We start from the raw sequence: 72,089 nt of genomic DNA, 5'->3' as shown, positions 1-72,089 counted from the left end.
TAAGAACAGAAACTATAAAGCTCCTAGAGGATAACATAAGCAAAACACTCTCCGATATAAATCACAGCAGGATCCTCTATGACCCACCTCCCAGAATATTGGAAATAAAAGCAAAAATAAATAAATGGGATCTAATGAAACTTAAAAGCTTTTGCACAACAAAGGAAACTATAAACAAGGTGAAAAGACAGCCCTCAGATTGGGAGAAAATAATAGAAAATGAAGCAACCAACAAAAGATTAATCTCAAAAATATACAAGCAACTCCTGAAGCTCAATTACAGAAAAATAAATGACCCAATCAAAAAATGGGCCAAAGAACTAAACAGACATTTCTCCAAAGAAGACATACAGATGGCTAACAAATTCATGAAAAGATGCTCAACATCACTCATCATCAGAGAAATGCAAATCAAAACCACAATGAGGTACCATTACACTCTAGTCAGGATGGCTGCTATCCAAAAGTCTACAAGCAATACATGCTGGAGAGGGTGTGGAGAAAAGGGAACCCTCTTACACTGTTGGTGGGAATGCAAACTAGTACAGCCACTATGGAGAACAGTGTGGAGATTTCTTCAAAAACTGGAAATAGAACTGCCATATGACCCAGCAATACCACTTCTGGGCATACACACCGAGGAAACCAGATCTGAAAGAAACACGTGCACCCCAATATTCATTGCAGCACTGTTTATAACAGCCAGGACATGGAAGCAACCTACATTCCCATCAGCAGACAAATGGATAAGGAAGCTGTGGTACATATAAACCATGGAATATTACTCAGCCATTAAAAAGAATTCATTTGAATCAGTTCTAATGAGATGGATGAAACTGGAGAATTGGAGCCCATTATACAGAGTGAAGTAAGCCAGAAAGATAAAGAACATTACAGCATACTAACACATATATATGGAATTTAGAAAGATGGTATTGATAACCCTATATGCAAAACAGAAAAAGAGACACAGATGTACAGAACAGACTTTTGGACTCTGTGGGAGAATGTGAGGGTGGGATGTTTCAAAGAACAGCATCAAAACATGTATATTATCTATAGTGAAACAGATCGCCAGCCCAGGTTGGATGCATGAGACAAGTGCTCGGGCCTGGTGCACTGGGAAGGCCTGGAGGGATTGGGTGGAGAGGGAGGTGGGAGGGGGGATCGGGATGGGGAATACATGTAACTCCATGGCTGATTCATGTCAATGTATGACCAAAACCCACTACAGTATTGTAAAGTAATTAGCCTCAAACTAATAAAAATAAATGAAGAAATAGGGTCTTTTTTTGCAAGGTAATAGTAGTTTATAAAAATGAAAATTAAAGCAGTAATAGAAGACTTAAGTTTTATTTAATTAAAAGTTTTTTAAAAAATGATAATAGTAAATATATATCTAGGAATTTCTCTGGAGTTGTTGTAGGCAGTGTGGAGTCAGTTTAGTTTCAGATAGTTCCTTGTTCCAGCTTATACTTCTCTACATCTCTAGGCCCCTTCCAATGTAGTCGGTGCTAACTTACAGGGTTTTGATATGTTGCACCTGTCTCTTCCAAAGTGGTTCCCTCTGTTTATTTTGGTTTCTTCTGTTTGCAAGTCTCTTTGATGTCTAATTTCTTCCCTGACACAAAGGGGGAAGGTGGTCACTTATTTAGGCTCACTTGTTCAGTCGTGCTGTGGGGAGGGAAGTGAAGTGAAGTGAAGTCGCTCAGTCGTGTCCGATTCTTTGCGACCCCGTGGATTGTAGCCTACCAGGCTACTCCGTCCATGGGATTCTCCAAGCAAGAATACTGGAGTGGGTTGCCATTTCCTTCCCCAGTGGGGAGGAAGGAACACTGCAAATATCACTGGTGTGTGTGGGGAGTGCTCAGAGTGTCTGGGCCACACTGGGTTTGCCCGCGCTCATGGCACGTGTGTTTTCCTGGTCTACACTGCTCAGGCTCCAGGTTGCTCTGCAGGGGAACTGTCTAAAGTGGACCCTGGGTTGCGTGCACATCCCAGGTCTAAGCCATTCAGGTTCAGGTTCTTGGGTACTCCACCAAGGCACAAACTCAGTTGGGCCTACGTTTTGTGCCCTTCCCAAGTCCTAGCAGCTCAGGTGACCAGGTGCTTGGCGAGAGCACACCCCCCAGGTTCAGTGCATCTTATCACCTCCCCCATCCCAGCTGCTCGGTTTCCTGGGTGTGCAGTGGGAGCACCATCTCAGGTGTGCTGTGTGTCTCTTCTGGGAAGCTGATCTCTGGCTGCAACCCTCCTGGCTGATGTCAACCATCCAGGATCCCAGGAAGACTTGGTTAGCAACTGGGAGCCTGCTCACAGTTTGGTAGGGGATGCCATCTCTGGGGCTGAGTTTGCCCCTTTCTGGCTCTGGCTGCCGCCTGCCAGTCTACCTGCCTCCAGCGGGGGATGGGCCAGTCCACTGCCAGCTAGCTCTCCTCTGGTATTTGCTCAGTCCTTTATTCTGTGAGAGGCCCGGCAGTGCCTTAGGTTAGAGCTTTTCATGGGAAATTTCTCTCTCTCTCTCTCTTTTCTTTCTCTCTCTGGCTATCCCACAGTTTGGATTGCTATCTCATGTTAGCTCCCTCAGATTACCCTCAGGCCATTCAGGCCTGGTCCTTACTCTAAGCAATGCAGCCCGCGCCTCCCTGTTAACTTGCTGGTGGCAGACGCGAACGTCTGTGCTACTTCGCAGCTGGGAGTTGCCATTAGGCACATAATCTGTGGGTTTTATTTATTTATTTATTTATTTATTTTTCCTCCCAGTTATGTTACCCTCTAAAATTCCAAAACTCCCCACAGGCCCGCCAATGAGAGGGTTTCCTGGTGTTTGGAAACTACTCCTCTTTTACGACTCCCTCCCGGGATGGGTCTCCAACCCTAAGTCTTTTGTCTCTCTTTTTATCTTTTATCTTTTGTCCTACCTCCTTTTGAAGACAATGGGCTGCCTTTCTGGGTGCCTGGTGTCCTCTACCAGCGTTCATAAGTAGTTTATGAAATCTGCTTAGCGTTCAAATGTTCTTTTGATGAACTCGTGGGGGAGAAAGTGGTCTCCCCCATCCTATTCCTCTGCCATCTTACCACCCCCCGCCCCCAGCTATTGCTTCTTTAACAAATTAGAACAGTAGAAGGTTAAAAAAAGTACCTATCATAAAGTTCTATGAGACAAAAAGCCTGAAATCTCATTGAGCAAAAATGGAGATGTCTATAAGACTGTGATCCTTCTGGATGCTCTAGAGAAAATACACTCCACATCTTGTTAATATTTTACTTTTAGTGATCACCAGCATTGCTGAACTCATGGTCCTTCCTCTACCTTCAAATCCACATGCCTACAATTTTAAATGTCTGACTCCAGTTCTCTTGCTTTCTCTTTCACATGTAGAAAATCTATTGTGACTATACTAGTCCAATCTGCATATCTCTGCTAATATTCTTACATCAAGATCAACTGTATTTCATCATCTATTGGAATTAAGCCAGCTGTGTAAGGTAGGATATTCCAAAGTTCTTAGCATGTGGACCTCTGTTGGAGGATCTTATTCCTGCCTACTGCAAAGTCTTTTTCTAACACAAATTATTTTATGTCACTTAAGAAAACATATGTAAAAATCAACACAAAATTTATCACTACCTATAAAATTAAATGAAAATCTTCTCTTTCAAAATTACGTGCATGGAAGGAACTTCCCTGGTGCTCCAGTGGTTAAGGATCTGTACTTCCAATGCAGGGAACACTGGGCTCTATTCCTGGTTGGGGAACTAAGGTCTCTCATGCCATGTGGCCAGAAAATAAAAGAAAACAAGCAAAAGATACCCTGAATTGTTTACAAAATTACATACAGAGAAGATTTTTGTTGAATACCTAAATCTAGCTATAACTGAATCTAACACAGAACCACTTATTTGCTACCCAAACTGTGATTCACAGATGAGGACTTGAAGCACCAACCCTAGCATCTTGTTAGAAATGAAGGGTCTGTGTGCCCCTGATCAAACCTGCTGAAAAATAATTTGAACTTAAACTACAATCCTTGGCAATTTTTAGGAATAGTGAATTTAGAGAAATGCTACTCTGGAATAGATTTTCTCACCTTCCCAGTGTTGATCATTACAGAAGTATAATGATCTGTACTAGGTGCTATCCTGTAAATTACATTCCTATAATGGAGAAAGGGGTTCATACAAAGTACTATCTCATAGAATATATTATAGTAAAAACTGAATTGGACAGTCTTTACAATATGCTAAGCTAGTGGTGCACACATGCTAAGTCGCTTCAGTTGTGTCCGACTGTTTGTGATTCTATGGACTGTAGCCCTTCAGGCTCCTCTGTCCATGGGATTCTCCAGGCAAGAATACTGGAGTGGGTTGCCATGCCCTCCTCTACGGGATCCTCCTGACCTGGGGATTCTACCCACATCTCTCTTACTTTTCCTGCAATAGCAGAAGGGTTCTTTAATTTCTGATATAAGAAGGACACCTTTTTGTCTTTGCAAAACTTTCATGAAACCAAAAGTTATACTACCCAAGTTATTATTACATTAAAGAAGCAAAGTTATCCCTTGTTTTCAAGAGGGCAATAGTCAGACATTTTTGGGATTGTATGTCCACCACAAATCAAAGCATTCAAGATCCAAAGGACCTATTCAAGACCAATTGTCAATATTATGCTTTTGAGAAAACTTGAACTCAGGAATGTGATGAGGTGCCAGAAGCCTTAGAACTTTGGAAGCAGAAGAGTTAACAGAGAAGGAATGACAAAACTGAATTCACCTAACTTATAATGGAGTCTCTTAGGAATAGAGAATCAGAAGAAAAAATCCATTTTGTCCAGACCAGTGTCACCAGGGAATATCACATACATAGAGGCTGATGTAACAAGAGGAAAGCATGTCTAATGAGCCAACATGGAAAGATGTAAACAATCCCTCTGCTGCAGGCCCTCAGCCTGTGCCTCTTTGGTTAGACAGGATGCACTTGTTGCTTTTGCAGTCCTACATCTGGCGGAGAGAACAATGCTTGATCTCTTATTGCTGTCTTGTGGGGAGACAGAGCTTTGGTCTGCATTGCCAGCTACTTAGGGGGAGATTTTGACTTTCACAGGGAAACCTCCTGCACAGAATTCCCAAACAGGTGAGTCTGAAAGCTCCACAGACACTGCAGGAGAGAGTCAGAGAGGATGGAAGCCAGAAATGTACCAGAGGTCACTTGAAGACCAATCTAGCATAGCCCAGAGGCAGAGGTCACTGCGGTTGTTTGCTGGGTTTCCAAAAAATGTATTTATTTATGATGCTGGAAAAGGAACACTGCACCTGAAAATGTGAGCAACAGTGTTGACGATTAAATCTTGCTAGTGGAAGCCCACAAAAGAATGAATGGGTGGTATAAACTGCATCCAGTAAAAGTGGAACATGAGTCTAAATTTCTTCTAATTAACAGGGGTAGACAAATAGGGTATTAACTGTAGAGGGTCAATCAGTGAGGTGAGGGCATTTCATTTTATTGTAAGAAGGGACATATCAGACTGTGCATCCACATAGAGGAGAAAGATCTAAACCAATGACCGTTTGCAAACACATACTTTCAATAGCTGGGTAGGAAACACACGCATTACAGTATCTTCTCTCACTCTCATGTTCATATAAGAAAAAAAAAGTTATGTAAGTGAAATGATGTATGCTAGTGAGGCTTACTTTGCAACTATCTTATCTGTGAGGTTAAATAGATCTATGGATTTGTTAACCATGCAGTGTTTCTCTATTTAAAAAAATCTCTATAACTGTTTTATTTTATATAGTGATATCAGAGTATTGTTACTCCTTTTTAGAATTGTGTTCTTTGATAGAAATAATTATTTTTTAACAAAAAACTTAAATTTGTGATTTAGTTCTTTTATATATGCATAGATGTATTTGAGGGGATTGTAAAGAATTGATAAATTTTGTTGGTCTTATCTACCAACATTCTCTTCTTTTCCAAAAGAATTTGGGTATAATTGACACATGGCAATATATGAGTTACAGGTACACGGCTTGATGGTTCAATATTTGTTTATATTGCTAAATGATCACCACAGTAAACCTAGTTAACATCTGTCACCACACATGGTTACAATTTATTTCTTGTGATGAGAGTATTTAGGATATAGTGTCTCTTAGCAACTTTCAATTATGTTAAATAAAAAAGTATTATAAACCATAGTTACCATGCTGCACAGTACTTACCATGCATTCTTTTTATCCTTATTTTTCTTACTGTAATAATTTAATCACTTTAATATTCTTAATGTGTCAACTCCTGCTGTAAGCAAGAAAGGAAAGTGAGAGTTCTTCAGCATCCTTAGTGGTGATAATTTCTTATACATATTTACTTCTATTAAGAGTTTCTCATCTGTTATTCCTTACGATTCCTTTTGGCCTTCTCATTAAATCTTTTCCTAAAAGTTGCATCATCTGACCTTAATTTTTTACCATTTGTCTTATATTCTATAAACATATTTGAATTCTTCTATCTACTTTTAAGATAAAATTATAATTTAGATACTTCTTCTTCCTCACATTGTAAATGTTCTTCTGTTGTGTTGTTTCACTTCCAAATCTTTGGCAGTTTGATCTTGAATTAGTAATCCATGTAATATTGTTAAATTTTTACTCTTTTGTGTCTTTTGATCAGTTAGTTGTAGATTTTCATTCAATTTTATTATGTTCTATTGTTCATAAAGGGGCTTCCCAGATGGTGCTAGTGATAATGATCTTGTCTGCCAATGCAAGAGAATTAAGAGATGCAGGTTCAAACCCTGGGTTGGGAGGATCCCCTGGAGGAGGGCATGGCAACTCACTCCAGTCTTCTTGCCTGGAGAATCCTGTGGACAGATGGAGGCTACTGGCAAACTACAGTCCATAGTGTCACATGGAGTCGGACACAACTGAAGCAAATTAGCACATAGCACCTTGCCCAGGAAAAATATACTTAACATAATTGCACTCTCACCAATATAATTTGTTCTGTAAATTCCTAGTTTTTGCAAAATATCTTTGTAAAATGTGTTCTTAAACATACTTATATACTTTTACACAAATGCATCAATACCGTCCTGAATATATCATAAATGGTCTTCATATTTTAGTGACAAATAGTCATTGTGTTAAATGTTTTTTTTTTACAATTTGTCCCTCACTTGTTTCACTCTCAATAATACCTCAGGGGCTTGCTTCCAATCGACCAGTATCATGTTGGTTCATTATTTTAATATCTATATAATATCACATGGCGTGGTTGTGTGACTCAAACATTTGGTGGTCTATGACATTATTTATCCATAAATGATTATTATATCACTGCTACAAAAATATTTTGAGAGCCTTAATTTAATTCTGTGCTTTTCAACCAAGAATAACTGTGTCCCCCAGGATTTTTTGAGCAATATTTCTAGTCATTATTTGCTGTCACACTGATGAGGAGTAAGTGGTGGGCAAGGATGTTTCTAAACATCCTGCAATTTACAGAACAGACGCCCCACCCCAGAGAAGGAACAGGCAGAAAATGTCTAATAGCACAGATATTGAGGAATTCTGAGTTTAAAACTATCTGTGCTTCTAATAAATGCTGGAGAGGGTGTGGAGAAAAGGGAACCCTCTTACACTGTTGGTGGGAATGCAAACTAGTACAGCCGCTATGGAAAACAGTGTGGAGATTTCTTCAAAAACTGGAAATAGAACTGCCATATGACCCAGCAATCCCACTTCTGGGCATACACACTGAGGAAACCAGATCTGAAAGAGACACGTGCACCCCAATGTTCATCTGTTTATAATAGCCAGGACATGGAAGCAACCTAGATGCCCATCAGCAGATGAATGGATAAGGAAGCTGTGGTACATATACACCATGGAATATTACTCAGCCATTAAAAAGAATTCATTTGAATCAGTTCTAATGAGATGGATGAAACTGGAGCCCCTTATACAGAGTGAAGTAAGCCAGAAAGATAAAGAACATTACAGCATACTAACACATATATATGGAATTTAGAAAGATGGTAACGATAACCCTATATGCAAAACAGAAAAAGAGACACAGAAATACAGAACAGACTTTTGAACTCTGTGGGAGAATGTGAGGGTGGGATATTTCAAAAGAACAGCATGTATACTATCTATGGTGAAACAGATCACCAGCCCAGGTGGGATGCATGAGACAAGTGCTCGGGCCTGGTGCACTGGGAAGACCCAGAGGAATCGGGTGGAGAGGGAGGTGGGAGGGGGGATCGGGATGGGGAATACGTGTAAATCTATGGCTGATTCATATCAATGTATGACAAAACCCACTGAAATGTTGTGAAGTAATTAGCCTCCAACTAATAAAAAAAATAATAATAAAACTATCTGTGCTTCTAGTATCAGTAAAAATGTAGTACCAATGTGGATTTTTATATATATGCCTAAAGTGGATTGCTCACTTTTACACTGGGGTCTTTAGTGCCTTTTTAAAAGATGCATCAGAGAAGGAACTACTTAATTTCCTTCTAGATAGATGGCCATTTATTCCAGTTTTTATTGAGCAATCCAACCTTTTCCAACCAAATTGAATACAACCATCCCGAAGGATAGTGTTCATACCTAAAGTGAAAGTGAAAGTGAAGTCGCTCAGTCGTGTCCAACTCTTTGTGACCCCGTGGACTGTAGCCTACCAGGCTCCTCCATCTATGGGATTCTCCAGGCAAGCATACTTTACTGGGTTGCCAATTCCTAATCATAACACACTATAACAAAGCATCTACTATCTGCCAGAAATTTTTGGGTCATTATATGTTATGTTTCCTTGAGTCAAGGTCTTTTCTAAATTATTAATTCATGTCATAAATGTTTAATTACTCCTATTATAAATCATGTTTCAGTCAACTTTTGCTGTTCCATTCAATTTTCTTTAATACGATTATATGAAATCACCCTTTTTATTGGTTTCATATTTTTGACATATTTTGTCATTTCATAATTCACTCATTTTCTTAAGTGCATTTTTTAAATATATTCACATACATTTGAGAAAATAATAAGTGAACAAGGCAGTTGTCTCTGATGATAAGGCAAATTAAGTCTTTGATGATTAGTATTTTAAATTATAGTGGCAAAGTCACAGTACAGTGAAATAAAATATAGTGTCCTCAGGCTTAAATCACATAAAGAAATTTGTTCAGAATAAGAGAATGAATTTTCCTAACCTGCTCAGCTTTATGGAGTATGGTGTGCAAAGGCTTTTGTGTGTTGTACAAAGCCCAAAACTAGAAGTGTTGGATTTATTAAAAAATCAAACATTAAGACTAAGAGTAATAAATCACTGCAGATGGTAACTGCAGCCATGATATTAAAAGACACTTACTCCTTGGAAGGAAAGTTATGACCAACTTAGATAGCATATTAAAAAGCAGAGACATTACTTTGCCAACAAAGGTCCATCTAGTCAAGGCTATGGTTTTTCCAGTGGTCATGTATGGATGTGAGAGTTGGACTGTAAAGTTGAGTGCCAAAGAATGTATGCTTTTGAACTGTGGTGTTGGAGAAGACACTTGAGAGTCCCTTGGACTACAAGGAGATCCAACCAATCCATCCTAAAGGATATCAGTCCTGGGTGTTCATTGGAAGAACTGATGCTGAAGCTGAAACTCCAATACTTTGGCCACCTCATGCGAAGAGCTGACTCATTGGAAAAGACCCTGATGCTGGGAAGGATTGGGGGCAGGAGGAAAAGTGTACGACAGAGGATGAGATGGCTGAATGGCATTACCGACTCGATGGACATGAGTCTGAGTAAACTTCAGGAACTGGTGATGGACAGGGAGGCCTGGCGTGCTGCAATTCATGGGGTCGCAAAGAGTCGTACACGACCGAGCGACTGAACTGAACTGAACTGAACAAACAAATTATGACCCATAAGAGAACAGAGATAGAACTTGCCTAATTCAGTATCGGACCACACAGAGAGGTCAAATCATTTGGGAAAGCACAGAAAAGACATCTTCTACTGCTTCATATAACACATATGAAACTTTTGTTCTGTTTTGTACATTTTCATTTTTGAAATGTTAGTTTACTCTCGTTGGTTATTTTTCTCTTGGGATATTAAATCTGTATGGTTTTTCACATCATATAGATATAACTGTTTCTTTCCTTGGAAAAGAGATATGTTTCTTTCTGATTTATCCTAGGCATCAAGGAGATGTAACTGAGGTTGGAATGTTGCCAAACCAAGGAGGCTTTTCTTGGTCACGTTGTCTCAGGGATGATTTGAGCTTGTTAGCTTTCCTACCTTCATTTTATCTCTCCCTCATACTTTTTATATTTCTTTACATACAGGGCACGAAGTGGCTGTAGCTAAAAGGAGCCTCAACTTTATTATTCTCTCAGAAGCTTATGAACTGAAATTTCTGCATACCACTTAAACTTTGCTTAGGAGAAAATTACAGGAGATGTAAAGTGAAGCAGGTTTGATCCCTAAGTCAGGAAGATCTCCTGGAGGAGGGCATGGCAAGCCACTCCAGTGTTCTTGCCTGGAAAATTCCTTGGACAGAGGATCCTGGTGGGCTACAGGATAGGAGTCAGACACAACTGAAGTGACTTAACACAAACACACACACATAGGAGAAAATTAATCTGATCTGACCAGCTTGATCTATAACCACTGATGGCCCAAGGAGGGTGGTTCTGGATAAGAAATTCATGACAGCAGCTGCTCAGGAGGTGATACTGTGTCTATGAACCTGTGCCTTGTGAAATAGGAACAGTTCTTTTTAAAGCAGAGGCACCTGAGCTCATATATTAAGTTGGCATACTAAGGTGACAGTGGTCAGAACCCAATCAAAGACGGTACTAAGCAGAGGATCTGATATTATTCACAGGATATCCTTGCAACTAAATCCATAAAGTGCTGGGAACAAAATGAAAGGAAGAATTCTCTGTGGACTGAAGTGTCAGCTGTAGCAGGGAGGCCACCTTGTTCCTCAGCATTCCTGTTGTTGTTCAGTGGCTCAGTCATGTCTGACTCTTTGTGATCCCATGGACTGCAACACACCAGGAGTCCTTGTCCTTCACTATCTCCTGGAGGTTGCTCAAACTCATGTCTCTTGAGTTGATAATGCCATACAACCATCTCATCCTCTGTCATTTGCTTCTCCTGCTTTCAATCTTCCCAGCATCTGGGTCTTTTCCAATGAGTCAGCTCTTCTCATCACATGGCCAAAGTATTGCAGTTTCAGCTTCAACATCAGTCTTTTCAGTGGATATTCAAGGTTGATTTCCTTTGGGATTGAGTGGCTTGATCTCCTTGCCATGCAAGAGATTCTCAAGAGTCTTACCCAACACCACAGTTCAGAAGCATCCATTCTTAGACGCTCAGTCTTCCTTATGGTCCAGCTCTCACATCTATACATGACTACTGGAAAAACAATAGCTTTGACTATATGGAATTTTGTTGGCAAAGTGATGTCTCTACTTTTTAATACACTATGTTTTTCATAGTGTTTTTCCTGAAGAGCAAGCATCTTCTATTTCATAGTCGCAATCACTGTCCACAGTGATTTTTGAAACACAAGAAAATAAAGTCTTTCACTGTTTCCACTGTTTCCCCATCTATTTTCCAGGAAGTGATAGGTCCAGATGCCATGATTTTAGTTTTTTAAATGTTGAGTTTTAAGCCAGCCTTTTCACCCTCCTCCTTCACCTTCATCAAGAGGCTCTTTATTTCCTCCTTACTTTCTGCCATAAGAGTGGTGTCATCTGCATATCTGAGGTTATTGGTATTTTTCCTGGCAATCTTAATTCCAGCTTGTGATTCATCCATCTTTAATCACTTCTCCTTTTACTCATTCCTCTCTCCCACTGGCTTCCTTGTTTGGATCTGAAAATGTGGAACCAGCATCTTCCTCAGGTCCTTTGCAGTGATTGTTCCCTCTGCTTTCACTCTAGTGAGTGCCTTCTCTTAGCATCACACTAGGTCCTTCTCTTCCTTTCTTAATGTTTCTTCAAATAAATCCTTGTTTTCAGCCCTTGCTTGAACACTCAGCATAAAATAATGTCTCCTGCTACTCTCTCCTTTACACATGTTTCTGTTTTCTTCATACATCTGTCACCTTCTAGCATATTATATGTTTATTTGAATATAATTCTTCACTATCCTTGGATTGTGAGAGATTTGTTTTTAAATATGTCTAAAATGTAGATATATTTTATCCCATATATGTGCACATATTTATCTCTTATAGGTACTTAGAATATGTATGTTCTCAATATGTTTCTCAATAAAACTGTAAAATGTGAACTGCTTGGAAATATGCTCAAATGGGACAAAAATTTTGAGTTAGAGGTGAAATGAGGTATACCCTCAAGGAGAATTTATCTACATAGAACATATTAACATCAATTTTTTGTCATCAAAATGGAGATCACAGTATTTTAGCTATTTGAGTAATGTCAGTTTTAGTAAAAATTATCATGTTATATATATATTTTTTCCCCAATAGTCACATCCATCACATGGAACCAGAGAACAAGACTCAAATTTCAGAATTTCACCTTCTGGGATTCTCAGAGGAAACAGAACTGCAGCCCATCATATTTGGGCTTTTCCTCTCCATATACCTGATCACTGTGTTTGGAAACCTGCTCATCATCTTGGCCATCAGCTCAGACTCCCACCTCCACACTCCCATGTACTTCTTCCTCTCCAACCTGTCCTTTGTAGACATCTTCTTCACCTCCACCACCATCCCAAAGATGCTGCAAAGCACTCAGACACAGAGGAAAGTAATCACCTATGAAGGCTGCATCGTCCAGGTATATTTTTACTTACTCTTTGCAGGATTAGATGACTTCCTCCTGACTGTGATGGCCTATGACCGGTATGTGGCCATCTGTCACTCCCTGCAGTATACGGTCATCATGAACCCCTGGGTCTGTGGGCTGCTCCTCCTGGTGTCCTGGATCATGAGTGCCCTGTTTTCCTTGTTACACAGCTTAGTGATGTCGCAACTGTCATTCTGCTCAGACTTGGAAATCCACCACTTTTTCTGTGAAATCACATGGCTGATCCAACTTGCCTGTTCTGACCCCTTTCTCAACAACGTAATGGTGTATTTTGGATCTGTAATTCAAGGGGGTGTTCCCCTTACTCGTATCATTTACTCTTACTCTAAGATATTGTCCTCTATCTGTGGAATCTCATCTGCTCAGGGGAAGTATAAAGCATTCTCCACCTGTGCATCTCACCTCTTGGTTGTCTCCTTATTTTATTGTTCGGCCTTAGGAGTGTACCTTAGCTCTGCTACTATCCACAGCTCACATGCAAGCGCAATTGCCTCAGTGATGTACACTGTGGTCACACCCATGCTGAACCCCTTCATCTACAGTTTGAGAAATAAAGACATAAAGGGGGCTCTAAAATTGGAATGGAAACATTTATAAAAGAGCCCTTTGGCCTTGGGCTGAAGAACTTCCCATGATAGAAGGGCCCAAAGCCTCATAGGCAGATATGTGATTCTTTGATTAGATTGTGATAATAGCAAAAGTTTCTTCAATTTATTACCTGATATTTCCATTTCTTTGATTTCAACTTCTCTATACAATTTTTAAAACATACTTTATTAACTTTTCTGTTCTCTGTTATCTAAGTTTTTTCTTTTGTCACTTTTCTGCTCTCTCAAATTGATTCAAAATCTCATGTGAAACATATATGTAAATTCCCATTTATCTCATAAGACTTCACACATTTCTTAAGAATAAATTCTTCTGAAATGATATACTATATACTGAGTAATTTTTCTTTCTTTTTACTAAAAGAATAATCATGAATTTTGCTCCTTCTATGAAAAAAAAAACTAATTTGGAAACCAAACCAATTACATAATTTCATAGGAGAGTAAAATATGAAACTACAGTCTATCATGTTTTAGTTCTTCATACCTTGGAAAGTCACTACCATAACTGCTCTTTCCAAAAATGTAGATGTTAACAGATACTGTATTTCATAAGTGGTCATCTGATTTTACTCCCTAACAGTGTACTATTCTCTATTTATTAATAGCTCAGTGTCCACATTGCTTTCTGGAGTTACTGGTAAAACTGAGCATCAAATGCATGTCTCTAATTGACATCTATGTGAAACAAAGATTTCAATAAAGAGCTTGACATAATAAGACCTAGAGTCAGAGAAGGTCTTAAGTATGATGTAACAAAAAATACTGGAGAAGGAAATGGCAACCCACTCCAGTGTTCTCGCCTGGAGAATCCCAGGGGCGGGAGAGCCTGGTGGGCTGACGTCTATGGGGTCGCACAGAGTCGGACACGACTGAAGTGACTTAGCAGCAATAGCAGCAGCAAAAATTTGTGTCAGATTATATCTTTGCAAGCGATTTTTTCATGGTGTCCATTTACTTATTGATGTATGTGGTTTAGTGTCTGTTTGTAAAGGGGTTTATCATTGAGGTGAAAGTTTTTTTGGTGTAATTATATCATTCTGTTTGAAAACTTCCATTGTTGCCTACAATTAAATGACTCCTTCCATTTCTCTAGATGAAATATTTCCCCCATTCCATTTCTGTCATAACCAATAAAAGAGTTGTGAATGAATAACTTAAATACCATATTTATATGATGTACATGATATATATGATATTATATATATGATCTATATCTCCAAATTATGGCTCTCTAGATTTAAATTCCCATCTAGTCCTGTGACAAAGGCACAAGTTTATCACAAATAGGCATATACTTTTAACCTTTCTTGCTTACCTACAAGGAAACCTAAATGGAATCCCTTTTTAATAAAATTGTATGACATAAACTTGAATAATAATCATGAATGCTATTCATGTATTACAACAATTGCCTTTCCTTCAGTTCTATTCACTTGGACTATAGCATTAGTTAGCTGTTGCAACATAGCACATCATCCTAAAAGCAATGATTTAGTGTAATGGATCTTTTATCTAATGAGTTTCTGTGGTGGGGAGTTGATCTGAGTTATGATTGTCTCCTCAGGGGTCTACTGTCAGCCGTCAGGCTCTATTTTGTGTTTTAAGGGCTCCTCCACGATGATGTGTGCAGTTGTAGTGGTCTTCTGTCTTGAACAACTTTATGTCAATTTCTTACTTTTATGTAAGTAGGTTATTCTTTAGTTTATCATGGATGGTGATTAGATGAGAGTTGGACCATAAAAAAGGCTGAGCACCAAAGAATTGATGATATCCAACTGTGGTGCTGGAGAAGACTCTTGAGAGTCCCTTGATCTGAAAGGAGATCAAACCAGTCAGTCCTACAGGAAATCAACCCTGATGATGAGGCTGAAGCAACAATACTTTGGCCGCTTGATACAAAGAGTCAACTCATTGGAAAAGACCGTGATGCTGGGAAAGATTGAAGGTAAAATGAGAAGAAGGTGGCAGAGGATGAGATGGTTGGATTCCATCATTGACTCAATGGACATGAATTTGAGCAAGATCTGGGAGATGGCGAAGGACAGGGAAGCCTGGCATGCTTCAGTCCATGGCGTTGCAAAGAGTTGGACATGACTTAGTGACTGAACAATAGACTTTATAAGAAAAACAAACAAAACTGGATTTCTCAACTGTTAATTACTATATTTAAATTTCACTGTTCTTAAATCCATATATGCCACTTTGCTTCTCTCCCAGTTAGAGGAGTTGTCTCTCACCAATTTTTGTGTGATTAACATACTACCCTTAACAATGCACAGCCAGAAAATTTTAATTCTTAACTCCACGCATGGTTTTTCCATGGAATTCACCAGGCAAGAATACAGGAGTGTGTTGCCATTCCCTTCTCCAAGGGATTATCCCAACCTAGGAATTGAACCCGGGTATCCTGCATTGCAGGTAGATTCTTTACCAACTGAGATATAATAGGTTAGCAGGAGCAGCATATGATTGGGCAATTATCTATATTAGATTCCTATTGCTTCTTTAACAAATTACAACACTAGCAAGTTAGAAGGAGTACCTATCATAAAGTTCTATGAGACAAAAAGCCTGAAGTCTCATAGATGTTTTCAAGACTGTGATCTTTCTGGATGCTCCAGAGAGAATGCACCCAATATCTTGTTAATATTTTACTTCTAGTGGTCACCAGCATCGCTTAACTCATGGTCCTTCCTCTGTCTTCAAATCCAGATGCCCACAATTTTAAATGTCTGACTCCAATTCTTCTTCCTTTCTCTTTCACATTTAGAAAATCTATTGTGATTATATGAGTCCAAACTGGATATCTGTGCTAATATTCCTACATCAAGATCAACTGTATTTCATCAGCTATTGTAATTAAGCCAGCTATGTAAGGTATGATATTCCAAAGTTTTTAGCATGTGGACATCCTTTGGAGGATCTTATTCTGCCTACTGCAAAGTCTTTTTCTAATAGAAATTATTTTATGTCACTTAAGAATATTTCTATAAAAATCAACAAAAACTTTATCGCTACCTATAAAAATGAGTGAAAATCTTATCTTTCAAAATTACATACATGGAAGGGACTTCCCTGGTGGTCCAGTGGTTAAGGATCTGTGCTTCCAATGCAGGAGACACTGGGTTCTATCCCTGGTTGGGGAACTAAGGTCTCACATGCCATGTGGCCAGAAAATAAAAGAAAACAAACAAAAGACACGCTGAATTGTTTTCAAAATGACATACAAGGAAGATTTTGTTGAATACCTAAGTCTATTTATAACTGAATCTAACATAGGACCGCTTATTCGCTACCCAAACTGTGATCCACAGTTGAGGACCTGAAGCATCAACACTTAGCATCTTGTTAGAAATGAAGGGTCTGTGTGCCCTTGATCAGACCTGCTGAAAAATAATTTGAACTTAAACTATAATCCTTGGTAATTTTTAGGAAGAGTGAATTTAAAGAAATGCTACACTGGAATAAATTTTCTCACCTTCACAGTGTTGATCTTTCAATTAAGTTCAGTTGCCCAGTCATGTCTGTGACCCCATGGACTGCATCACGCCAGGCTTCCCTGTCCATCACCAACTCTTAAAGGAAAACATAGGCAGAACACTTGATGACATACATCAATCCCACTCCTAGGCATATACCCTGAGGAAACCAACTTGAAAAAAACACATGTGTCCCATTGTTCATTGCAGCACTATTTATAATAGCTAGAATATGGAAGCAACCTAGATGTCTATCAACAGATAAATGGATAAAGTAGTGTGGTACATATCCACAATGGAATATTACTCAGTCATAAAAAGGAACACATTTGAGTCAGTTCTGATGAGGCTGATGAACCTAGAATTCTATGGGCTCAAGCAAATAAAAATCCTAAGTCTAGCCCAGATAAAAAGGTGGAGAAAGAGACACCTCCTCCTAATAAAAAATGCTTCAGTGTCACATTTCAAAAGACATGGGTAAAGAGAAAGCTTCAGTTAGGGCCATCTCAACAAACAGGTATAATTTCAATTCAGTAATGATTTATTTTTTCTTCCAATTTTAGTAGTGTCTGTATTTTTTTTTTCACTTATTTTTAATTATATGCCATTCATTGAGATAATGTCATACAAGTTTCATGTGTACAAACATTTCTTTTTTTTACTTCTGTGTACAGGACAGAGCACTCCCAAGCAAAACTTCAGTTTCCATTCATCATGATAACGTCGATCCCCTTTAAGCGATTCACCGTCCCCTCAGTCCCCTTTCCCCCATGTAGAGAGATCTGTTCTGTGTACCTACATGTTAGATCTTGTTTGCTTTGGAGTGCTCATTTACTAGCTTTGTTTGTTTGTTCTATTTCACATATGAGTGAGATCAAAGGATATTTGTCTTCTTCTATCTGATTTATTTTACTTAGTAAAACACCCTTAAATTTCATCCATGTTGTTGCAAATGAAAGCTTTCATCTTTTTCATTCTGAGTAGTATTCCATTGTGTGTGTATGTATGTACACACACACACACACATACACATATACAGATAAATAACATCTTTTTTATACATTCGTCCATTGATAGAAAGTGAAAGTCACTCAGGTATGTCTGAGTCTTTGCCACCCCATGGCCTATACATTCCGTGCAATTCTCCAGGCCAGAATACTGGAGCGGGTAGCCTTTCCAACCCAGGGTCTCCTGTATTGCAGGCAGATTATTTACCAGCTGAGCCACAAGGGAAGCCCATACATTGATGGGCCTAGATATTTTCCTTATATCTTGACTATTTTAAATCCTACTGTGATCAACTTAAGGGTGCATGCATCTTTAAAAACTAGTGCTTTCATGTTTGGGAATAAATACTCAGGAATGGAATAGCTGAATCATATGATAGTTCCTAATTCTTTGGGTAATCTTTATGTTGTTTTCCATTGTAGCTGTACCAATTTAAATTCACACTCACGAGACACATATATAAGGACAATTAGCTTATAATAAGCAAATAATATATGATGGAGAAAAGATACTGTCTACAATAAAAAGGTTTCCCCTTTCTCCATATTATCACCAACACTTATTTCTTGCCTTTTTGATAATGCCATTGTAACAGGCATGAGATAAATTCTCATTGTGGTTTTCATTTGCATTTCCTTAATAATTACAGTAAGTTCCCTACATATGAAACTTCAAGTTGCTAACTTTTAAAATGTGACCATGTGTTCACATATCCAGCCATGTAAGTTAGTTCACGTGTCTGGCATTATCTGTGAAAGCTGGTACCTAAGCTAACATTGTTGGACTTATGAACAAATAGGACTTACGAACATACTCTTGGAACAGAAGTCATTTGTAAGTAGAGGATTTTTTAGAGTGATGTCAAATATTTCTTCCTGTGTCAGTTTGTCATCTGTGTGTCTTTTTGAGAGTTTCCCTGGTAGCTCAGCTGGTAAAGAATCCTGCAATGCAGGAGACCCTGGTTTGATCCCTGGGTCAGGAAGATCCCATGGAGAAGGGATAGGCTACCTACTCCAGTATATCTGAAAAAAAAAAATCTATTAAGATTCTCTGCTCATTTTAAAATCTAGCTCTTCTGTTGTTGTTGTTATGTGAGTTATTTGTATATTTTAACATCAACTGTTTATCAGATATATCCCTTGTAAATATCTTCTTCCATTTGGTAGTCTTTTCATTTTGTTAATGATTTCCTTTCCTATACAATGTTTTCTTAGTACAATATAGTATCATTATTTATTCTTGGTTTTGTTTCCCTTGCCTAAGGAGATATATATCTAGAAAAGATATTACAAAATCAATATCACAAAGCTTACTGGCTTTGTCTTCTTTTAGGTGTCTTATGGATTCAGTCCCAGGACTTACTGGCTGTGTTTCCCTTTGATGTTTTATAAATTCAACCCCAAGGAAGGTAGAAGCAGCAGGAGACAGGCACCAACTCTGGCATTCCAGCATCGGGTGCCTGCAGGACAGGGATGGGCAGAGGTGGCAGTGGGGCATGGGCCCCTGTCCCCGCCCCCCCCAGCTACCTAGTTGTCCATGACCTTGTGTCCCCACCAGCTACCTAGGTGTCCATGACCCTTTGTCCCCACCAGCTACCTAGGTGTCCATGACCCTGTGTCCACCCCCCAGCTACCTAGGTGTCCATGACCCTGTGTCCACCCCCCAGCTACCTAGGTGTCCATGACCCTGTGTCACCCCCACCAGCTACCTAAGTGTCCATGACCCTGTGTCACCCCCACCAGCTACCTAGGTGTCCATGACCCTGTGTCCCCTCCACCAGCTACCTAGGTGTCCATGACCCTGTGTCCCCTCCCCCAGCTACCTAGGTGTCCATGACCCTGTGTCCCCCCCCCCAGCTACCTAGGTGTCCATGACCCTGTGTTACCCCCACCAGCTACCTAGGTGTCCATGACCCTGTGTCCCCCCGCCCAGCTACCTAGGTGTCCATGACCCTGTGTACCCCCCGCCAACCTCCATACCTTCTGTGTTAGAGCTGGCGAAGCTTACCACACTGGACACACCACAGCACCCCTACCACCCCAGCGCCACCGCCTACCACCACCCTGTCACAGCAGAGCCTGTGACTCAGGAGATCTCAGAGAAGCTACAAGAAAAGCATCCCAAGCAGCACACCAGAAGCACTGACAACAGCAAGGTACCGTACCCCAGAGGCACAAGAAGCAATAGGTAGGGCACAGGGCAACTCTTCTGACAGAGGTCATGAAGGGTCTAAAGTACAAATTCATAACCACAGGCAGCTCAGGTAGAATTGAGGGGAAAAAAAAAAAAAAAAAGCTATATCATTTCGCCACCTACTGGACAAGGTAGAAAAACATGAACGTTCTAATTTGAATCCTTCAGTCTACTGAGCCCCCAGGATGTTAGAACTCAAGGTAACATTAAGTGTACTTGAACATTTTTTTTAATATCACACACGTCAATTATATTGAACGATTCAAACATATTATCATATACATGTCTCCAGGTAGAGTTTCCAAGAGAACATAAGTTTGAATGAATCATTCAATTCAATCTTTGCAAAAGATTTCATTTTCATGCTGTCCATCTATTTCTTGAACTTCCAGATGTTCAAGTTGAATTTAGAAAAGGCAGAGGAACTGAGATCAAATTGCCAACATCCATTGGATCATTGAAAAAGCAAAAGAGTTCCAGAAAATCATCTACTTCTGCTTTATTGACCATGCCAAAGCCTTTGACTGTGTGGATCACAACAAACTGTAGAAAATTCTTCAACAGATGGGAATACCAGACGACCTGACCTGCCTCTTGAGAAATCTGTATGCAGGTCAGGAAGCAACAATTAGAACTGAACATGGAACAACATACCGGTCCAAATAGGGAAAGGAGTGCATCAAGGCTGTATATTGTCACCCTGCTTATTTAACTTATATGCAGAGTACATCATGAGAAACGCTTGGCTGGATGAAGCACAAGCTAGAATCAAGATTGTCTGGAGAAATATCAGTAACCTCAGATATGCAGATGACACCACCCTTATGGCAGGAAGTGAAGAAGAACTAAAGAGCCTCTTGAAGAAAGTGAAAGACGAGAGTGAAAAAGTTGGCTTAAAACTCAACATTCATAAAACTAAGGTCATGACATCTGGGCCCTTCAATTCATGGAAAATATATCAGGAAACAGTGGAAACAGTGACAGACTTTATTTTGGGGGGCTTCAAAATCACTGCAGATGGTGACTGCAGCCATGAAATTAAAAGACGCTTGCTCATTGGAAGGAAAGTTATGACCAACCTAGATAGCATATTAAAAAGCAGAGACATTACTTTGCCAACAAAGGTCTGTCTAGTCAAAACTATGGTTTTTCCAGTAGTCATGTATGAATGTGAGAGTTGGACTATAAAGAAAGCTGAGGGCCAAAGAATTGATGCTTTTGAATTATGATTTGGAGAAGATTCTTGAGAGTCCTTTGGACAGCAAGGAGATCCAACAAGTCCATCCTCAAGGAAATCAGTCCTGAATATTCATTGAAAGGACTGATACTGGAGCTGAAACTCCAATACTTTGGCCATCTGATGTAAAGAACTGACTCATTTAAAAAGACTCTGATGCTAGGAAAGATTGAAAGTGGGAGAAGAAGGGGACGACAAACGATGAGATGGTTGGATGGCATCACCGACTCAAGGGACATGAGTTTGAGTAAACTCTGGGAGTTGGTGATGGACAGGGAAGCCTGGAGTGCTGCAGTCCATGGGGTGGCAAAGAGTCAGACATGACTAAGCAACTGAACTGAACTGAACTTGATGCCTCAGGGGCTGACACTAGTGGTAAAGAACCCCTGCCTGCCAGTGCAGGAGACTTAAGATATGGCCTTTGATCCCTGGGTCAGGAAGATCCCCTGGAGGAGGAAATGGCAACTCAATGCCAGTGTTCTTGCCTGGAGAATCCCATGGACAGAGGAGCCCGGCAGGCTACAGTCAAAAGGTCACAAAGAGACATGACTGAGCAAAGCATGGACACACATGATAGGTACTGTGGAAACAAAACTGAATAAGGAATAGAATCCTAAAGAGGCAAATACAATACAGTGACAACTAGCAAGATACAGTGTATGTCAAAGTCCAAACTATCAGAAAGAGCAGCTAAGGTGGTGATACAAAGGAATGATGTACACAAACATGAAATCAGTGGTCTGGAATTTTCCTTGTTATAAACACACAGATAGCTGTGAATGTCTTCAGCAGTTTTCCCCGCATAGGAGCAGTACAACTCATGACTATTCTTTATTAAAATAACTCTTGTATAAGAGGGAAATCTCTAAGCTTAATTAAATGAGTTACATAAATTGTATGAAAGAGGTGAGATCAAATAAATGGAAATTTCAGGAAATAAAGGAAGGAGCAACATCTGCTTCCACAAGCTGATCTCAAAAATTGCAATTTCTGCCTGTGAGATTTTAAATCTTTCAGCCATGCTCCCTTCTTCAGCTTAGAACAACTGGTGTTTTAATCGTTGTCCTCCTAAAGAGTGCTTTCAGAGCCCTCTTTATGTCCTTGTTCCTCAGACTGTAGATGAAGGGGTTCAGCATGGGTGTGACCACAGTGTACATCACTGAGGCCGTTGCACTTGAGTGTGAGCTTTGGGTAACAGCAGAGCTAAGGTACACTCCTAAGCATGTACAATAAAATAAGGAGACAACTGAGAGGTGAGATGCACAGACGGAGAATGCTTTATACTTCCCCTGAGCTGATGAGATTTCACATATGGAGGAAACTATCCTAGAGTAGGAGTAAAGGATACCAGCTAAGGGAGCACCTCCCAGCAGCACAGTTGCAAAGTACATCACCATGTCATTAAGAAAGGTGTCAGAACAGGCAAGTTGGACCAACTGCTTGAGTTCACAGAAATAGTGAGGGATTATCACCTCTCTGCCGAAGGACAATCTCAACACCATGAAAGTTTGCAAGAAGGAGTGTAGGACATTGATGACCCAGGACACCAGCACCAGCAGTCCACAGAGCCGGGCACTCATGATGACCGTGTAGTGCAGGGGGTGGCAGATGGCCACAAACCGGTCATAGGCCATCACAGTCAGGAGGAAGTCATCCAACCCTACGAACAGTGCGAAAAAGTACATCTGGGTGATGCAGCCTTCATAGCTTATAACTTTGTTCTGGGTCTGGATGTTCCACAGCATCTTTGGGATGGTTGTGGAGGTGAAGCAGATGTCTACAAAGGACAGGTTGGAGAGGAAGAAGTACATGGGGGTGTGGAGGTGGGTGTCTGAGCTGATGGCCAGGATGATGAAGAGGTTTCCAAACACAGTGATCAGGTACATGGAGAGAAAGAGCCCAAAGATGAGGGGCTGCAGTTCAGGTGCCTCCGAAAATCCCAGAAGAAGAAAACCGGAAACATGTGTTAGGTTCCCCGGTACCATGTGGTGGAGGTGACCTAAAGGAAAAGGGAAAATATCATGTCTGATTTTCACAGAAAAGACATTGCTCACATCATTGGAAAACCGTTATTTATATTTTGCCTAATTGTATTTAAATACATTTGCTTAACTAAGTTCTGCTTTGTTTATGGATTTGCTCCCCTTTAGGGAATTTCTGTGTCATCTGGAACTGACAAGGTTGTCCCACCTGCTGCTTTATCCCCGGGATGTCATCTATTCCACATAAGAAATACTTTCATTCAGTTGGGGATTATAAAATGAGTGATGATCACGTTCCAGGTGATGTCTTGGCAACGAGTATAGGGTTCTAAACTACAAAATCTCTAAGAATCCAGCCACAAAGGAAACATAAGCAAGTCATATACGTGTGTGGGTATGTGTGCATGCTCAGCGGCTTCTTTCCCCCTCCATGCACTGTAGCCTGCCAGGCTCTTCTGTCCAGGAGGTTTTCCAGGCAAGAGCACTGCAGTGGGCTGCCATGCCCTCCTCTGGGGATCTTACCCACCCAGAGATAGAACCCCGGTCTCCTGAGTCTCCTGCATTGCAGGCAGGTTCTTTACTGCTGAGCCACCAGAGACGTCCATATATATGTGAATATATATTAAATATACATGTATATATATATATAAAGCTTATAAGTTATGTATAACTTTTGAATGGTGACTGTTGCTATGAAGAAACCTGAAAGGTTCTAAGGAAAGAGTAGAGAAGGCATGCTATTTTTTAGATTCAAGGATGAAAGAGTAGGAGCCATGAACATATCAGGCGAAGTGTATGCTTGGCAGGGAGACTAGCCAGTACAAATGCACCGAGGAAAGGGCTTTTTTAAAGTGTTCAAGTTTAAGAGAAAGAAGGAAACCAATGTGGGGAGGGCGTAGGGCAAGAGGGAGTGAGGTGAGATGGTGTCAGAGGACGCTGAGGAGCAAGCTGACCTCCCTGGTGGTGCTGAAGCTTCACATCATAAGACTTTCATCCACCTCGTGTAACTAGTACTTGATGAAATTGTTGCAGAGACGTCCCATGTGTTTAAATGGATCCCTCTGTTGACTGAGTTCTGACCTCTGTGTATGAATCACCTTGCTGTGTCCAGCTGTTTCAGTCATGTCCAACTCTTTGTGACCCCATGGACTGCAGCCCGCCAGGCTCCTCTGTCCATGAGATTTCCCAGTCAAGAATACTGGAGTGGGTTGCCATGCCCTCCTTCAGGGGATCTTCCCAACCCAGGGATTGGACCCAGGTCTCCCACATTGCAGGCAGATTCTTGGAGTCACCTTGGAATATATGAACTCAGTACCACCACTGTGAGGATTTCTCATACTCCACCAGGCACTGCACACACACACACACACACACACACACACACACATGCACACACACACAGGTGCAAGCACGCAGCAGACACTGGCCACCTAAACTATGTTACTTCTGTGTTTCTCACCCCTCATCCCTAACTGCCTTGATTAAGTTAGAGTTTGACACAACTCTCACTGATAAGATCAGGTTATGTAAAGTGGTATTCAAAAATTCCAGTTTGTAAGTATTCTTGGTACCAACATACTTGGGATTCAATTTTGGTATGGCCATTTTACACTTGTATTAAAGATCATTAAAAAAATAGTTGAATGTGAACCTATGGGTTGCCAGGGAGAAAGATGAGGGGAAGGGACAGTTAGAGAGTTTGGGATGGACATCAACACAATGTTACGTTTAAAGTGGATAACCAACAAGGCCCTGCTGTATAACACAGGGGACTCTGATCAACGTTATGTCTCAGTCTGGATGGAACAGGAGTTTGGGGCAGAATGGATACATGTTTAAGTATGGCTGAGTCCCTCTGCTGTCTACCTGGAACTATCACAACATTGTTAATTGACTATGCTCCAATATAAAATAAAATAAAAAACGTGTTCAATAAGTGTGTATATATATATGTGTGTATATATATGTTTATCTTGTCTCAGACCTTGGATTTTAAGGTATATGTGTACATCAGGATACAGAGAGGGATGCGGGATGGGGCAAAAAGAGAGAAGAGAGAAATGGACACAAGAGGGAATAAAGACCTAACAAACTCAAATGTCTCCTGAGAGACTGTGGTAAAGAGGTTTCTTTGGTTCTGGTGACATTTCATGTGCTGTTTTCTTTTTTTTTTCCCCTGGATGTTCAAGAAAAGTAATTTAAAAAATTAAAAAATATATTTATTCAAATGATAAAAAGTGATGTCTTTATGATTTGAAGCATTTTCCAATTGGATAGCCCAACAGAAAGTGAGCAAGAGGACTGAGCCAACATCTCACAAACGGATGAACAGAAAGCATAATGAAACATGGACTGGATATTGACCTTCTTTAATGCAGGCAGCAATACTTACTTTTCTGGGACTGCTTAATACCTATTTGACTAATTGGTTTCATAGGTCTGACAGCAGACGAGGCAAGACTCTCCCTTTTCATATGTATCACCATCTCTTTGCTATGCTTGGGTTTGGATCGCTCTTCCCATAACTCCTATGTGCACATTCTAGTCCTAGTTCTGCTCCTCATCCAACAACTAATGATCTGTATGATCCATCCACATAAAGCCTACCGACAGTGTAACAATTCTACTCTTATCACTGAGTAACGTCCTTCGTATTAGTCATCTGAGGACATTGAATTACACACACGTTTCTTTCATTGTAGTCTGTCTTCCTAATCATCATGCAAGAATCAAAACAGGAAGGAAATTCACCTGTTTTGCTCACCGTTGTATTTTAATGAAGTGTGTGAATAGATGGGCACTTGTCCCAAAAGTAATTTAGAAAAATGAAAAGCTAGGAAGTAAAAATATGGCAAAGAGAATGAAACCAGGTTAAATAGTATGATTCTGAAGCAAGTGTAGTAAACTAAACTAAATGAAGTATTGAAAATTAATCAAACAGTAGCTATAACAGTAATGATTTATGTCATTGATATGGATTAATGACATTGGCAGTGACCTAGAGATAAAAATAATATATTATGTTCATAGAATGTTTTGGTATGTAATCTCCCTTCCACTCACTCGCCAATCTAACTAAAATATTCTTAAAATTTTTGGTCAAGAATATGCCCCAAAAGTCAATTGAAAAGCAATCATTTGTTTAAAAAAAGTATTTGAAAGTCTATTTATTATAGAAACAGTGACATGTAATATATGGGTATATAATAATAACAGGGAAATCAAAATTGTGACCACATACACAAAGTTTAGCTCTGATTCAGTATATGACTTGAGAAAGCAAAACAGAATCTGTTTCATATCATTCTCCTGTGGAAAATATATTTGTCAGTTTGGGGCTGAGTGCTTCTGAACTAGGAGTCCTCTCTGAGTTGTCTGGCAGAAAATGTAAAGTGTTATAACATTTTAAGGAAAAAAATTGAAGATAGCAATAAATATTCAAAATACTAGTGTTCTTTAATTCAGGGTTCCCCAGAGTTGGCACAATTGACGTTCTGGACCAGATCATTATTTGAGGTGAGGGTCTGTCCTGTGCATTGTGGGACGCTTACAGCATCCCTGATATTCATCGAGGCCTCAATATGTCACAGTCATAAAAGATTCTGGACATTGTTAGATGTACCCTGGGGGATGAAGTCATCCATAGTTAGAACCAGAATTTGAATTTCACTTTCTTATGGTTTTGTAGTATTGATATACTAGAAATGGAGAAAACATAATTGATTGCTAGATTTGACCACACAAAATTTATATAGACTCACAATTCCTCTCAAATACATCTGCACCTAATAAGAGAACTAAATGGCAAATAGCCAGTTGGTGAGAAAAAAATTCCATCATAAAAGTCATAAAAGAATGCCGTCAATTCATTCTACATCACTCCAAAGCTAATACCTGATATCTTTAGGACTTCCCAGGTGGCACTAGTAGTAAAGAACCTCCCTGCCAATGCAGGAGATGTGAGAGATGCAGATTCGACCCCTGGGTCAGGAAGATCCCCTGGAGGAGGAAATGGCAACCCACTCCAGTATTCTTGCCTGGAAAATCCCATGGACTGAGGAGCCTCATGGTCTGCAATCTATAGGACTGCAAAGAGTTGGACAAAACTGAACCAACTTAGAAAGCACACATGCACAATATCTTTCACCCCAATTAGTTAATAAAATATTGGGCATAAGTTCTACCTTTACTGGAAGTACTTTAGAAGTACTTTAGAAGTACTGGAAGTACTTCTCATCCCTCTTCTCTTTGGGCTTCCATTCCTGTCATTTATTTGGCACCACTAAATATTGTTATTGAATTCAATGTCCACTTTTCTTTCTAGCATCATAAAATATACTGATATTTTAATCAACCAAGCAAATAGCCATAGTGGTCTCTGGACTCTGAGTTAGGATGAGTTGTTTCTCATGTAAATTTTTTGGATTTCATTTTATCTGAACATTTTTAGCAGTATCTTTTGAGGTCTCAGACTCACCTACATGGGACTATGAACAGAGGGCTCCTTATGGAAGTCTGAATCCCTTCTGGGTGGATGATGATGGAGACTGAAACTCTGTCCTCAGTTGAGAGAGCAGGAGGGAGGGGTCAAGCATTGATTCTTTACTCAGACTTAGGACTCCAAATGCAGCAGTTAGTCTACTCCACACCCAGGCTGTACAAGCTCAGGGATGCAGCAGAGGAGGTATTTACAACTCTCTACATGTGCTCATTAGGTACATTTCCCTCTTGATAAATGACCTATAGGCACAAGAATTCCCTGTGGGACTTGGTCTGGACAAAAAGTTTTTTTTCTTTTTTTTCCTGTTCATTCTCTGTTCCCAGGAGACCAGGTTATAAGCCAGGCAAATTCAGCTTTTATTAATCCTTCTCCATTATCTCTACGCCTGCCAGAGTCTAAACTCTCAGCATGTTATCCCAACCCCAACTTTGAGTTTTCTCCAACAAGTGAGACTGAGGCAACTGTCTTGGTTAGTTCTCTTTGCTGGTCAGTGCATTGACATTTTGTAAGGACACAGCCCATAATATTCTTATAAAAATTTTATTTCCCTCTTTATAAGAGGGGCTACTTTATTTCTTTAATGCAAAATATTGGGCAGTGAGCTCTTTGGTTTCTCGTGTGTGTGTGTGTGTGTGTGTGTGTGTGCGTGTGCGTGTGTGTGTGTGCTCAGTCGATCACTGTGTCTGCTCTTTGAGAACCCACAAACTGTAGCTCACCAGGCTTCTCTGACCATGGAATTTTCCAGGCAAGAATATTGGAGTGGGTTGCCATTCCCTACTCCAGGTGATCTTCCCAACCCAGGGATCAAATTCGTGTCTCTTGTGTCTGCTGCATTGGCAGGCAGATTCTTCACCATTGCACCACTATAAAATATTTTAACCTACCTTAGCACATTGTATGGATTGTCTGTTTAAATTTAGAGAAGCTCACTCTGTGAAGTATCAATAGTATAGCGTATCCTCCATTCTCCATTTTAGAAAAGAGACTCAGAGACATTTAATATTCTGCTTAAATTTTTTAAAATTTCAAATGGGTTAACTTACATAAAGAAAAATAAAGGTAAATGATTAAATAAATTAGCAAATTATTATCCTTATGATGAGAAGATTAATTATGGTCATTGGTATGAGTAATGGCAATGGTTCTCTATATGTGGAAAAGAGGAAAAAGTGGTGTCAGAGATAGATTTGAAGATGCTATGATGCTGGCTTTGAAAATGGAAGGACTATAAGACAAGGCATGCAAGTCCCCCTAGATAGTGATCTAGGAAGATAATGCCTTCTTCCCTGGAGTGTCCAGACGGGTCTGAGCTCTCCCAGATATCTTCTGTTCAGTCTAATGCAAGGAATATCAACAGCTGATCTGTAGAACTTTAATTTTAAAAGGCATTAGTGTAGAAATGGGTTACTGAGTGACAGCTTGATTCACTTCTTTAGTTTCCCCTGGATAAAAGTATTTTGTAGTGGAACCCCACTTCAACTCCATTGAAGAAGGGAATTAGAAGCAATTTGAAATATTTGTCTTATTTACTGGTTCATTGATGGGCTTCACAGGTTGCACAGCGGTAAAGAATCTACTTGCCAATGCAGAAGACACAGGAGACTAGGGTTCAATCTCTGGGTTGGAAAGATTCCCTGAAAAAGAAATGGCTACCCACCCCAGTACTCTTGCCTGGAGAATTCCATGGACAGAGAAGCCTGGCAGGCTATCGTCCTTGGGGTCACAAAGAGTAGGACACGGCTGAGCCTGTGTGCACACACTGGTTCACTGATCCTTGTTACATAAATGTAAATGCAGTTTTATTTTGAGGGGTTAAGATAGGAAAAGTAATTCATATCAAACATATGGTCTCATATTCTATTTCAAATGTCATTATCTAAATTTCTACATTACTTAAATTCCATAGTAATAAAGACATTCATTATCTTCATTTTATTACTCTCCATTTTCTATAAAGGTTATTCTCAATATAATAAATGGGAATATATATGAGTCTGTGTGCATGTATGTGTTTGTGTGTGTGTGTGCTTTTTAAACTAAAATATATACAGATAATGCACACATACACATACACTCCTTACCCTTCAATGTATTCTTTGGACTATGCAAGTATTTTTACAGTTTTTTTTTTTTTCTCATAGCATCCCTTTTCTGCATGGTCTTCAGAAGTAAAGAAACAGAATGTTTGGGTATTCCTTTTACAATAATTACATAAAAAGGCAGAAAAACTTATAGTATACTTCCTCAGGTTGGGTTTCCCTGTGGTAAAGAATCTGTCTGCCAATGCAGTTTTGATCCCTGGGCTGGAAAGATTCCTTGGAGAAGGAAATAGCAACTGACTCCATTATTATTGCCAGGAGAATCCCATGGACAGAGGAACATGGCAGGCTACACTCCATGGAGCCTCAGAATCAGACATGACTCTGTGATTAACACACAAATGGAAATTTAAAAAAAAAAAAAAACTTGGCACTCATAGATAACAAAACTTAAGAGTGAGTTATCTAAATTATATAAAGAAGTCAAAATCAAAATATAAAATCCAAGAAAAATAGAAGAAGTATGTTCTATCTTTACAGTCCGACAAAACATTGACATTTGGCTAAGAATTTGAGCTCTGCTATTACAGCTACCTCTTAAGCCCTAGAACAACGGAACCCTTTATACTTACCTTTCCAAAGAACATGTTCAGACCCCTCTTTAAGTCTCTATTTCTCAGACTATAGATGAAGATTTTCCACATAATGTGACCACAGTGTACATCACTGGGGCTGTTGCACTTGAGTTTGAGCTGTGTGTAGCAGCAGAGCTAAGATGCATCCTAAGCCTATACAATAAAATAAGTAGGCAACTGAAAGATGAAATGCACAGGTAGAAAGTGCTTTTGACTTCCCCTGAGCTGATGAGATTCTGTGTATGAAGGAAACTTTCTTAGAGTAAGGGTAAAGGATATACATGAAGGAAACACCAGCCAGAAACAGAGCTACAGAGTACATCACCACGCTATTGGAAAAGGTGTCAGAGCTGGCAAGTGGGATCATCTGATTGAGTTCACAGAAAAAGTGTGAGATTTCTGAGATGTTACAGAAGGTCAGTCACAGCACCATTAAGCTTTCTAACAAGGAATTCAGGACACTGATGATCCAGGACACCAGCACCAGCAGTCCACAGAGCCGGGGGTTCATGATGACTGTGTAGTGCAGGGGGTGGCAGATGGCTGCATATGGATCATAAGCCATCACTTTCAGGAGAAAGATATCCCATCTGGCAAAAGTAAGAAAAAATGAAGGTAGGTGCTACAGCCTTCATAGGTGATAACTTTGCTCTGTGTCTGGATGCCCCACAGCATCTTTGGGATGGTGGTGGAGGTGAAACAGATGTTTACAAAGGACAGGTTGGAGAGGAAGAAGCACATGGGGTTGTGGAGGTGGGAGTCTGAGTGGACAGCAATGATAATGAGTAGGTTTCCAAACACAGTGATCAGGTGCATGGAGAGAAAAATAATAAATAAGAGGGTCTGCATTTCTGATTCCTCTGAAAATCCCATAAGAAGAAATTAAGAAACTGCTGTTAGGTTCCTTGGTGCCATGCGGTGGTGGTGACTATGAGAAAAGGAGAAAATAATGTAACAAATTTTCACATAAATTGGCATTACTACATTGTTGAAATGCTACCGTTTATATTTTACCATAAAGAAATTAATTTCAGGATTTTGTTCATGGATTTCATGCACTGTATGGAGCCTCCTACATCATCTCTAATTAGGTGTGAGTACAGGTGGCCATGAGGCATAGGCTCCCATCCCCATAGTCATCTAGGGTTACATGACTCTTCCTCCTAGTTCCACACCTGCAGCGACCGAGGTTGTTGAATATTAACACACTGAACATGTCATGTGTGTGCATGCTAAGTTGCTTAAGTCTGTTTGACTCTTTGTGACCCAATGGACTGTAGCCACCAGGCTCCTCTTTCCATGGAATTATCCAGGCAAGAATACTGAAGTGGGTAACTATTTTCTTCTCCAGAGGATCTTGCCTACCTAGGGATCAAACCTGGGTTTCCTGCACTGCAGATGCATTCCTTACCATCTGAGCAACCAGGAACATGCCATAGCACCCTTATAACCCCAGCTCCACCACCTACCATCACTCTACCCTTATGGAATCATACCCTGTGTCTCAGAAGTTCCCAGGTGCACCAGAAAATCTACCCACCCAGGGTACCTGGCAACATTCCAGCCACACTGGTAGCAGCAAGGTACCAAAAATGCCAGAGACACAAGAAGCAATAGCTAAGTCTCAGGATGACACCTCTGACAGAAGTGATGGAAGGTGGAAAGAGCAGAACAATAAACAGAGGCAGTTCAGGCAGAAGAAATTTGTAACTACTATACTATCACCTACTGGACAATGAGAGCAAAGCCTCAAATTTTTAACTGATTCTGAACCAGGAAAAGGTAAAAGCTGGATTTAGAAAAAGCAGAGGAACCAGAGATCAATTTGCCAACAACTGCTGGATCATAGAAAAAGTAAAGGAATTCTAGAAAAATATTTTCTTCTGCTACATTGACTATGATAAAACCTTTGACTGTGTGGATCACAACAAACTGGAAAATTCTGAAAGATAAGAAAACCAGACCACCATACCTGTCTCCTGAGAAACCCGTATGCAGGTCAAGAAGCAACAGTGAGAGTATTACATGGAACAACTGACTGGTTCAAAATTGGAACAGGAGTACTTTAAGGCCGTATGTTGTCACCTTGCTTATTTATATGCGGAGTACATTACGTGAAATGCTGGGCAGGATGAATCTCAAGCTGGAATCAAGATTGCAGCGAGAAATACCAACAACCTCAGATATGCAGATGATACGACTCTAATGGCAGAAAGTGAAGAGGAACTAAAGAACCTCTTGATTAGGATGAAAGAGGAGAGTGAAAAAGCTGGCTTAAAATTCAAAATTCAAGCAATTAAGATCATGACATCCAGTCCCATCACTTTGAAAGGTTTGGCTGTGAGCTGAGAGCTACACCGGGATTCGTGACCTCCAGAGGAGAGGATTTCGATCCAGGGCCAGAGATAAGGCTTAATCACTCAAAGATTTTGTGTAATAAAGTTTTATTAAAGTATAAAGAGACAGAGGAAGCTTCTGACATAGATATCAGAAGGAGACAGAAAGAGTGCCCCTCTTGCTGTTTTTTAGCCAGAGGTTATATGTCTGTTAGCAAGTTGCTAACCAGATTCAGAACCACCTCGGAACTGAAAGAACTGAACCAGGCCCCTCTCCTATAGCATGCATTTTGAGATAGCATTGGCACAAGGTGAATCATCCCCACCACAAAACAACTGACATGAATCTTAAAGAAAGGCAGATTTCCAATCAAACACATAGCTTCCCTAACATAGCTTAAGAGACCATTTCCATGAGTAAGACATACTGGTTTGTTGGGCCATTTTCTGTTCAAGGTTTGAGTCTTAGGCTGAAACTTTTAGAAGAAAGGCAGATTCCAAGGCAAATACATAGTTCATTAACATAGCTTAAGAAAAACATTTCCATAAGAAAAATGCATTGGTTAGCTCAAGGTTTGAGAAAAGTTAAGTTTAGGGGGAAGCAGGTGTGATCATAACAACACCCAATTTAAAAGAAACCTCCTTTTAATTTTGTATAGAGAAGGAAAAAAGCAAAAGTCTGCCACTTGCAGTTTACTTCCTCCACTTGGGGACATCTAGCCTTCCTACCTGTTACCCTCTCAACTTCATGGCTAATAAATGTGGAAAAAGTAGAAACAGTGACATATTTTATTTTCTTGGACTCCAAAATCATTATGGATATTGAGTGCAGCCATGAAATTAAGACGTTTGCTCCTTGGAAGAAAAGCTATGACAAACCTGGACATTGTATTAGAAAGAAGAGACATCACTTTGCCAACAAAGGTCCATACAGCCAAAGCTATGGTTTTTCCATTAGTTATTTACAGATACGAGAGTTGCACCATAATAAAGAAGACTGAGCACGAAAGAATTGATGCTTTTGAATTGTGGTGCTGGAGAAAATTCTTGAGAGCCCCTTGGACTGCAAGGGGATCCAACCAGTCCATCCTAAAGGAAATCAGTCCTGAATATTCGTTGGAAGGACTGGTGCTGAAGCTGAAGCTCCAATACTTTACTGTGTGATGTGAAGTCAGTCTTTCCTGACTCCTTGGGAAAGACCCTGATGCTGGGAAAGATTGAGGGCGAGAGGCGAAGGGGGTGAGAGAAGATGAGATGATTGAATGGCATCACTGACTCCATAGACATGAGTTGGAGCAAACTCCGGGAGACAGTTAAGGACAGGGAAGCCTGGAATGCTGCAGTTCATAGGGTTGCAAATAGTTGGACATGACTTAGGGACTGAACAACAAGTTCCTTACTTCAAATGCTCCAGTAGAGGAACAACTCATCACACAATAGAAAGAAGTACAGTAACGCTACCACAGAAAGAAAATAATTCCCCAGAAACAAAACTTCAAAGCACAGGATATTGCATTCTGGTGTTAGTTGCTCAGTCATGTCTGACTCTTTGTGACCCCCACGGGCTGTAGCCCACCAGGCTCCACTGTCCACGGAATTCTCTAGTCAAGAATCCTGGAGTGGGTTGCTATTCCCTGCTCCAGGGGATCTTCCCAACTCAGGGATCAAACCAAAGTCTCCCACATTGCAGGCAGATTCTTTACCATCTGAATTCAAAGTATCTGCCATGAAAAAGCTTTACCAATTGAGTTCAAAGTATCTGCCATGAAGAAACTTAATGAGCCATAAGTGAAAGTGAAGTTGCTCAGTCGTGTCCGACTCTTTGCAAACCCATGGACTATAGCCTTCCTGGTTCCTCCGTCCATGGGATTTTCCAGGCAAGAATACTGGAGTGGGTTGCCATCGCCTTCTCCAGGAGATCTTCCCAACCCAGGGATTGAACTCAGGTCTCCTGCATTGTAGGCAGACGCTTTACCATCTGAGCCAACTACGAAAGTCAATTCAATGACATAAGAAATTAATGAACAGAAGGCGTGCTTTACCAAAAAGGTTAAAACTTTAAAATGGAAGCAAACAGAAATCTTAAAGCTGAATAACGAATCTCTCTCAGTCATGTCTGACTCTGTGACACAGTGGACTGTAGCCCCCCAGGTTCCTCTGTCCATGGGATTCTCCAGGCAAGAATACTGGAGTGAGTTGCCATTCCATTCTCCAGGAGATTGTCCCGACCCAGAGATCAAATCCAGGTCTCCCTCACTGTGGGCAGATTCTTTACTATCCAAGCAACCAGGGAAGCCCAAAGCTGAAAATTTAAAAAAAAAAACAAAAAAAAACCAAAACACCACCACCACCAACAGCATACAAACAGATGAAGAAAGCACTAAAAATCATTGGAAATAAAGAGAGAATACACAAGCTTGAAGATAGAAATCTAAAGATTACACAAGTAGAAGAGGAGAGAGAAATGAGATAGTCAAAATATGAGGAAACTTAACAAAATCTGTGAAATTTTTTTTTGAAGGTCAACATAAGAGTAATGGGTATCTCAGAAGGAGAAGACAGGGAAAAGGGAACAAAAGCTTATTTAAGCAAATTATAATCTACACCCTCCAATCCTGGAGAAGGAACACGATATATATACTTACATGAAGCTAAACATCATCTAATTACCTCAATGCACAAAGATCTTCCCCAAGACACATTATATGAAAATTGTTGAAGTCAGGAAGAAAAAATAATTTATAAGCGGACAGGGAAAAGGAAAGGTAATCTACATGACCTTCATTAGCCTACCAGCACATTTCTCAGTAGAAAGCCTATGAGACCAGGAGGGAGTGAATGTCATTCTGAAAACACTGAAAGACAAAAACGGTCACCTAAGAATACTCTACCCAGCAAAGTTACCATTCAGATATGAAAGATAAATAAAGACTTTTAGACCAACAAATGCTCAGGGAGTTCATCAACACTAGGCATGCCTTACATAGATGCTGAAAGGAACTCTTCTACCAGAAACAAAAAATGCAAAATCACACAACATTTTGAGTAAGTTGATAAATAGGGGGAATTTGAAGATTCTAATACAGTATCAGAATAGGTTTTAAGCACTTTTTATAGCATAAAGTGTAAAGGAGAGATAAAGCAGAAACAATAATTATAACTACTTTAGGTAACAAACTATCAACATGAAAAGGGATAACTGAGGTAACTAAAGCACAGAAGGGAAAGAAGAAAGTATGGAACCATATGTGCAAATGAAAATAAGATGCAATCAGTGGGAAAAGTACTATTTAATCTACAAGACATTTTAAATTAACCCATGGTAACCATAAATCTAGAGTAGAGACATGAAACATCAAGAAAGAGGAAACTGAAAGATGCATCATAGAAATCCACCAACTTGAAATGGCAGACAGAAACATAAGGAAAATTTTAGAATCAAAGGAGAAATAGAGTAACCAGAATACAAAAGAGAAAAATAGCAGGACTAAGTCCTTATCTATCAATAATCACTCTAAATGTAAACAGATTCAACACACCAATCAAAAGTCACAGAGTGTCTGGATGGATTTAAAAAACAGACTCAAATACATTCTACCTCAAAGAGAGTCACCTCAGCTCTAAAGACAAAACTTCGCTGACTTGAAATGTATTCTTATGTTTGACTATTTGTGGACATGACTCCAATTCTCCACCTTTATCTGCATTCACGTATTTTACAAAGTGATAATAAAATACCTTCCATCAGGTCATGGAGTTTATGTCTCCACCTTTGTATCCACTCTGGACTGATGCTTTTTTATTTTTTTCCTGCTTTTGTTCATGAAATATAGAGAAAATGATGATGTGACTTAAGTAGACTTCATGCATTTCTGCTAATCTCAGGGAAGTCACCTCAGAAACATAAACAAATCCAGGTGGGCCATCCAGAGGACACATGGAGCAGAGCTTGATTGTCCCAGCCAAGGCCATGATAGATCAGCCTGCTGCTAGGTGAGCTGCAGTGTATTAGAAAACTCAGCAAAGAGCAATGGAGCCTGCCCAGCTGACTTATATGTGAGTAAAGACACACGAGAATCCTAGCAGAAATCTGAAAAATTCCTTACCATTACCTTTTAATAAAACAAAATATCAAACTATTTGCTTTCAGGATGTCTTCTTATACAGCAATCACTTACTAATCAACAACCAAACTGAGTATAAGTGAAGGCATTTATAAACGTTCACTGATTCTTACTTTTGATATTTGCTTTGATATCAACACAACTTTAATACAATTCTGTTATTCAAGTTTACTTCAGAAATGTGTATTAAGATTTGACTTCATTGAGATTCCTTTCCAGGAAACCAGGGAAGTGTGGAGGGAAATGAATATTTAGGGAGAAAAATATGTGATCCTGAAACACTAGACTAGACAGGAACTGAACTTCTCTTGTGTAAACTTTTCTTGTAAGTCATTCTTGATCATAATGAACGATGAGATTCATGATCATAATGGGTGATATTTAAAATAAATATGCATTATGCCTTAAATATTATGGCTATTTAGAATAGAGGGATATATTTCATTTAGAGCAATAGAAGAATTCATTTGTAGGCATAACTCAAGGTTTTCAATGAGAAACAAGAATATAATCCAAAATAGAACATATAAAACAAGCCATCAACACTTGAACTCCAAAGTAAATCCCCCTTTACATGAATATTGATCTTCCATAACTCAAGGAATAGATGTGCATTATGAAAATAAAATACTTTGCAAGCAATATGAACTATATTTTAATATTATTTTCTCATATTTCACATATTTATTATTCCCAATGATTTATTCAAATTTGCATTACTTTAGAAACTTCATATGGAGATTTGTATGTGATATTCTGTTTTTGCCATTGGCCAGGTGGCACTAGTGGTGAAGAACCCACCTGCCACTGCAGAAGACACAAGAGATGTGGGTTCAATCACTGAATTGGGAAGGTCTCCTGGAGTAGGAAATGGTAACTTGCTCTAGTATTCTTGTCTGGAAAATCCCATGGGCAGAGGAGCCTGGTGGGCTACAGTACATGGGGTAACAAAAGAGACAGACACGACTTAACAAGTAAACAACAAAAATGGTGAGAATTGTGGAAATAGAGTCAGAAAATGTAACAGTGACCAGAAGATTAAAATTCAGTGACAAGTTATAAAACACAATGTCTGTTGAATTCCAGAATATCAAGAAGAGCAGATAAGGTGGTAATATACAAAGGAATGATACACACCAGTGTGAAATCAGTGGTCTGAGATTTCCCTTGTTATAAACATATAAGTAACCGTGAATGCCTTTGTTGTTGCTCAGTTTTCAGTTGTGTCTGACTCTTTGCAACTCCATGGATTGCAGCATACCAGGCATCCCTGTCCTTCACCATCTACAAACTCGTGTCCATCAAGTCGATGCCATCCAACCATCTCATCCTCTGTTGTCCCCTCTCCTCCCACCTTCAATCTTTCCCAGCATCAGGATCTTTTCCAGTGAGTCAGTTCTTTGCATCAGCTGGCCAAAATTTCAGCTTCAGCATCAGTCCTTCCAATGAACATGAAGGACTGATTTCCTTGAGGATGGACTAGTTGGATCGCCTTGCAGTCCAAGGGATTCTCAAGAGTCTTCTCCAACACCACAGTTCAAAAGCATCAGTTCTTCAGTGCTCAAACTTCTATAAGGCCCTGCTCTCACATCCATACATGACTACTGGAAAAACCATACCTTTGATTATATGGATTTTGTTGGCCAAGTTATGTCTCTTCTTTTTAATATGCTATCTAGGTTTGCCATAGTTTTTCTTCCAAGGAGCAAGGGTCTTTTAATTTCATGGCTGTAGTCACCATCTGCAGTGCTTTTGGATCTCAAGAAATTAAATTGTTTCACTTGATTTTGTTTGTTTCCATTGATTTTCCATCTGTATGCCATGAAGTGATGGGACTGCTTGCCATGATCTTAGTTTTCTGTATGTTGAGCTTTAAGCCAACTTTTTCACTCTCCTCTTTCACTATCATCAAGAGGCTCTTTAGTTCTTCACTTTCTGCCATAAAGGTAGTGTCATCTGCATATCTGAGGTTATTGATATTTCTCTTGGCAATCTTGATTCCAGCTTGTGTTTCACCCAGCCCAGCATTTCACATGATGTACTCCGCATATAAGTTAAATAAAGAGAGTGACAATTTACAGCCTTGACGCACTCCTTTCCCAAATTGAAACCAGTCTGTTCCATGTTCAGTAGTTTTTTTGTTTGCTTTTTTTCCATAGTAGTAGTACAGCTCATGAGTATTCTTTATTAAAACAAAAGGAAAACATTTGGTACAATAATATTACTTGAGAATAAATTGTTTTTTAAGAAATCTATTGACTAAAATGATAAACAGTAATCCCCAAATTGCTCAGATTTAAGTTTGAAAGCAAATTTTAGCAAGTGGGAAAGCATGAAGGCAACAATTCTTGGATAAGAGAGAAATTACAAAGCTTAATCAAGTGAGCTATATAAATTTATAAAGGAGGTGAAGTCAAAGAAATGAAAATTCCATCAATAGCATGGAAAGAGTAGGTTCTACTTCTAAGATCTGATCAAACGTTTCAATTTCTGCTTATGAGGCTTTAAAACTTTCAATTTTGCTGCCTCCTTCAGCTCAGAACAATTGGCTTCCTTTTATAGCTGCAGTCTTAAAGAGTGCTTTCAGAGCCCTCTTTATGTCTTTGTTCCTCAGACTGTAGATGAAGGGGTTCAGCATGGGTGTGACCACAGTGTACATCACTGAGGCCGTTGCACTTGGGTGTGAGCTATGGGCATTAGCAGGATAAATATACACTCCTAAGCAGGTACAATAAAATAAGGAGACCACTGAGAGGTGAGATGCACAGGTGGAAAATGCTTTATACTGCCCCTGAGACGATGAAATCCCACGTATGCAGGAAACTATCCTAGAGTAGGAGTAAAGGATACCAGCTAAGGGAGCACCTCCCAGCAAGACAGCTGAGAAATATAGCATGGTGTCATTAAGAAGGGCGTCAGAACAGGCAACTTGAACCAACTGTTTGAGTTCACAGAAATAGTGAGGGATTATTACCACTCCACAGAAGGACAGCCTTGACACCATGAAAGTTTGTAAGAAGGAATCCAAGATACCGATGACCCAGGACACCAGAACCAGCAGTGCACAGAGCCAGGCGTTCATGATGACTGTGTAGTGCAGGGGATGACAGATGGCCACAAACCGGTCATAGGCCATCACAGTCAGGAGGAAGTCATCCAAAACTACAAACAGTGTGAAAAAATACATCTGGATGATGCACCCTTCATAGGTTATAGCTTGGCTCTGAGTCTGGATGTTCCACAGCATCTTTGGGATGGTGGTGGAGGTGAAGCAGATGTCTACTAACGACAGGTTGGAGAGGAAGAAGTACATGGGGGTGTGGAGGTGGGGTTCTGAGCTGACCGCCAGGATGATGAACAGGTTTCCAAACACAGTAATCAGGTACATGGAGAGGAAAAGCCCATATATAAGGGGCTGCAGTTCTGATTCCTCTGAAAGTCCCAGAAGAAGAAATTCTGAAACATTTGTCAGGTTTATTGGTCTCATGTGGTGGAATTGACCACTGGAAAGGAGAAAATGACATGTTTATTTTCACAAAAACCGACATTGCTCACATTGTTGAAAAACTATTGTTTATATTTTACTTAAGTACATTTAATTGTTTTTTCCTAAGTTCAGTATGTTTTTAATGGGTTTTCTCCTTCATGGAATTCCCTGTGTCATCTCAAATTCTCAAGGTTGTCTCACTTGTAGATTTTTTTGCAGGCTATCATATATTCCAAATATTTAATGAGAAATTTTTCAATTCATTTGGGTAATATAAGTTGAATAATGACATTGTTTCAGGTGCTGCCCAGGTGCTGAGTATGGAGTTCTACAAAAGCTGTAAGAATCTATACACAAAGAAAATATAAGCCATATATATATATATGAAATTTGGCTACATATGTGTTAATATATATCACTTGTCATATGATGACTCATGCTATGAAAAAATTTGAAAAGAGCTATAAGTAAAGAATAGAGAGGGGATACTATTTCTTATGACTGTTCAGATAAGACATGCAAATAAGATGACATTTGAATAGAGACCTCAAGAAAGAGAGAGCAGGAACACTGAACTTACCAGGAGGAGAAATTGTGTGCCTGGCAAGGTGAACACTGGTGTAACAGCTGTGGTGTAAAAGCCCTGGGAAAGGTGCTTGTTTAACATGTTCAAGTTTTTAAAAAAGAAAGCCAATTTGGGGAGGTTAGTGCACATGATGAAGTGTGAGGAGAGGTGGCGTCAGGATGCTGTAGACCAAGGTGACTTCCCTGTTGCTGCTGAAACTTCAAGTCACAAGGAAACCCTCATCCACACTATGTTCCTCTAGCACATTTTGAAATTGCTGCAAAGGTGTCCAATAGGTTTAAATGAATCTCTTCTGTTGATTGAGTTCTGGCTTCTGTGTATGAGTCACCTTGGAATATGTGAGCTTATTATCCCTTCTGTGAACACTGCTTACATTATACAGGGCAAGAATACACATACACACACTGGCTACTGGAAGGCTGTTGCTAAGCCATGAAAGACGCCGGGATTCTTGGCCTTCGGAGGAGAGGAATTCAATCTGGGGCCAGTGACAAGGCTTGATCTCTCAGAGCTTTTGTGTAATATTTTTGTGTAAGTTTTATTAAAGTATAAAAGAGACAGAGAAAGCTTTTGACATAGACATCAGAAGGGGGCAGAAAGAGTGCCCCCCTGCTAGGTCTTTAGCTGGATGTTTTATGTCTGTTAGACAGCTATTAATCAGATAAGAAAGATGCTTCAAGGTTGACAGAGTTTCACCGGGGCCCTCTCCCACAATATGCATTTTTGAGGTAGGATGGCAAGAAGTGTGTCATCTCCCAGCCATAAAATAAATGGTATGAATACTGGTTTGTTGAGCTACCATCAGCCCAAGATTTGAGAAAAGAAAAAAAGTTTGAGGTGGAACCATTCTGAAGAAAGGCAAATTCCAACACAAATACATAGTTTCACTAACACAGCTTAAGAAAAACATTTCCACACCCATGGCGGATTCAAGTCAATGTATGGGAAAATCAATACAACGTTGTAAAGTAAAATAGATAAATAAATAAATTTTAAAAAATAAAATAAGTAAAACTATAGTCCAGGGGAAAAAAAAGAAAAAGAAAGAAAGAAAGAAAAACATTTCCATAAGAAAAATGCATTGGTTAGCTAAAGGTTTGAGAAAAGTTAAATTCAGGTGGAACCAGGTATCGTCATGGCAACACAGAATTTTAAGAGGAAAAAGCCCCTGAAACTTGTAGTTTGTTTCCTCCTGCTGCATAAGGGAGAGAGAAAAAATGTCTGACACTTGCAGCCTATTTCGTCCGTTTGGAGACCCCTGGCCTTCCTGTCTGTTACCCTCTCACTACCTAAGCTGTGCTACTCCTAGGTCCTTTTCACTCCTCCCCCTTATTTGATACAACTCAAGTTGATCAGATCTGATTATGTAAAATGGTATCCAAAAATTCCAGTTTGTAAATTTCCTGGGAATCAATAAACTTGGGACTCAACTTTGGTATGGCCTTGTACTAAAGACACATTAAAATTTGTTCAACGGATGTATATACATTGTGCCTGCATGCTCAGTCCTGTCTGACCCATTGCCACCTCATGGACTGTAGCCCGCCAGGCTCCTCTGTCCTTGGGATTTTCCAGGCAAGAATACTGGAGTGGATTGCCATTCCCTTCTCCGGGGGATCTTCCCAAACCAGGAATCAAACCCAAGTCTCTTATATCTCCTACCCTGGCATTCTTATTCTTTACCACTATGTCACAGAAAAGGATACATATATGTATGTATATATCTATATTCTTCTTGAAAACTGGGTTTTAAGATATATGTATACATCTAGATACAGAGAGGGATGTGCGGGGGAGAGAAAAGTCAAATGGACACAAGGGGAAATAAAGACATAATTAGCTCAAATGGCCCCTGAGAGACTGTGGTAGAGAAAAGCATCTTTGGTTCTGGTGATAATTCATGTACTGTTCTATTGCCTTGACATCTGGGAAAAAAATTTAAAAAATCAAATATAACTTTATCCAAATGATAAAGTAGTGGTATCTTTATGATATGAGGCATTTGCAGATTGCATTGCCCAAAAGAAAAATGAATAAAAGGATTAAGACAGCACTTCACAAAAGGATGTACGTAAAGGACAATGAATATGGGTTGAATTTAGACCATTTTTAATATCAAGCAGTAAAACTTAATTCCCCTGTGCCTGTTTCATATCTGTTTGAATAACTGTTTACATATGGTTCAATAGTAGACAAAAAAAAAAAAAAAACAGCCTCTTTAGTGCTTTTTCATATGTGGCATCATCTCTTTGTTATTCTTCGGTTTTGATTATTTTTGTGATAGATCCTATGGGCTCATTCTAGTCTTAGTTCTGATCTTTGTCCAAACATCAAGTATCCATGAGGTCCATACTCATAAGACCTACCCGCATTGTGAGAATTCCACACTTACCACTGAGTAATGTCCTTCATATCAGTCATCACTTACCACTGAGTAATGTCCTCGTATCATAATGAGAACACTATATTCTACACACATTTCTTTCACTGTACTCTGTCTTCCTAATCATAGTGCAAGATCCAAACAAGAAGGAATTTCACCTGTTTTTCTCACCTTTGTATTTTAACAAAGTATGTGAATAGATGTTCATTTGTACAAAAATTAATTTATAAGAATGAAAAGTTAGGAAGTAAAAATATGACAAGGAGTATGAAACCAGGCTAAATAGAACAACACTGAAACAAATGTAATAAACAGAATTAAAAGAAGTTTTCAAAGCTATCTGAATAAGATATAATAACAATAATTTATGACATCAACATGGATTAATTACATTGACAATAACCTAGAGATAAAATAATATGATGTATTATGTTCATAAAATGCTCTATCATGTAACACATACTCAGTTATTGCTGTTGAATGAATCAGAAATAGGTCTCATTACATTTGGATGTTTGACATATGGCAAGGTTGTATTTCACTTTATTTGAAAAGATGGAATTATTAATAAAAACTGGCTTAAAGGTCTATCTTACAAAAATATGAAGTATTCCTTCTTCAAACATCTTACAAAAAATCAGAGATTATGACCTCAGTGTAAGAGTAATAAACACATTATGGGTGGACAGCTTGAAATCTATGTATGAAATTATGAGTGAGTTAACCATCTTAAAGAAGGCAAGGGACTCAGAGGTAAGAAAATAGACATATACAGCTGAATTTTTTTTAATTTGTGGCCCTAAAAATGTTCCCAGAGCCAACTGAAATACAAGGATTTATAAAAATTATTTGAAAGTCTGTTTAGAAAAATGGGCATATAATATGGCTATATGATAATAATAGGTAAATCAAAATGGTGATCAAATACATAAAGTTTTGCTCTAATTCAAGAATGATTTAGGAAAGCAACATGGAACCTCTCTCTCCTGTGGAAAAAAAATCTGTTGAATTAGGGCTGAGAACTTTTGAACTAGTAGCCCAGGAGTATGCTCTGATTTTTCTGGCAGATATGTGAAGTGTTAACAACATTTTAGGGGGAAAATTGAAGACAGCAATAAATAGTCAAAATGCAGGTATTGTTTAATTCTGGGTTCTTCAGTGTTGTCACAGCTGACATTCTGGAACACATTATTTGTGGTGGAGTCTGTCCAGTGCATTTCGGGTTGTTCACAGAAACCCTGACCTTTTTTGATCCCTCAGTGTGTTACTGGAGAAGGCAATGGCACCCCACTCCAGTACTCTTGCCTGGAAAATCCCATGGGTGGCAGAGCCTGGTAGGCTGCAGTCCATGGGGTCGCCAAGAGTCAGACGGGACTGAGCGACTTCCCTTTCACTTTTGACTTTCATGCATTGGAGAAGGAAATGGCAACCCACTCCAGTGTTCTTGCCTCGAGAATCCCAGGGATGGGGGAGCCTGGTGGGCTTCCATCTATGGGGTAGCACAGAGTTGGACATGACTGAAGTGACTTAGGAGCAGCAGCAGCAGCAATGTGTCACAGCCATACAAGGCTCTGAACATTACTGTGGGGGACAAAATCATCCACGGTTAGAGACAAAGTTTGAATTTCATTACCATAGTTTTTGTAGCAATGGAGAAAACATAACTAGATTTGACCACACAAAATTTATATCGATTCATAATTCCCCTCACATGCATCTATACCTAAATAAGAAAACTAAATGGTAATTAGTCAGTTGGTGAGAAAAAAAAAAAAAGAAAATCCCATCTTTAAGTTGGAAAGAAATACCTCCATTTCATTTTATAGCTTTCCATAGCTAATACCCAGTTTATTTACCCCAGTTAATTAATAAGATATTTGGACCTGTTCTTCTTTTACTGGAAACACTTTATGCCTTTCATCCCTCTTCTAGTTGGACCTTCATTCCTGTTGTTTTGCTTGCCCATTTCAGTGTCTACACTTCTCTTTTCATTATTTATTTATTTATTTTACTTCTCTTTTTAGCCTCCTGGTTTGCATTGATATTTTAAGCAAGGAAATGACACCAGTGATTGCCAAGTTCTGAGTTCGGCTGTGTTCGTTCTCAGGTGATGTCATGCAAACATTTTTGAATTTTATTTTATCTGACACTTGTCTCAGTGTCTTTTGACTGCTTTGACTCACCTACATGAAAACTGAGAGGAAGGTCCTTGTGTGGAAGTCTGAATCCCTTCCTGGATGGTTGATGGAGATTGAAGCTCTGCCTACAGACAAGACAGCACTTGGGGGGCGAGTCTTGGTTCTTTACTCAGACTTTGAATTCCGAAAACAAAAGCTTGTCTCCTCCACGCCTAGGTTGTACAAGCTCAGGGATGCAGTAGAGGAGCTATTTACAGCTCTCTCTGTCTACACATTAAATACATTTCCCTCTTGTTATTAATACAGTGACCTGTAAACACATGATTTCCCTGTGGTACTTGGTCTGGACAAAAATGATGCTTTTCTATTCCTGCTGATTCTGTTCCCAGGAGACCAAGTTACAAACAGGGTGAATTTAGTTATCATTAATTCTTCTCCCTTAATTTTTCTCCTGCCAGGAGCCTAAACTCTCAGCGGCAGTGTTATCCCAATGCCAGTGTTAAGTTCTCTCCAACAAGTGATACTGAGGCAACTATCTTGAATGGATCCCTTGGATGGTCAATACATTGACTTTTTGTAAGGACACACAGCCCATGATACTCTCAGAAAAAAATTCATTTCTCTCTTTATAAGAGGCACACCTCTGTTTAAAGTGAAGTATTGGGCAGTGCACACACTGGTTTCCTGACTCTTCTGCTAAAACCATCAGGAATTTCATACGTATATCTGAAGTTAATAGCTGTCATTTATCCCCTCATTATAATATGTCTCTAAGTTATAAGACATGTATTTCATATTTTAAGTACCATATCCTACCTTAGCACATTATAGGGATTATCTATTTAAATTTGGAGAAGTTTATTCTGTCAAATATCAATAGTAGTGTATGCCCTTCATTTTCCATTCTACAAATGGGACTCAGAGGTATTTATTTTCTGATGATTTTTCAAATTTTTGAGTATGTTAGTTACATAAAAGAGAATAAAGCTAGCTGATAAAATAAATTAGCTAATAAGTATCCTTAAAATGAGAAGATTAACTTGGATTACCCATGATGCTATAAGCAATAGCAATGGTTCTCTAAATGTGGAGGAGAGAAGAGGAAGAGCTGGAGTCAGAGAGGGATCTGAAGATGCTGTGATGCTAGCCTTGTGATGGAAGAGGGACTATAACCCAAAGAGTGCAGATGCCCCCAGAAAGTCATCTAGAAAGGTAATACCTCCAATACCTCCTTCCCTGGACTGTCCAGATGGGTCTAAGTTTTAGCAGACATTTTATTCAGCCCGATGTAAGGAATATCAGTGGCTGATCTTTAATTTTTTAAAGCAATTAAAGTGTAAAGTGTTATTAAGTTTATCAATTCAGTCATTTAGTTTTCCCTGGATAAAGATTGTGTGTGTGTGTGTGTTAGAACTCCCACCTAATTTGAAGGAAAAAACTAGAGGCAATTTTGAATATTTACTGTATTTGCTGGTTCATTGAATTCCTCATTGCATTAATATAAATGTGGTTATATTTTGAAGACTTATAATAAGAAAAGTAGTTCATATAAAAAGTAATGTCTCACATTCCATTTTAAATATTTTTTCTGAATTTCTACATTCCTTAAATTCCATGTTAATAAAGACTTTCATTATTTTCATGCTTTTACCCTTTAATTTTCTGTAGAGATTATTCTCAACATAATAGATGAGACTATCTCTGTGTCTGTGTGTGTGGATATGTATGTGTGTGTGTGTGTGTGTGTGTGTAAGATAAAATATATACAAATAGTGCACACACATACACATACAACTCTTACCCTTAAATGTATTCTTTAGATTATCCAAATATTCTTGCAGTTTTCTCATAGCATCCCTCAGAAAATAGGTTTACTTTTCTGTATCACCTTCAGAAGTAAAGAAAGAGGAACTTTGGGGATTACATTTATAGCAATTACATGCTGTTGTTGTTTAGTTGTTAAAGTTGTGTCTGACTCTTTTGCAGCCCTATGGACTGTAGATGGCCAGGTTCTTCTCTCCATGGGATTTCCCAGACAAGAATACTGGAGTGGGAAATTTCCTTCTCCAGGGGATCTTTCTGACCCAGGGATCAAACCCTCATCTCTTGCATTGGCAGGTAGATTCTTTCCTGCTGAGCCACCAGGGAAGGCCAACCATTACATAACATAGCAGACAAACTTATTATATACCTTCTTGGATTACACAAATAGAACCAGGCAGTATAAACTCTAAATTTTTGTGGCTTTTAAAATTCTTCAGTTCACATACTTTAATGGGCACAGTTTATTGTTTTCAATTATGCTTTAACAAATTTATTAGCATTCTAAATTCTAGTATGCACACCAGGATAGGCAATGAAGTATAGACAGGTGAGTCACACCTAACAGGGCAGGAGACATCTCTTCCAACTGGGAAGAAGCAAAGTTTTACATGTGGGTATTATAGTAGTCAAATTAAATTAAAGTAATTCACATTTAATAAACTCACTTCACCTGAAAACTGGAAGATTAGCCTACATATATAAAAGGAATAAAATATTATTAGTTGGTTCAAGAAGAGCAGTAAGGCCACACACAGCATTACAGATGAAATTTAGAAACATGCTAGAGAGATTCATGCCTGACTACAGATTCATGAACCTGGAGGGCTAGAAGCCCTGGAGATATCAGAGCAACTCCCCACTGTATCACTTCATTTGACAATGAAGAAATTTTACTAACAATTTTATTTCGGGAAAGTTTGTATGTAACAACACCTGACACAACAATCTAATTAAACAGAACTGAGGGCAATAATCTATAATAATCTGATTCTACTAATTCAAGACTTTTGTTCTGATATTTGAAAGGTACCATTCATAATTACTTTGTTATTCAAGTTCATTTCATATAACTGTATGAAAAAGTGACTCCATTGCATTCAGTCCCTTTGAGGTCACGTGGACAGGTTGGAAGGACTTGAATGTTAGCACAGCACCTGTGGTCCTGAATCACATTTCTGAACAGGAACCCAAGCTTTCCAGCAAGTCATCCTTTGATTATTAGGATGACATCTAATGGATGATACTGCTATTGTACATTTTCTGCCTCTATACTGTTTGTGACAGAATTATGATTATTGGATATATTTCATTTGGAGAAGTGAAAAGATAAAGATTTTCTGAAAGCACTCGAAATTTTCAAACATATACAAGAAAGAAATTTAATAAAAAAAAAAAGCTAAACATAGCACTAGTTCTCAGTTCAATGAATACACCTTACAAATAGACAGCGATGGTGCATATTTGAAAGAATACATTAACTCTCCAAAAAAGAAATGTGCTGTATAGTAATAAATGTGTGATCTAATACTTTCCTTTGTCATACTTAAGATCAGTTCTCAAAAAAAAAAAAAAAAAAAAGATCAGTTCTCGGTGTGTATGACCAGAAGTGGGATTGCTGGGTCATATGGCAGTTCTATTTCCAGTTTTTTAAGAAATCTCCACACTGTTTTCCATAGCGGCTGTACTAGTTTGCATTCCCACCAACAGTGTAAGAGGGTTCCCTTTTCTCCACACCCTCTCCAGCATTTATTGCTTTAGACTTTTGGATAGCAGCCATCCTGACTGGTGTGTAATGGTACCTCGTTGTGGTTTTGATTTGCATTTCTCTGATAATGAGTGATGTTGAGCATCTTTTCATGTGTTTGTTAGCCATCTGTATGTCTTCTTTGGAGAAATGTCTATTTAGTTCTTTGGCCCATGTTTTGATTGGGTCATTTATTCTTCTGGAATTGAGCTGCAGGAGTTGCTTGTATATTTTTGAGATTGATCCTTTGTCTATTGCTTCATTTGCTGTTATTTTCTCCCAATCTGAGGGCTGTCTTTTCACCTTGCTTTTGTTGTGCAAAAGCTTTTAGGTTTAATTAGGTCCCATTTGTTTATTTATCTGAAAGAGACATGTGTACCCCAATGTTCATCACAGCACTGTTTATAATAGCCAGGACATGGAAGCAACCTAGATGCCCATCAGCAGATGGATGGATAAGGAAGCTGTGGTACATATACACCATGGAATATTACTCAGCCATTAAAAAGAATTCATTTGAATCAGTTCTAATGAGATGGATGAAACTGGAGCCCATTATACAGAGTGAAGTAAGCCAGAAAGATAAAGACCAATACAGTATACTAACACATATATATGGAATTTAGAAAGATGGTAACAATAACCCTATATGCAAAACAGAAAAAGAGACACAGATGTACAGAACAGACTTTTGGACTCTGTGGGAGAAGGCGAGGGTGGGATGTTTCGAGAGAACAGCATCAAAACATGTCTATTATCTAGGGTGAAACAGATCACCAGCCCAGGTTGGACACATGAGACAAGTGCTTGGGCCTGGTGCACCGGGAAGACCCAGAGGAATCGGGTAGAGAGGGAGGTGGAAGGGGGGATCGGGATGGGGAATACACATAAATCCATGGCTGATTCATGTCAATGTATGACAAAAACCACTACAATATTGTAAAGTAATTAGCCTCCAACTAATACAAATAAATGGGAAAAAAAAGATCAGTTCTACTCTAAAACTATATTATATCCATCTATTCTCTCATATTTGTGTTCACATGTAGATTATGCTTGGAAAAATGTACTTTATTATCCATGATTTCCAGTATCTATGGTAGACACAGTGGACACAGGCTGTATAGAAGAATAAGATCCTAATGCATATAAAAGTATCTTATATTAGTGAAAACAACCAGTATTGTAAAGTTTGGGTTATCAGGAACAAAAATTACACTGCATGTGTGCCTGCGTGCTCAATCATGTCTAACTCTTTGTGACCGATCCTGTGGACTGTAACCTACCAGATTCCTGTCCGTGGAATTTCCCAGGAAAGAATACTAGCAGGTGGGTCATAGAGGATCCTGCTGTGATTTATGTCGGAGAGTGTTTTGCCTATGATCTCCTCTAGGAGTTTTATAGTTTCTGGTCTTATATTTAGATCTTTAATCCATTTTGAGTTTATTTTTGTGTATGTGTTAGAAAGTGTTCTAGTTTCATTCTTTCACAAGTATATTATCTAGGGTGAAACAGATCACCAGCCCAGGCTGGATGCATGAGACAAGTGCTTGGGCCTGGTGCACCAGGAAGACCCAGAGGAATCGGGTGGAGAGGGAGGTGGAAGGGGGGATCAGGATGGGGAATACATGTAAATCCATGGCTGATTCATATCAATGTATGACAAAAACCACTACAATATTGTAAAGTAATTAGCCTCCAACTAATAAAAATAAATGAAAAGAAAAAAAAAAGAATACCAGAGTAGGTTGCCATTTCCTTTTAAAGGGGATCTTCCCAACCTAGGGATCAAAACTGAGTCTGCTGCATTGGCAGGCATATTCTTTACCACTGTGCCACATGGGAAGCCTGGCAATTACCATAATGATATGCAAAGAATGACACTCAGAAAAGGGATGAAACAGTGGTCTCAGATTTTCTTCTTTAAGAACTTTATATAAATAGCTGTTGTTGTCAAGAGGAGTTTTTCTCCTCCCCACAGGAGTAGCATAAGTCATGACAATTCATTTAGGCAAATAAAATGAAAAATGCTCAGTATGATATACTGAATATGAGAAGAAATTATTCTTAAGTGATCCATGTAGTTCCTTGAGATGAATGGAAATTTCCAAATCCTTCACATCCAATATTTGGATTACAATTGGTAGAAGAGGAAAATCAAAAAGGAAAAAAAACAAAACAAAAAAAAAAAAACTTGACATTTCATAGATATCAAAAAATTTAAGAATGAGTTACATAAATTGTACAGAGAAGTTAGAAACAAAATATAAATTCCAAGAAAAATAGAAGAGACATTTTCTATCTCCATCAGTTCAGTTCAGTTCAGTCGCTCAGTCGTGTCCGACTCTTTGCGACCCCATGGATCGCAGTACGCCAGGCCTCCCTGTCCATCACCAACTCCCAGAGTTTACTCAAACTCATGCCTATCCAGTCAGTGATGCCATCCAGCCATCTCATCTTCTGTCGCCCCCTTCTCCTCCTGCCCCCAATCCCTCCCAGCATCAGGGTCTTTTCCAGTGAGTCAACTCTTCACATGAGGTGGCCAAAGTACTGGAGTTTCAGCTTCAGCATCAGTCCTTCCAATGAACACCCAGGACTGATCTCCTTTAGGATGGACTGGTTGGATCTCATTGTAGTCTAAGGGACTCTCCAGAGTCTTCTCCAATACCACAGTTCAAAAGCATCAATTTTTCGGCGCTCAGCTTTCTTCACAGTCCAACTCTCACATCCATACATGACCACTGGAAAAAACATAGCCTTGACCAGACGGACCTTTGTTGGCAAAGTAATGTCTCTGCTTTTTAATATGCTATCTAGGTTGGTCATAACTTTCCTTCTCCATAAGTCTGAGCAAATGAGGCTGAGAACACTGGGCTCAGGCTTTGAACTCTGCTATCATGGGTACTTTTTAAGTCCTAGGAAAATAGGGCTTTTATACTTACCTTTCCAAAGGACATTTTCAAACCTCTCTGTAAGTCTTTATTTCTCAGACTGTAGATGAAGGGGTTCAGCATGGGTGTGACCACAGTGTACATCACTGAGGCTCTTGCACTTGAGTGTAAACTATGAATAACAGCAGAGCTAAGGTACACTCCTAAGCCTGTGCAATAAAATAAGGAGACAACTGAGAGGTGAGATGCACAGGTGGAAAATGCTTTATACTTCCCCTGAGCTGATGCCATTCCTTGTACGGAGGAAACTATCTTAGAGTAAGAGTAAAGGATACACACGAGGGAACTACCAGCCAGCAGCACAGCTCCAGAATACATCACCACATTATTGAGAAAGGTGTCAGAATTTGCAAGTTGTATCATCTGATTGACTTCACAGAAAAAATGAGGGATTTCTAAGACTGTACAGAAGGACAGTTGCAACACCATTAAGGTTTCTAACAAGGAATGCAGGGCACTTATGATCCAGGACACCAGCACCAACAGTTCACAGAGCCAGGGGTTCATGATGACCATGTAGTGCAGGGGGTGACAGATGGCCACATATCGGTCATAGGCCATCACGGTCAGGAGGAAGATGTCCAGTCCGGAAAAAAGTAAGAAAAAGTACATCTGGATGATGCAGCCTTCATAGGTTATGACTTTATTCTGGGTTTGGATGTTCCACAGCATCTTTGGGATGGTGATGGAGGTGAAGCAGATGTCTACAAAGGACAGGTTGGAAAGGAAGAAGTACATGGGGGTATGGAGGTGGGAGTCTGAGCTGACAGCCAGGATGATAAGCAGGTTTCCAAACACAGTGATCAGGTACATGGAGAGAAAAAGTCCAAATATCAGGGGTTGCAATTCTGACTCCTCTGAAAATCCCATAAGAAGAAATTCATTATTTCCTGTTAGGTTCCTTGGTGCCTTGTGGTGGCTATGAGAAAAGGGGGAAATAAAATGACTAATGTTCACATAAATGGGCATTACCACATTGCTGAAATGCTACCATTTATATTTCACCATAAAGAAATTACTTTCAATATTCTATTCATGGATTTCATGCACTTTAGGGAGCTTCTTGTGCCATCTCTAATTAGCAAACTGGTTCAAGTTTTTCCCAGAAAAACTATCAGAGTTTTTCCCAAGATGTCAGATATTTTACAGATTTAATGGGACATTCTTTCACATATTTGAGGATATAAATTGAATTGAGATAATGTACCAGGTACTTAATATACTGTCTATGCAAGAAGCACACGGTGTTGAACAACGAAAGCTCCTAACTTCTGTCTATGGAGACAGAAGAAAATAAAAGTTATATGGCATGTCATTTGTTACAGCTGTTATGAAGGAAAAGAAAGGAGGTAAAGGGGAGATGGGGAAGAGTGACATCTGTTGTATACACATGTTAATCTAGACCTGTAAACAAGGGGATAACTGGAAAGACCTCAAGGAAGAGAGAACCAGGGCCGTGAGTCCACCTGGAAGGTGTGCTCCTGGCAAGGGGACAGTGAGTGTGAAGGCCTAAGGAAAGTGCTTGTTTAAGATGTTTCAGTCCAAAAAGGAAGCCAGTCCCATGAGGGAAATGAACAGGATGGAGAGTGAGGACAGCTGGTGTCAGAAGATATTGAGGAACAAAGAGGTCTCCATGCTGGGCTGAAACTTCCAAGTCATAAGATCTCCCTTGCCCACGTTATGTGTCTTCAACACTTTGTAATATTCAATGTTAACAACAACAACAAAAAAATAGATGAAGCAAAATTGAAGGGACATCCAAAACCAACTTATGAAAGATGCACATTTTAAAAAATTTTAGTAATATCAGCTTTATCAATTTTGGAAATGTCTTGGAAATAAAATAACATGACAGAAAATATTTTAAAATGTTGGGGGGAAATGGTACCTAAGTTGTTACTTCCTCTTACACAGGGACGTATGAACTCAAATACAAATTTAGAAGATAAAGGCGATCTTAAGCTAAATGCAAAGAAAGTCTTCCATATGTTGATTGAACATGATGCAACTTTTATAAGTAAATCTAATCACAATAAAATAAATTGAACAATGAGGAATAAGAGATGTGGGAAATAGTGAGAACACGTATAAAGCATGACTTATTAGCTCATAAAATGCACGGGAACATTCATTTTCATTTCTGTTTAAAGCAAGGATTTGCAAGTAAAAATATTTAAGTAAGAATTCTTCATTCCAGCTAAATCTTTAAAGTAATGATGGGAAGGAACATAAGGTGACACAGATTTTACCACATAAAATTTATAAATTCTGGACATTCTGAACAAATTCTTCTATACATATATGAAATAATCACAAACATCTGCTTCATGTTAACAATTCTAATTTGAAACAATACAATTATTTTTAAAAAAGAATAAAAATATGTTGTATTTACTGTACAAAAGTAAAGGAATTGAAAGGAAAATCACTAATTTTTCAATGGAGAAAATAACTGGCCAACTACACATGTATTCAAACTTAGTGTAAATAAAATAATTGCAAATTACATTCATTAACACAGTCCTTTCCATAATATTTTTTTTATTTGAATACCGAGAGACATATTATTCTGAAATATATGTCTCATGAACTGTTGTTGCAAGGTAATGTGTGGCAACATTGCCTGGTCTGTATATTTCTCATCAGTAGTCAAATATGCTCTATATTAAAAATAGTCCTTACATCCCTGTACATCCCAGCACAGCTAATACTCTATTCTCTACTCCAGTTAATCTCAAAGCTCCCTGGACTTAGGTTCTATTTTTAAGAAGTACTTTTCATATCTCATTTCTTCTTCTAATTGGGCTTTTATGTCCACCATTTAGTAGTCAACATTGACCCGTGATTGTAGATTCAATATGTCCTTCTCTTTTGAGCATCATAAATTAATATAGTCATAACTAATCAAGCAAACAAACAACTACAGAAATCGTAGCTCTGGGTTAGTCTGCAGTGGCTCTCAAGTGAACTCAGGTAAACATTCTTGCCTGCCATTCCCTTTGACCATATCCTGCATTATTTCCTGGGCTCTTGGACTCACCTGGTTGGAGTCTCTAAGAGGAACATTTGAACATAAATGTTGAAATTTCTGTTGGTTGGTTGATGATGGAGATAGAAGCTCAGTTTCTAGATAAGACAGAAGGATGGAGTGAATCATTGGTCCCCCAACCAGAGTTATAACTCCACAAGCAACAGCCGTGCACCATGCAGCCCAAGGATGGGCAGGTGGAGGGATGCAGCAGAGGAGATATTTACAGCTCCCAGTGTCTGCTCAAATTAGGTACATTTCCCTCTTGTATCACCACCTCTAATAGCTGATTTCCCTGAGGGAAATCTGGGCAGGTAGGAAAGTTTACCTGCTCATTCTCTGTGTCTAGGAGACAATGTTACAAGCCAGATGAATTCAGTGTTTATTACTCCTTCCATGACCTCTTGTGTTTGCCTACTGGAATAAACCTTAAAGTTGCAGTGTGTGTGCTAAGTCACTTGAGTTGTGTCTGACCCTTGTAGCACTTCATCCCAATTCTGAGTTCAAATTTCTCCAGAATCTCAGTCTGAGGATTCTGTCTTTATTAGGTTCCTAATCAAAGCATCAATCCTGATGAGTCACCACTCCTGCTACCTCTAGAAAATGACTATTACCATCTTCAAGCAGTGGGACAATTTTGTTCCTTTAATACAAAACCTTGGACAGTACACTGTTTCAATTCATAATTTTGCCAAAACATGTGAAAATTTAATACTTACAGCACAAGTTAAGACTAGTTGTTCAGTCCCTCATTAAAATATTTGTTAATCATAGGAGACATTTTTGGATCATAACACCATATAGGGATTACATAATAATTTAATTTTAGTAAAGACCATTCCATGAGATGGTACTATTATGAAATCTGTTTTTTGTTGCAGAAACGGGCTTCATGGGAATTAGTGATCTGCCAGTGATAACCTGAGTAAGGCATGAGGCCTTTATTGGAATCTTGTCAGATAGTTTCCAGCTTTCAAACTCTGCACAAGTGGTTCTCAACCAGAAATGTCTTTGGCCTCAATAATATTTGGCCTTGTCTGAAGGGATTTTGCTAAACAACTGCAATGTCCAGGGTGTGTGTGTGTGTGTGTGTGTGTGTGTGTGTGTGTGTGTGTGTGTGTGTGTGTTAAGTCGTTTCAATTGTGTCTGACTCTTTTTGACTCTATGGACTGTAGCCCTCAAGATTCTTCTGTCCATGAGATTCTCCAGGTAAAAACACTGGAGTGGGCTGCCATTTCCTCCTCCAGGGGATTTTCCCAACTCAGGGACTGAACCCATCCATATCTTTTATGTTTCCAGGACTGTACCACACAAAAATAATTGCTCCAAAATGTCAAGAGTGGGAAAATGAGTAAATCTGTTCTAGACTAGCACTTTTCCTACTTCATTGTACATATCAATTAACCTTTGCATGTATTCTAAGTCACTTCATTGTGTCAGAATCTTTGTGGCCCACCAGACTCCTCTGTTCACGGGATTCTCCAGGCAAGAATACTGGAGTGGGTTGCCATGCCCTACCTCCAGGGGATCTCCCTGACCCAGGGAATGAACCTGCATCTCCTGCCGCTCCTGCATTGCAGGCATATTCTTTACCACTGAGCCACTGGGGAAGCCCTCAATCAACCTGATGAGAGTTCAAATGCAGTTCCTGATTCTGCTCATCCCAAGTGAACCATGAGACTTTTTTCTTCTAACAAGGTCCTGAGAGACATTGATGAAGCAGGTACTAGACTGTAGCCACTCTGTGAGTAAGCCAGGCTGTGGTTATGTTTTTGAGTCATGTGTACAGAGTTTTATGTTTTTCCACCAAAAATTATATTTGCATGAAATTCTTAATGAATTTTTTGCTTGAAATATGTAATGAAAACTGTATGGATTCATTCCAGACTCTGTGATACTTTCTATGTACAATTCTTTTAAGGGCCCTTGAACCATACCAAATAATCTACTTGTGAAAAAATATGTGTAGTGTACACAGTAAGGGTCTCCAAAAGATGTGATGATCTTTGAACATTATATTTTATACCAGCAAGGGATGGTTAAGGACATAAGTAGAATAGAGCTTTTAATGAGCTCAGCCAGGATTATGCAGGTGGGACTAACTTAATCACAGTGGCTCTCTAAATGTGGATGAGAAGTGTTGGAGTCACAGAGGGACTTGAAAACTTGAAGCTGCTAACTTTGAAGATGATGCTATTAGCCAAGCAATGCAGGTGGCTTCTAGAACCTAGAATAGGAGAGGAAGTGAATTACTACCTTCAGCCTCCAGGAGAAAGCCAGCCATGCTCATCTCATTATTTTAAATCAAAATAAACAATTTTAGACTTCTGATATCCAGAAACATGAGTGTGAATTTGTTTTAAATCACTACTACAGTAATTTTTTTAATGGCAGCAATAGGAACTTAATACAGATGTATATCCAATAAAATTTTTGTTACTTGTTGTCACCACCTTGTCTCTGAGATCTTCAAAACTTATTTATCTTCTAACTGGAAGTTTGGACCCTTTGGCTAACATTCTCCCAAATCCCTCACACCCCCATTCTTGGAAATCACCATTCTACTCTGGCCGTAAATCTGGCTTTTTTACATTTCACATAGATGTGAGACAATGCAGTATTTACTTTTCAGTGTCTAGGTCGTTCTTGTTAGCATGGTGCCCTAAATGTCCAGCCATCTTGTCACAGATGGCAGGATTTCCCTTTATTATGGTCAAATACATTCCAGTATTTAGTTTTAAGCCAGCTCTTTCACTTAAAACTAGATATTAAAAAAAAAAAAACTAAGATCATAGCTTCAGGCCCCATTATTTCATGGCAAACAGATGGGGAAAGGGTGGAAGTAGTGACAGATTTCCTCTCCTGGGGCTCTATAATCACTGCTGATGGTGACTACAGCTATGAAATCAGAAGACATTTGCTTCTTGGCAGGGAAGCTATGATGAACCTAGACAGTATGTTGAAAAGCAGAGACATTACTCTGCTGACAAAGGTCTGTATAGTCAAGGCAATGGTCTTCCCAGTGGTCATGTACAGTTGTGAGAGCTAGACCATAAGGAAGGTGGAGCACCAAAAAACTGATGCCTTTGAACTATGGTGCTTCTCAGAAGAAGACTTCTGAGAGTCCCTTGGACAGCAAGGAGATCAAATAAGTCAATCTTAAGGGAAATCTACCCTGAATATTCATTGAAGGACTGATACTAAAGCTGAAACTACAGTATTTTGGTCTTCTGATATGAACTGTTGATTCACTGGAAAAGTCCCTGATCCTGGGAACAATTGAGGGCAGAAGGAGAAGAGGTCATTAGAGGATGAGATGGTCATATGGCATCACTGATACAATGGAGATGAGCTTAGGCAAACTTGGGAAATGGTGAGGGACAGAGAGGCCTGGCGTGCTACAGTCTATGGATGCAAAAATTTGGACATGACTAAGTGACTGAACAACAACAATATTCCAATATATGCAACATTTTTAAAAAATCTATTTACAAAATGGGGCTATCCAGGTGACTCAGTGGTAAAGAATCCACCTGCCAGTGAAGGAGATGCAAGAAACTTGGGTTCCATTTCTGGGTCAGGAAGATCTCCTCGTGTAGAAAACAACAACCTGCTCCAGTATTCAGCCTGGAAAATTCCACTGACAGAGAAGCCTGGTGGGCTACAATCCATGGGGTTGCAAAGAATCAGACACAACTGAGTGATTGAACACAACAGTCAGAGGCATTCAGGCAACGATTAATACTTCAGTTGTTTCCATATGTTTCATCAGGATGGATAATGTTGCAATGAAAAAGGGGTGCATATATTTTTATGGAGGGTTCAATTCTTTGGAAATATACCCAAAAATAAAATTGTTGTAACATATTCCCATTCTATTTTTTTCATTTTTTGAGTAACTTAGATGCTGTACTGTTTCTCATCATGACTATACCATAAATTATATCAACACCAGTACTGCACAGGTTTAACTTTTCTGCCCATTCTCACCAATACTAGTATTTGGGTCTTTTTCCATTTTATTGAAGTAATGTTGTCTTATGGGCTTTGCTGGTGGCTCAGATAGTAAAAAATCTGCATGCAATGCAGAAGACTTGGGTTCAATCCCTTGGTTGAGAAGATCCCTGAGAAGGGAATGGCAGCCCACTCCAGTATTCTTGCCTGGAAAATTCCATGGACAGAGAAGCCTGGTGAGCTTTAGCCCATGGGGTCCCAAAGAGTCAGACACAACTGAGAGACTCACACACTAATGTTGGTTCACAGCATTATATATGTTTAATATGTGCAACATTATATTTTGAATTCTCTGTCTACAGCAAGTATTCTCACCACAAAACATTATGTGTCTCTTGTCGTTGAACAGTTGGCCCCCTTGACCCATTTTGTCCTCCTATATACTTTCCCTCTGGTAACAACTACTCTCTTCTCTGTATCTATGTGTTGATGTTTGATTGCTTCTTCATTTATTTTTCCGTTTTTTATAATCCAAGTATAAGTGAAATCATGTGATTTTTTTTCTCATTTATTCCACTTAGCATAATACTTTCAAAGTCTATATCCATATTGCTGAAAAAGGCAAAATTTCACGTTTATACTTAAATAGTATCCCATTGTATATAACGTATCATTTTTATCCACTCTTTTGTCAATGAACACTTAAGTTGAACCCATGTATTGGCTATTGTAAACATGAGATAATTGAATATAGGGACATATTAATTAATATTTTCATTTACTTTGAATAAATACTCAGAAATATAATTTCTGGATCATGTGTTAGTTCTATTTTTAGCTTTTGAGGAACTTCCATACTGTTTTCCACAATGCCTGCACCAATTTACATTCCTGCCAACAGCTTGCAAGAGTGCCCTTTCCATGACATCCTCTTCAACACTGTGATTTGTAGATGTTCTGATGGTAGTCATCCTGACAAGGATGATATGTCATTTCTGTTTTGATTTTCATTTTTCTAGAAATTCATGATATTGAGTAACTTGTCATGTGCTGGTTAGTCATCCATGTGTCTTCTTCAGGGAAAAAATGTCTATTCAGGTCTTCAGTTCATTTTTTTACTGGGTTGCTTTATTTTTAATCGAGTTGTATGAATTGTTTATATATTTTGGATACCAAGTCCCATCAATGAAAATATTTTCTCCAATTCCATGGGTTGTCTTTTTACTTTTTAGTTGGTTTCCTTTACTGAGCAAAATATTTTAAATTTAATTAGGCCTCCCCCCACCCCTTTTCCCTTGCTTTTATTTATTTCTCATTCTGATAGTTGATTATTGATTACTGGTGAATAGACAAGCTACAAATATCTATACAGTAATCTTTTATCTTGCATCTTTTCTGAATTTATTTAAGACAGCTTTCAATATTTAAAATGCAGATAGCTTTTAATTTGAGGGTCTTCAGAGTTGGACGATTGACATTCAGGTCCAGATCATTGTGGTGGAGTCTGTCTTATACATTGTAGAAGGCTTAGAGCATCTGTGACCCCTGTGGAACCACCTGTGTGACAGATAAAAAAAAAAAGTTTTGCTATCGCTCGGTGTACCCTGGGTGACAAAATCATCCATGATTCCAAACACTTCGAATATCACTATCTCATCATATATTAGTAGCATTGACTAAAGAAGCTACATAATGATAAAGAATATGAGAGGCAGAGTGAGAGTAACACAGTCACACCATGAAATGCTGAAGGGCCATAAACAACGAATCATCATTATACTAGTGACTGGAGGCAAGTCCTTGAGGAAATATTAAAATGGAGCAAAAGGTAGGGAACATGACTGCATTCAAACAAAAGAGCACTTATGAAGTATATGGAGTCTGTGTGGATAACATAAAAAGCGAGTTTTAAAAGAATCTGAGAATTTATGGAAAACTGTCAGTGAGAATAAAGTGAGGTTAAGTAGAGGGGTTTAAAAACAACTATATGTTATATGTGGAATCTAGAAAAATAGTACCGGTGAAACTATTTGCAGGGAAGGAATGGAGATACAGGCATCGAAAATGGACTTGTGGATGCAGCGGGGGAAGGAGAGGGTAGGATAAATTGAGCAAGTAATGTTGATATATATATACACTACCATGTGTAAAATAGCTAGCTGTTGGGAAGCTGCTAGATAACACAGGGAACCCAGACCTAGAGGAGTGGGGTTGCAGGGGGCGGGAGGGCGGAGGCTCAAGAGGAGGGGATATAGAAATATATATATATATATATATATTTGTGTTGTTCTATGGCAGAAACCAGAGCAACATTGTAAGGCAATTATCCTCCAAATAAAAAACAACTGTAGGAGACAAAATGAAATGAAAATATATAACTAAGTTATATAAAAATATGAACTAGTCATAATTTAACGACATCAACATTGGTTACTACCATAAAATTAAACTAGTAAAGACCTGAAAACAAATAATGCAACAGAAGAGCTTTTAGAATGTAGGGAGAAAGCAGTGTTTAGGTTAGAATTTCATCTTATAAGAAGATTCCTGGATTTCAACGTGCTAAAAGAGAATAGCGATTATCTTTAGTCAAATGGTAAAGAAGAATATCTTCCACATGACGGCCAAATGTGATGCAACTTTTAGACATAGATCTAATAAAAACAGGCAAAAAGAACAATAAAAAATGACAGAGATGTAAAAATGTGTTGGATGTCAAATGCAAATTGGCACTTGCCATTTGACAATCACGCTGTTGGAGCTGCTGACCTACATCCCCTGAAGGAACTCAGGGTGGAGAGCAGAAATGAGGCACTCTGTGCTGGTAGCAGGAGCAGGGGACGGGGGACCTGGTGGGACAGGTCTCCAGACAGTTACTCTCAGGAACTGATTTATGAGCCCAAGTCTTGGATCTCCTCATATCTAGAAAAGCACTAAAATCCTGCTGTTGCTGCTGCTGCTAAGTCTCTTTAGTCATGCCCAACTCTATGCGACCCCATAGATGGCAGCCCACCAGGCTCCCCAGTCCCTGGGATTCTCCAGGTAAGAACACTGGAGTGGGTTGCCATTTCTTTCTCCAATGCATGAAAGTGAAAAGTGAAAGTGAAGTCGCTCAGTCGTGTCCAACTCCTAGCGACCCCATGGACTGCAGCCTACCAGGCTCCTCCGTCCATGGGATTTTCCAGGCAAGTGTACTGGAGTGGGGTGCCATTGCCTTCTCCTTACTAAAATCCTTCATGGTGACAATTGTTTCTTGAGAATAGCAGAAGCTTCATGAGACCAGCAGAAACTGTCTACAAAAAAATATGTGCTCGACTGCATACCAAAATCACATATATACCATCGTTTCCCCGCTACCTCTTCGGAGTTATCTGAGGTGCTGTCTTCCAGGTTGCAGACCTCCTATTGTTACAAATAAATTAACTTGCAACTCTCACGGTGTGCTTTTTTTTTTTTTCGTTGACACAGAAAATGTGTAAAGGGCAACATATTAGCACTGTGTTAATTTGCTTCAGTCGTGTCTGACTCTTTGCAACCCCACTGACTGCAGCATGCCAGACTCCTCTGTCCATGGGGATTCTCCAGGCGAGAATACTGGAATGGGTTGCCATGTCCTCCTCCAGGGGATCTTCCCAACCTAGTGATCAAACCCACATCTCTTATGTCTCCTGCATTGGCAGGCAGGTTCTTTACCACTAGGGCAACCTGGGAGGCCCCATATTAGCACTAATGAGTCAGAACTTTTAGCATCATTTTTGCTTAAAACAGTGATTTGCAAGTGGAAAACATTAAAGTGACAGCTCATTTCCTTCAGGGAAAAAAAAATAAAAATAAAAAGCAATGGAGAACACACAGTGTGATTGATGGATAGGTTTGACCACACAAAATTTATAAACACCCACAGTTCTCCTCCAATACATTATATACAAATAAAAGAACTAAATGACAAACAGCCACAAACTTTTTGTGAAAAAAAGTCCAATTCTTTTATTGAAAGGTTGCAATCAAAAATAGGAATAAAGTTTCTCTGATTCTTCTCTACCAAAGAAAGGAGTCATACAGATAATTTAAGATAAAGAAAGTAAATGGCTAATAAATCCACAAACATATCTACCCTCATAGGTAATGAAATGATTGCAAAGTAAGATAATTAGCATACCCCTTCTACATCTAAATTTTTTTTTCACAGAAGATACTGTGAAACATGTTTCTCACAACCACAAGGATTTTTGCAAAGATGCATTTGCAAGAATTCCTTGGTTTGGATCTTTCTTATCAATAAGTAAATATGGTCAAATATGCCATCTTAAAAGTTAGAAAGAAATGCCTTCATTGCATTTTATACCCCTCCACAGCTAGTACACTATTTCTCCACTCCAGTTTATTAATAAGATACTCATCCCTGAACATTACCTTACTGAGTTCAATGTTCACTTCTCTTTTTTAGCATCTAAAAAATACTTTGAATTTTCACCGAGCAAGCAAACAACCAAAGTGTTCTCTGGACTCCTGGATAGGCTGACTTGTTTCTCAGGTGCCCTCGGGTAAATATTCTTGGATTTCATTATTTCTGACTTTTTCTTTGGGCAATGTCTTTTGGGCTCTTGGACTCATTTGCTTTGGAGCTCTGAGAGAAATGTCTTTCTATGGAACTCTGAATCCCTTCCTGGGTTGATGATGAAGACTGAAGTTGTCTGCAGATAAGACACTGGACATTTAGCCAGACTTAGGACTCCAGTTGCAGCATTGTCTTGTCCATGCCCAGGTTATACAAGCTCAGGGATGGTTATAACTCTCTATACCTGCTCATTAGACACATTTTTGCCTGTTTTACAATGACTTATACATACATGATTTGCTTGTGGAACTTCTTGATCTAGACAGAAAGTTGTTTTTTGTTTTTTTTTTCCAATTGATTCTGTGTTCTCTGGAGATCAGATTATAAGGCAAGAGAGTTCAGTTTTTATTAATCTTGCTCCATTAATTCTCCTGCCTGCACCTTATCTCATCCCTGAATTTAAGTTTTCTCCAGCATGTGAGACTGAAGCAACTGTCTTCACTATGTCCCTTGTATAACTGAAGCACTGACTTATGGTGGGGACACAGCCCATGATACCCTTAGAAAGTCATCATTCCCCTCCTTATAAGAGGAACAACTTTGTCCATTTAAGGCAAAACATTGGGCAGTGCATTCCTTGGCTTCCTGACACTTTTGCTAAAACATTAGTAACTTCATGCTTATGCATGAAGCTAATAGCTACAAACTGTGTGTAAGTTATGAGATATATTAATATTTAGATGTTTTAAGTGCCATAACCTCCAATAGCACATTATAAGGATTATCTAATCTCATTTTTAGAGAAGTTTCTTCTGGGAAGTATACCATTATGTACTTCATTCCTCATTGTAGGTGGTTATTTAGCATTATGCTGAAAATTACCAACCAGTTTTGGGAGGGAGTCTTGGTTGGAATTCTATTAGAAGGTTTCCAGTTCTCAAACTCAGGGTCATGGTTCTCAACCAGAGGTGGTTTTGCTTCTGGGAATATGTGGCAATGTCAGAAAGGATGTGGCTAAATACTGTCAATACACAGAACAGCATCCGAGAGAAGTAATTATTCTGTCTCAAATATTAACAGCTAGAAGATGAGAAATCTCATTTTACACCGACACTTCTCCACCTTTAGTGTGCACACAAGTCACCAGGGACCAAGCACAAATTTTGATTGGGGAGGTAGGCTTTCAGTGGGCCCAAGGACTCCACATTTCTATTAGCCACTAGAAGCTGCAATGCTACAGGTCCTAGTATGTTGGTCACACTTCGACTAACAAGGCTCTGGTCCTGTGTTAGAGTCAGATACAGTTAAGTTTATGTCTTCTCTACCAAAAATGATTTTTGTATGTAATTTTGAAAGAAAAAAAAAATCACTGACTACAGAGGCTGCGATAAACTGTATTTAACTCTTTATATAAGGGGTCTTGAATGACATCAAATAGTAAACATCAAATAAAGACTTTGAAGTAGGCAGAATAAATGTCTCTAGAAGATGTCCATATCCTAATTCCAAGATCTTTAAACATGTCAGCTTATATAAAGGGGAGAAAAGCTAGCATATAAAATAAATTTGTTAATCATTGACTTTAAAATGAAAAGATTAGCTTGTCCAGTCAATCCTAAAAGAAATCAACCCCAAACATTCAGTGCTTTCAAGCACTGATGCTGAAGTTGAAACTCCAATACTTTGGCCACCTGATGTGAAGAGCTGACTCATTGGAAAAGATCCTGATGGTTGGAAAGCTTGAGGGCAAAAGGAGAAAGGGGCAACAGAGAATGAAGTGGTTGGATGGCATCACTGATTCAATGGCTATGAATATGACAAACTCTGGGAGACAGTGGAGGACAGAGGAGCCTGGTGTGCTACAGTCCACAGGGTCACAAAGAGTTGGACATGTCTTAGCAACTGAACAGCAAAAAAAAGCCAAGCTGATATAAGGTAATTTCAATGGTTCTGTAAATATGGAGGAGAGAAGAAGAACTGGAGTCAGGGTCAGATTTGAAGATGCTATACTGCTGACTTTGAAGATGGAGAAAGGACCATGAGACAAGGAATTCAGGTGCCCTTAGAAAGGGGTCTAAGAAGGCAATGCATTCTTCCCTGAAGTGTCCAGGTGGATCCCAGTTTTAGCAGACATCTTCTATTCAGTCCAATTAGAAGGAATATCAACTTTTGATCTCAAAAAAATCGCTAGGGTAGTAATGTCTTATTGCAACAATAAGAATGTAACACACACATTTATCTAATAAATTCAGTTCTCTGAAATTGAATTTAAACTCTTTAATTCAGTCACTTAGTTTCCTCTGGATAAAGGTATTTGTATTGAAATCCCATATTAGTAGGAGAAAAAAAATAGAGTCAATTTGTAAATAGTTGCCTCATTTGTTGGTGCATTGAATATCATCTTGCATAAATATAAATGTGGTTCTGTCTTGAAGACTTAAGATAGGAAAAGTACTTCATATCAAAATAAGGTCACACAAGCTATTTAAAAAAAACTTTTTTTCTGAATTTCTACATTCTTTTATTGCTGTTGTTTAGCTGCCATGTTGTATACAACTCTTTTGAGACCCTATGGGCTGTAGCCTGCCAGGCTCCTCTGTCCATGGGATTTGCCAGGCAAGAATACTGGAGTAAATTGCCATTGCCTTCTACAGGGGATCTTCCTGACCCATGAATCAAACCTATGTCTCCTACATTGGTGTGCGGATTCTTTATCACTAAGCCACCATGGGCTTCCCTCCTTGAATTTCATGTTAATTCAAACATCTATTATTTTTACTTCTTTACCCTTCAATTTTATGTAAAGTTCTTTTTCAGCATAATAAATGGGATTATAAATGAATATGTGTGTGTATGTACATGTACCTGTGTGGGTTTAAGAAAAATATATATACACAAATAATACAAATATGAATAATATGAATATGAATAATAATACATACTCCTTATGCTTTGAATATGTTCTTTCAACTATACTATTTTTATACATTTCATGTTTTCTCACACCCCCTCTCAAAGTTATTTTTATTATTCTACACTGCCTTCAGAAATAAGGAAGAAATCTGTGGGGATACACTTGTAGCAACTACATGTGTAGTTGCTCAGTCGTTCAGTTGTGTCCGACTCTTTTCAACCCCATGGACTGTAGCCTGCCAGGCTCCTCTGTCCATGGGATTTCCCAGGCAAGAATACTGCAGTGGGTTGCCATTTCCTACTGCAGGGGATCTTCTTGACCAGGGGCTTGAAACTGCATCTCCTCTGTCTCCTGCATTGGCTGGTGGATTCTTTTACCACTGCACCACACAAACCATAAAACCATTGCACACCTCCTTAAGATATATGTAAATGGAACCAGGCAATGTGTACTCTTAATTTGTTTTTTCATTTATTTTTATTAGTTGGAGGCTAATTACTTTACAACATTGTAGTGGTTTTTGCCATACATTGATATGAATCAGCCATGGATTTACATGTGTTCCCCATCCCGATCCCCCCCTCCCACCTCCCTCCTCATCCCATCCCTCTGGGTCATCCCAGTGCACCAGCCCGAGCACTTGTCTCATGCATCCAACCTGGACTGGCCATCTGTTTTGGAATTCTTCAATTTGTACACTTTAATGGACATAGTTTATTATATGCAATAATGCTTTAATTAAGGTATTAAAATTTAATAGTTCTAGTGTGCATGCTGGATTAGGGTCTGAAGCCCAGGAAGCTGAGTCGCACCTAACAGGGGCAAGACATATCTCTTCAAACTGGGGGAAAAAAAGAGTTCTATATGTGAATAATGAAATAGTAGAATTAAAGAAATCCACATTTTAATAAGAGAATTTTCCTTGCAAACTAGAACATTAACTTACATAGGTATAAAAACATAAATTGGTTCGAGTCGAAAGAGCAGTATAGCCACACACATCATCATGGATGAGCCTTAGAAACACAATAAAGAGATTCATGTCTGACTACAGTCTCATGAGAAATCTGAAGAGATCAATACAACTCCACGCTGACCATCCCATATGATAATAAAGATATTTTATTAAACAATTTTATTTTAGAAAAGTTGTATGCAGAATAACTAACTGATAAAATAGTCAAATTGGATAGAACTGAGGGCAATCTTAATAATCTAATTCTTCATGCTTTAGGCATTTGTTTTGATATTTGAAGACAACATTCATGAACATTGTTATTCAAGTTTATTTCATATAACTGTATGAAAAAGTGACTCATTGATGTTGTTTTGAGGTCACAACGGGAGATTGGAAGGACATGGGTGTTTTCACACCACCAGTGACCCTGAATCAAGAATTCGTTTCATACTGAGTCACGCCTTGATTATGAAGATGGTACATAATGGATGACATTGATGTTCATTTATTACCCCATTCATTAGTTATGACAATACATTGAGTAATGGGAGAAATTTCATTTAGAGACATAGAAAGTAATATTTTATGTAAGTATTGGAAATTTTTAAGCAGAGACGAGAAAAATAATTTAATAAAAACTCAAAGCATACTTCCAGTCATTCAGCTCAATGAGCACACCTTACAAATGGACACTGAAAGTCCGTATTTCAGTGAGTGGAAAACTCATTGAAATAGAGTTGAAAAAGAAAAATTCTGAACTGCCTGAAAATATCTGCAGAGTAATAAATGCATGATTTTATATTTTCCTTCATCTTACTGAAGATCAACTCTACTTCCCGGTCATATTATTTCAATCCTTTTTCTATATTTGTCTTTTGCTCTAGATTCTACTTGAAGACATGTATTTTATTATCCACTTGAAGACATGTATTTTATTACCGATTTTTGCCAGCAACTATGGTAGACACAGTTGGCATAAGCCATAAGCCGTGTACCAGAGCCTAATGAGTAGAAAAAGAACATGAACAGTGATAATATCCAGTATGTTAAAGTTTGGATTATCAGGAAGAGAAATTAAGGTAATGATGTGCAAAGAATAATATTCACAAAAGTGATAAAGAATGGTCTCAAATTCTTTTCTGTAATAATGTTATATAAATAGCTATCTTGCCAAGAGGAATTTCTTCCCCATAGGAGTAGTACAGCTACTATTACCATAAAAAAAATACATGGTGTGATTTATTTTATTTGAAAAGAAATTAAATACTTCATGTTCAAGGTTGGGAATGCCATTTGGATAATAGAGAGATCACAAAGCTTAAAAGTGAGTTGGATAAACTGTATAGAAAATCTGAAATAAAAATAGAAATTCCAAGAAAACTGGAAGAGACATGTTCTATGTCCACAGTCTAAGCAAAGACTGGAAAAACTTTTGGCTTGCTTTGAGCTCTGCTATCCAGGGCACTTCTTACGCCCTAGGACAATGGCCCTTTTAGAGTCACCTTTCCAAAGAGTATTTTCAGACCCCTCTTTAAGTCTTTATTTCTCAGACTGTAGATGAAGGGGTTCAGCATGGGTGTGACCACAGTGTACATCACTGAGGCTGTTGCACTTGAGTGTGAGCTGTTGGTACTGGCAGAGCTAAGGTACACTCCTAAACCCGTACAATAAAATAAGGAAACAATGGAGAGGTGAGATGCACAGGTGGAAAATGCTTTATACTTCCCCTGAGATGATGTGATTCCATATATGGAGAAAATTATCTTAGAGTAAGAGTAAATGATACATGTGAGGGAACCACCAGCCAGCAACACAGCTCCAGAGTACATCACCACATTGTTGAGAAAGGTATCAGAACTGGCAAATTGGATCATCTGATTGAGTTCACAGAAAAAGTGAGGGATTTCTAAGAAGGTACAGAAGGACAGTCGCAACACCATTAAGCTTTGTAACAAGGAATGCAGGGCACTCATGACCCAGGACACCAGCACCAACAGTTCACAGAACTGGGGGTTCATGAGGACCATGTAGTGCAGGGGGTGACAGATGGCCATGAATCGGTCATAGGCCATCACTGTTAGGAGCAAGATGTCCAGTCCTCCAAAAAGTGTGAAGAAATACATCTGGGTGATGCAGCCTTCATAGGTTATGACTTTGCTCTTTGTCTGTATATTCACCAGCATCTTTGGCATGGTGGTGGAGGTGAAATAGATGGCTACAAAGGACAGGTTGGAAAGAAAGAAGTACATGGGGGTGTGGAGGTGGATATTTGAACTGATAGCCAGAATAATGAGCAGGTTTCCAAACACAGTGATCAGGTACATGGAGAGGAAAAGCTCAAATATGAAGGGTTGCAATTCTGGTTCTTCTGGAAACCCCAGAAGAAGAAACTTGGAAACACTTGTTAGGTTCCTTGGTGCCATGTGGTGGTGGTGACTATGAAAAAATGGGTAAATAACATGACTTATTTTCACACAAATGGGCATTACTCACAAGGTATAAATGCTACCATTTACATTTCCATCAATAAATTACTTTTAACATTATGTCCATGAATTTTGTGCACTTGAGGGCACCTCTTGTGTCACCTCTAATGAACAAACTTGTCCAACTGTCAGTTTCCCCCAGGATGTCATGTATAGTACAGTTTTAATAAAATTCTGTCATGCATTTGAGTAATATAAATTGAATTGTGACAATATTCTAGCTACTATGTGAGCAAGGAGTTTAGAGTGCCGAAAAACAAAAGCTACTAAAATCTGGTTGTGGAGACAGAATACAAGCAAATAAAAAGGTTGATATGGAAATAAACACACACACACATATGATGTCTTTTGGTTATAGATGTTACGAAGGAAGCAGGTACAAAGAGAGAGCAAAAATAGAGTATGGTTTTTATGCATATTTAGGCAAGACTTGCAAAGAAGATATTCAAATAGACTTCAAGTGTCACTACTGTGAGCACATTTGGGGAAGGGTATCATCATAAAGGAATGGTTAGTGTGAAGACCCCGAGGAAAGGGTTTGTTCAAGATGCTCCAGTGGATAAACGGAAGCCGGTCTGGTGAGGAAATGAGCAGGAGGGAGAGTGAGGAGAGATAATGTCAGAAGATGTTGAGGGAAAAGGTGGCCTCCATGCTGTTGTTGAAACTTCAAGTCACAAGGGGGCCCTTGTCCATAAAAAGTATCTTCAGCACTTCAGGAAATTTCATAGTTTAAAAAGCCTAGTCTGAACCAAAATTGAAGGGAAATCCAAAACTAAATTCTTAAAGAAATGATATACACTAGTCACAACTTAATGATATCCCTGAGGGTCACTAATTCAATGTTAGATTGCAAAGATTTGGATGTGAAGGAACATGACAGAAAGCCTTTTAAAATGTGAGGAGCAAGCAGTACCTAAGTTATAATTTCCTCTCACATACAGACATATAGATTTAAATACAGGTACAGAAGATAAAATTTATCTGTAGTTAAATGCAAAGGAGAATGCATTACAAATGGTGGCTGAATACGATACAACTTTCATGAAGAGATCTGATCACAATAAAATCAATTAAACAATAAGGGATAATAGATGTGGAAAGTAGTTGAACATCCATAAAAAGCATGACTTATTAAGATGTATATGCAGAAGAATATTCATTTTCATTTATGTTTAAAGCAAGGATTTGCAAGTAAACAATATTTAAGTGGCAGCCCTCTTCCTTCGGTTAAAAAAAAAATACAGCAATGAAGAATATAAGATGATGCTGAGATTTTACCACACAAAGTTTACAAACTCTCAGACAGACATTCTGTACAAATTCTTCCATGTGTACATAAAATAGCTAAAGGCCAAACAATGAACTTGAAAAAATTCCAATTCTGTTAAAGAATGAAATAAAAACTAGGAATAAAAACATGCTGATTCACCGTACAGAGGCAAAGGAAGTGAATAAGCATAGTTCTACTTTTTTTATAAAAGGACTGACTAACCAACAAACGTATTTAGCCTTACAGGAAATAAAACAATCACAAATTAAACTCATTAGCACAAGCTTTTCTCATAATAAATATTTTTTTGATTTGAATACTGAGAGAGGAGATACTGAGAAATTTATGTCTCATGAACTGCTGTTGCAAGGAAATATGTGTCAACATACCTTGGTCTGGATTTTTCTCATCATAGTAAAGTGTGCTGCATATTTAAAAAAAAAAAAAAAAGGTGTTGCATCTCTGTACATTCCTCCACAGTTAATACCCCATATCTCTACTATAGTTAAAAGTTAATTGGGTTCTGCTTATACTGGAAACACTTTACGTGTCCTATTCACCCTTCTAACCGAGCTTCCATGTTCATCATTTGGGCTTCCCTGATAAATCAGTTGGTAAAGAATCTGCCTGCAATGCAGGAGACCCTGGCTTAATTATTGAGTCAGAAAGATCCGCTAGAGAAGGTATCTGCTACCCACTCCAGTATTCTTGGGTTTCCTTTGTGGCTCAGTTAGTAAAGAATCTGCCCACAATGTGAGAGACCTGGATTCTATCCCTGGGTTGGAAAGATCCCCTGGAGAACGGAA

The 72,089-nt window shown here is 38.9% G+C and overlaps 4 protein-coding genes and 1 pseudogene across 4 annotated transcripts; 1 reads left to right on the top strand and 4 right to left on the bottom strand.

Moving 5' to 3' along the window:
* The first annotated feature begins 12,527 nt into the window (after positions 1–12,527).
* On the top strand, positions 12,528–13,454 carry LOC122439442 (olfactory receptor-like protein OLF4). The gene has a single exon (XM_043464474.1). The coding sequence runs from the start codon at positions 12,528–12,530 to the stop codon at positions 13,452–13,454; it is 927 nt and encodes a 308-aa protein (XP_043320409.1).
* Positions 13,455–22,416: 8,962 nt separating this feature from the next.
* On the bottom strand, positions 22,417–23,376 carry LOC122440985 (olfactory receptor-like protein OLF4). Its single transcript, XM_043467626.1, has one exon. It carries the CDS (start codon positions 23,368–23,370, stop codon positions 22,417–22,419), a length of 954 nt encoding a protein of 317 aa, XP_043323561.1. The 5' UTR covers positions 23,371–23,376.
* A 16,162-nt stretch (positions 23,377–39,538) lies between these two features.
* LOC122440984 (olfactory receptor-like protein OLF4) lies at positions 39,539–40,489 on the bottom strand. Its single transcript, XM_043467625.1, has one exon. It carries the CDS (start codon positions 40,487–40,489, stop codon positions 39,539–39,541), a length of 951 nt encoding a protein of 316 aa, XP_043323560.1.
* Positions 40,490–52,079: 11,590 nt separating this feature from the next.
* On the bottom strand, positions 52,080–53,015 carry LOC122440983 (olfactory receptor-like protein OLF4). Its single transcript, XM_043467624.1, has one exon. The coding sequence runs from the start codon at positions 52,983–52,985 to the stop codon at positions 52,080–52,082; it is 906 nt and encodes a 301-aa protein (XP_043323559.1). The 5' UTR covers positions 52,986–53,015.
* Positions 53,016–68,979: 15,964 nt separating this feature from the next.
* LOC122440982 lies at positions 68,980–69,950 on the bottom strand (annotated as a pseudogene).
* Between the last annotated feature and the right edge of the window lie 2,139 nt (positions 69,951–72,089).

This window comes from Cervus canadensis, chromosome 4, assembly GCF_019320065.1.
Source record: "Cervus canadensis isolate Bull #8, Minnesota chromosome 4, ASM1932006v1, whole genome shotgun sequence".
In the NCBI taxonomy this organism is placed as follows: domain Eukaryota; kingdom Metazoa; phylum Chordata; class Mammalia; order Artiodactyla; family Cervidae; genus Cervus; species Cervus canadensis.
This window is presented reverse-complemented; position numbering and strand designations above follow the sequence as displayed.

Bases quoted from the DNA above. Each gene is read 5' to 3' on its own strand.
- LOC122440983 (XM_043467624.1), bottom strand. From the start codon at position 52,985: ATGGGATTTTCAGAGGAGTCAGAATTGCAACCCCTGATATTTGGACTT.
- LOC122440985 (XM_043467626.1), bottom strand. From the start codon at position 23,370: ATGGTACCGGGGAACCTAACACATGTTTCCGGTTTTCTTCTTCTGGGA.
- LOC122440984 (XM_043467625.1), bottom strand. From the start codon at position 40,489: ATGAGACCAATAAACCTGACAAATGTTTCAGAATTTCTTCTTCTGGGA.
- LOC122439442 (XM_043464474.1), top strand. From the start codon at position 12,528: ATGGAACCAGAGAACAAGACTCAAATTTCAGAATTTCACCTTCTGGGA.